The sequence below is a fragment of the Apium graveolens genome, chromosome 3 (assembly GCF_009905375.1).
Source record: "Apium graveolens cultivar Ventura chromosome 3, ASM990537v1, whole genome shotgun sequence".
Taxonomy (NCBI): domain Eukaryota; kingdom Viridiplantae; phylum Streptophyta; class Magnoliopsida; order Apiales; family Apiaceae; genus Apium; species Apium graveolens.
The window spans coordinates 32486711-32558799 of record NC_133649.1 but is presented as its reverse complement, the minus strand read 5'-3'; the positions used below and the strand labels follow the sequence as shown (position 1 = coordinate 32558799).

The 72089-nt window shown below is 36.3% G+C and overlaps 4 protein-coding genes across 4 annotated transcripts; 2 read left to right on the top strand and 2 right to left on the bottom strand.

Annotated features, from left to right (window-relative positions):
• Window positions 1-47180: 47180 nt before the first annotated feature.
• On the bottom strand, window positions 47181-50541 carry LOC141714076 (uncharacterized). The gene is made up of 4 exons (XM_074517618.1): window positions 50286-50541; window positions 49305-50225; window positions 48146-49212; window positions 47181-47438 (listed from the first exon to the last, which is right to left on the bottom strand). Exons 1-4 carry the CDS (start codon window positions 50539-50541, stop codon window positions 47181-47183), a joined length of 2502 nt encoding a protein of 833 aa, XP_074373719.1.
• Window positions 50542-52345: 1804 nt separating this feature from the next.
• On the top strand, window positions 52346-57720 carry LOC141712074 (monodehydroascorbate reductase 4, peroxisomal). Its single transcript, XM_074514860.1, has 7 exons — window positions 52346-52622; window positions 53169-53220; window positions 53846-53926; window positions 55096-55214; window positions 56168-56387; window positions 56597-56715; window positions 56801-57720. The coding sequence occupies exons 1-7, from the start codon at window positions 52503-52505 to the stop codon at window positions 57524-57526; spliced, it is 1437 nt and encodes a 478-aa protein (XP_074370961.1). The 5' UTR covers window positions 52346-52502; the 3' UTR covers window positions 57527-57720.
• A 996-nt stretch (window positions 57721-58716) lies between these two features.
• On the top strand, window positions 58717-59508 carry LOC141712073 (large ribosomal subunit protein bL12c-like). The gene has a single exon (XM_074514859.1). It carries the CDS (start codon window positions 58776-58778, stop codon window positions 59340-59342), a length of 567 nt encoding a protein of 188 aa, XP_074370960.1. The 5' UTR covers window positions 58717-58775; the 3' UTR covers window positions 59343-59508.
• A 245-nt stretch (window positions 59509-59753) lies between these two features.
• On the bottom strand, window positions 59754-67752 carry LOC141712072 (universal stress protein A-like protein). Its single transcript, XM_074514858.1, has 4 exons — window positions 67357-67752; window positions 60715-60836; window positions 60314-60432; window positions 59754-60095 (listed from the first exon to the last, which is right to left on the bottom strand). The coding sequence occupies exons 1-4, from the start codon at window positions 67577-67579 to the stop codon at window positions 59987-59989; spliced, it is 573 nt and encodes a 190-aa protein (XP_074370959.1). The 5' UTR covers window positions 67580-67752; the 3' UTR covers window positions 59754-59986.
• Window positions 67753-72089: the final 4337 nt, after the last annotated feature.

Sequence of the window (72089 nt, the reverse complement as noted above, 5' to 3'; positions counted from 1 at the left end):
TACAACCTGCATAATCTGTATCTATATAGCCAAACATGTTAAGCATAATATCTTTAGGGTACTTTACTCCAAGAGTTGGTAGTCCCTTAAGATATCTAATAATCTTGTTAATAGCTATAAGATTGGATTCTCTGGGATCCACTTGGAACCTTGCACATTGGCATCTTGAAAACATTACATGTTGTCTATTAGCATTTGAGTAAAAGAGTGAGCTCGTCATACCTCTATAGCTTGTCATTATACCTGAGTTGCACTGATCAAGCTTTAGTGGTTTCTGTTGGTAAGTAGTCTTGGCATGTTCAGAATCTTCCAAATTTTGCATCTTCAAAAGATCCTTAACTTACTTGTATTGCCATCATTCTTTTGGTTTACTTGTGCTCCTAAAAGAAATGTTCTTTTGGCTTGCTTGAGCTCCTAAAAAGAATTATCCTAATGGCTTGCTTGACATAATTCCAAAAAGAATTGTAACCTTTCCAACATGCTCCTCCATACCTACTCTGCAATTACTTAGCAAATAATCTTGCACAAGTTTTTGTCAGTAGACCAACATATAACATTATCATTATATCATAGCACATATATAACATTATATTTGTGCCTAGTGATAAGAGAGTTATTAATATGACAACTCTACTAGTTCATATTAAATTGTAACTTCGGTTAGAGTGCCATACCATGTCCTTGACGATTGCTTGAGTAGTATACTAGTTCATACCAACCTGAAGTGAGCTTGTGAAGAAAAGATATACGTATTCCAATAGATCTGCAACTGCAAAGTCCATGAACTGTTGTGCATTGACTTCCTCTTTTGACTCACCAACCAGGAGTGCCCTTGTACACATCTACTAGAGTCCAATTCCAAGTGTAATGTGCATCAGGTGTCTGATATGTCGTAATATCCTCAAGTCTCGTCACTGGTGCTATCTGTTAGATACTGCTTCCTGACAATAACCTAGCATCCAGTTTGGCCTTGTCCCTCATAACAATGCTATTATCATCCAGTTTAACTTCTAGTTATCCTTGTACCAATTACACTACTGTCATTTGGTTTGGATACCAGCTTCCCTACAATCTGCTTGCTGACTAATTGAGTTCATCTTGCTTTGTAATTACCCAATCAATCCGGATCTATCAGAGCTTCGGTAACTTTCTTAGTTTCTTCTTTAGATAGAAAACTAGAAAAATAATCATTCACACTCAGTAGCCCTGCTAATCATTACTCCACCATCTGGATCAGTTAAGAACTAGACTCTGGGAATAGACTTGACATCAAACCTTTTGTCTCAACAGATATGTTCTTGTTGTGTCCTTGAATTTTCAATATGGTGTTGTGTCTGACTAGTTGATCATTTTATTGCTCCCCTAAGCTGTTGCTGGGATTTCCTGAAAATCCTTACCCTTGTTGAATGGCTTCATTGAAGAAATGAGTTGTGTTAAACATTGACATTCCACTGTTTGGATATGAATCATCAATACCATTAATTTCTCCTTAAACAGCTTGGAGCATGGAGTTGTTGAACTGTGCACTAGGACTGTCTATCACCTTCTGTTGATCAACCATAAATGCCCTGTAGGTTGTAGACTCCACTGAGTAGCCAGGGAAAATATCCTAACTGTAGAACATTCTCTCTAAACACTTTGAGGTTATCTAGTGTTTGCTTCTGTTGGCCATTAACTCATTAGTGGTCTTCATGTATACATCCTGAATAAGGCTTGATCTAACTTGTTACAAACTGTATTGACTGCTTTAGCCCTTTGGTATTTAGAAAGTCTTGATTAGCTTGAGATTTCCCTTGTAGCTTTAATCAAGTTCCGGTTCTTCCTTTGTACCACTCCATTATGACACGGAGCTTCCAGTGCTGAATATGTCTCAAAATATTCTTGATGTTACAGATATTAATCAGAACTGCTTCTTGAATTCAGTTCCATTATCTGACCACAAGATCATTTCTTTTACAGTTACTTCCAGCTTGATCTTCTTTGATGTGATCAATCACCATCTGTGATGTCTTATCTTGAGAACGCACGAACAACAACTTTGTTTCACAAGAGTAGTCAACCACCATCACTAAGGTATATCTTTACTTGATGTGATGTTATCTTTGACTTCTCTTTATGACATGCCTCACATTTACAATCTTCTGAATTCAAGATAAGGCAGTCCTCTCACTAACCACTTTTCACAAAAGAGTTCCTTGAGTTGATGTTCAAGGGTGACAGCTTCTAATGCCATAGCTAAACTTTTATCGGATGAAGCTTTACAGTAGAAACCATTGACTTCACTTTTCCTGATAGTCTAACCGCGAGAAAGCTTCTCAATCTTCCTGCTTCAGATGAGACACTAATCCTTCATTGAATTGACATTTTTTCCTTTGATGCAGAACTGTCTGATAAGAGGATTTGTGCCTTGATTATCCAGCAAGGAAGTTGCTTCAATTATTATCAGTGACACCAATAATTAGTTGTTATCAGTGATAACAATTGTTCAATTCATGATGACATCCCTTTATCTGTATAGCTTGTCCCGTACTGAAAACCTTTGTTGTCATCTCCAAAGATTATTGACGGAATAGCTTTTGCCAATCACATTTGATTGTGAGGCTCTTTCTTTGATCATATGCCTTGAGTATGAATTACCAAGAATACATATGAATCAATTAATCTGTTATGTCCTGCACTCACAAATGGATTAATAGTTCTTGGTACCCAACTTATTAGTTTGGGTCCAGTTGGATTAGAGATTTTACTATAAATAGAGATAACAACAGCTGCAACCTTAACATGCTAATTCTTATCTTTGACTGACCATTTTCTCCATTTTAATACCCTTGACAGATTTGTCTCTAGGCTAGGGGAAGATGGTTCCAACCTTATATAAGAAGGACTAGCAGTCTTTGCCCTATAGTAATCCTAAACATGTTTTTTCTATAATTAATGCAAGTACTAAGAGATGCTTTCATGGCATTGAAATAGACAAGCATTGTATTAAGAATACATGGCATTCATTCAGAAACATTACACATAAGAATTAAGCAAGACAGGCATGATATGGAACAAACAAAATTAATAAATAAATCACTAATTTTATCTAGTCCAATCATATTGATAGATCTCATCTAGCTATCGCAATCCAATTATAACTAACACATCTTAACAAACAATTCAGATCAAATGAATAAATCACAATGTAATAGGATACAGGAGATAAGCATAAACAAAGGTCTTATATGCTGGAAAAATATATACCTCACTAAAGCAATTAATCATGTTCAACAAATATTCAAACACATATTTAAGATCATCTAAAGTAACATGCACAAGTTAAACATCAATCCTAGTTACCAGAAAAAAAAATCTAGTGAACTAGTTCAGCATTATCTATATGTGATGCTATCATGCTTGTGCGAGTGTTAAGCATTTAAACACTAAGATCTTATCATGCATTGAATATAGAGAGCAAAATATTGCAGTGGTTCAAGAATTTGAAACCTGAGATGTGTGAGTTGGACCATCTTCAGAGATTGCTATGAAAGCAAGATATTCATGATTCTCGTCAGTTGATCCATCCCAACTCTTTCCCGTGCACTATAAGTTTTGACTGGCTGCTTCCCTTAAGAAAACATTCCACCTTTGTCTCAACTCTTCAGCTGAATCCCTACTCATCCTTGTTTATCAAGCTTCTTATTCTGTTGTAGCAAAACCCCTGATAGTTACTTGACACATATTGCTTGTCAAACCTGTAGCTATCAAATCTTGTTTATATCCCAACCTCAGTCTATAACCACCTCTTGAACTGAATCTGTAAGAATCTCTGCTTCAGAATAGATAGGCTTGATCCTTGGATATAACTTATGTACTCCTTGTGAATCTGATGCGACTAAACTTCCATAACATGTGAATGCCCTGACATCCAGTCCCTCAAATACTTCTACCTGAGCTTCTTCCATTCATGTATCAGTAACTCTTACATTCTGTCCTGAGGTTCCAACTTTACTACATGTAACTGAGATGTTTGTTTGTCCCCACTATTCTCTCTGACCTCCACAATTCCTGCCTATATGATCTCATTGATTCCCGGACAAGTATAGCATTGGTACAAACCATTTTGTGACTGTATAATCTGGAATCATAGAGTTGTCTTAAAATCTCCGATAAAAACTGTACCCGTAGAAATTTCATTCAATTCCTGCGTCTGAAAACCCAGTGGTACTATGGAGTAAGCCTTTGAGGAAGATCCACAATTTTCGGTCTTGAAATCAGTTCCATTGGAGTAAGAAAACCATTTCCTATAATTTCCGTGTTCGGGAATTTTCCGTCTGAGTTGCACATGGTCTTCGTTTTCTTCGAAAGATTAAAAACCACTTTAAAAAAACCCAGAGACATCCTGAGTCTACCAATCCTTGAGTGCCCTTAATTTAATATTTAAGAGAAATTTAAATTTCCAATATATTTAATTTTCCTAGAAAATAAATTAATCAAAAATAAATATTTACATAAAATCTAATTTTCAAGAATTTCAAATTTTCTTAAAAATTAAATGAAATGTAAATTATTATTTAAGAAAAATTTAAATTTAAGAATTCTAAATTTTTATGGAAAAATAATTTAAATAAAAAATAATTGATTAAGGTAACAAAAATGCAACTCAGAATTTCTCTGCACCTGCGCCTATATTGCGCCGCCTTTTCTGTGGCGACACTCCTGTTGCGACTACAGGCTGCCTTAGGATTAATTCGTCTCCTGCGACTACTCTATGGCGATTACCTGCTGAACAGCTTCTCGAAAAATACAAGTACCCCGGCTGTGGCGACAATAAAACTTTAATAATTCTGTCGCGACATAGATAAACCCGCGCGTGTTGGAGCATAAACTTCGCGCGTGAGCTCTACGTGTGGCGACAGGTAGAAAAGTTTTCCAGGCGCGTGAACTTTGCAAATGGATGTAAAGGTTTATTCACTTGAATAAATAAACAGAAGATCACCCCAGCTATTGTGTACAATCTAAACAACAGGAAAAAGAATGGCAGCTATATGGCTGAAAAATTGGCAGCTAGCAAAGTAAAAAGTCGGAACAAAAATAATTTAAATCAAAAAAAAAAATTTACTAAAATTTAAATAATAAATTAATTTAGTTAAATTTATAACATAAATTTATTTAAATTAAGTTCACATAATAAACTTATTTAAATTAAATTTATAAAATAAATTTGCTAAATCAAATTTAAAAAAAAAATTATGTAAAAGAAAAATTAATAAAATAAAATTATTTAAGGATCCAGATTTGTCTGATACCAATTGTTAGGTCCCTAATTATCGTAGAAAGGGGGGGTTGAATACGATAATCACTAAATTAAAAATTCTTTCGAATCTTTAGCGGATAAAATATTTAGTGCTCGGTTAGTGGTTTTGTGTTCTTGAGAGGAATAGTGTTTGGAACGATAAAAACAAGGAACACAAGATATTCGGGGAAATATATATTCGTATATAAATCCTCGAGGGTGTTGCTACACTCCGGTAAATAAATTAACCGGCTACAATCTAAGAATAATAAAGTTCCTAGCTTCTACAAAGATTTACAAATCAAATCCTATACAATAATCTAGCTTTTGTTTGTATTAGGATTTAATTACCGGGTAACGATTATAATGCCCCTAAGAATATACAAGAGTTAAATCGGGCATTATAACCTTACTCTGGTGAGAAGTTAAACAGATATTCAAGTAGCTTGAACTCCTCTGTAAATCTCCGCTTCTTATTTTATCAGCTCTCTTTTTGTTGGAGAAGAAGATAAAATAGTTCTAATTTAAATCTGTTGCAAAGTGTAGACTTTATACACAATAAAATTGTGTGGCTGAAGTTGAGTGGCTTCTGTGGCGACAAGTCCTTTCTCTGTGGCGACAAGGGGAACATGAGGGAGTATCTATGCCTGTAGCGACAGGAGTGTACTAGTATATATATAAGTGTAAACCAAAACAAACTTACACTAACTCTTGTGTGGCGACAAGGAGGGGAGGCTTGTTGTTTCCTGTGGCGACAGGTTTACTTAACAAAAAACAAAACAAAACCTTATAACCTGTGTGGCGACAAATGTCACACAAGGTTACCTTTTTATTCTTTTTTTTCATTTCTTTTTTTTTTATTTTCTTTTTGCTTTTCTTTTGTTTTCTTTTTGTTTTGTTTTTCCTTTTTCTTTTTCCCTTTTTCTTTTTCTTTTTCTTTTGTTTTTCTTTTCTCTTTTCTCTTTTTTTTCTTTTTCTATTTTTCTTTTTTTGTTTTCTTTTTCTTTTTAAGCTTAAATTGTAATTAAATTAATTTATAAAATAAACTTAAATATAACTTATATAAATTAACTAATTTAGATTTATAAAATAAACTTATTTAAAGTTTATAAAATAAATCATTTTAAGTTTATTAAATAAATTATATTAAAGTCTATTAAATAAATTTAGTTAATTTACCAATTAAACTTTGAGCTTCGCCAGTCCCCTGAGTTGTTTAGTTGTATACCCCGCACACCTCTTCTCGTACTTTAACATATAAATGTTCAATCCAAGTACGTTCCTCAACTAAACAATTCTTCTATAAATAATACCTAGATTTCTTTCACGAGTTGTTGACGCCTAGTGCAACTGGTCCGGTTCACAGACGACTAACCCCGATTCAGGTCTTCGTATTATAGCCTTGATTACATTGTTAAGCTTGCCTCGACTTTATTGCTTCAGACACTGACTGTCAATAAACAACTGTATTTTCACTGGAATCATTTCTGGTACTTTAGACAATGTCTTCATTAACCTATGTCTATACTATGTCTTCAATTCTTCAGATTCCTATGCTTCATACACTGTCTATCTTCAATCAATACCAATACACTGAAATCTTTCAGTAGCACTTGTATACTGAATCTTCAACATTTCTGAAACCCTGAAAGTCTTTAACCTTTGTTCTTCACTGAGGCATGATCATATTAATGAACTTCTTTCAGTGACCTGTAGACAGACTTCGGGCTTTTTTCTAATCTTCCGATTCTTTGTATTTGCCTTGTCTTCATTCTTCCTGATTTCTTGTGTAGACGTAGTATTATTAACCTGTCATGTTCTAGTATTGTTATCATGTTGAGTTATCACGTAACTGTTCATACAGCTACGTAGTCTCACCAACAATTAAGCATTCCAATTTCACCTACAAGTCTAGTGAAAGTTGCTTCATCCAAAGGTTTAGTAAAAATGTCAGCTAATTATTTTTCGGTTGGAACAAAAATGAGCTCAGTGGTACCATTTGTAGCATGTTCTCTAATAAAATGATACCTTACATCAATGTGCTTTGTCCTAGAATAATCATCTGGATTAGATACTCTAGATATAGCACTAGTTTTGTCACACATAATAGGAATTTTGTGTAACACTAAGCCATAGTCCATTAGCTGATTTCTAACCCAAAGCATTTGAGCACAATAACTTCCTGCAGCTATGTATTCATCCTCAGTTGTGGAAGTTGATACAGATTGTTGTTTCTTCATATACCAGGATACAATTCTTTGTCCAATAAATTGAAAGCTTCCACTAGTACTCTTCCTGTCAACCCTGCATCCAGCAAAATCTGCATCTGTGTAACCAACAGCTTCAAAACCAGTTCCCTTAGGATACCATAATCCCAAGTTTGGATTTCCCTTCAAATATCTGAAAATCCTCTTTACAACCATCAAATGTGATTCTTTTGGATTGGCTTGAAATCTTGCACATAGACATGTTGCAAACATGATGTCTGATCTACTTGCTGTTAAATAAAGCAATGATCCAATCATCCCTCTATAGCTTGAGATATCTAAACTCTTGCCATTTATATCTTCATCCAACTTTGTTACAGTAGACATAGGTGTAGATACAGGTGAACAATCAACCATACCAAACTTTTTCAATAGATCATTGACATACTTAGTTTGGATGATGAAGATACCATCACTTCTTTGACTGACTTGTAGTCTAAGAGAGTAACTCAGTCCCCCCATCATACTCATTTCATATTCACTTTGCATAAGCTTGGAGAATCTTTGGCAAAGCTTCTCATTTATAGAACCAAAGATAATATCATCCACATAGATTTGAACTAGGATCATAGCATCACCATGTTTCTTGTTGAAGAGTGTCTTATCTATGGTACCTCTAGTAAAACATGCTTCAGTAGGAATTTTGACAATGTGTCATACCAAGCTCTAGGTGCCTGTTTAAGTCCATATAGAGCCTTGAGTAACTTGTACACAAAACTTGGAAATTCTGGATCTTCAAAGCCAGGTGGCTGTTGTACATTAACTTCTTCTTCTAGCTCACCATTCAGGAAGGCACTCTTGACATCCATTTGATATACTTTAAAATTTGAATGTGCAACAAAGGCTAGAAAGATTATTATTACTTCAAGTCTTGCAACTGGAGCAAAAGTTTCATCATAATCAATTCCTTCCTCTTGTGAGTAGCCTTTTGCAACCAACCTTGCTTTGTTTCTGGTGACTATACCATTTTTATCCATCTTGTTCCTAAATACCCATTTTGTTCCAATTATGCTTCTATTCTTTGGTGCAGGAACCAATTTCCAAACTTTATTTCTTTCAAACTGATTCAGCTCTTCCTGCATGGCAAATATCCAATCAGGATCCAGTAAAGCTTCATCAATTTTCTTAGGATCTACTTGAGACAGAAAACATGCATGTAGGCACTCATTAGCAGTTGCACTTCTAGTCCTCACACCAGCAGTAGGATCACCAATAATTGCTTCTCTAGTGTGACTTCTATCTCACTTCCTTGTATGAGTTTGTTGACTTGTGCCTTCATCATTTTCTTCATTGTTGGTATGACTGCTAGATCCTTCTTCTCTTTCTCCCCTTGAGTTTGTGCTATCAAATTCAGGTGTTTGAGATGAGCTTCCACTTTCATGATTTTCTTGTTGAGTAGTCTCTTGATTTATCATCTATTGTGCATCTACTTCATCTTCCCCATCAGAATCACTATCAATGTTGAGGTTTTCAAAAGCAAGGGCTTCAGCTTTATTATCATCAAGGCATTCCAAGCCTGAAAACTTGTCATCATCAAAAGTCACATCTGTGCTTTCTGTAATTTTATTTTGATCTAACACATAGACCTTGTAGGCAGTTCTCTCCAATGAATATCCCAGAAAAAATACTTCAAAAACTTTTGAGTCAAATTTTCCCACATATTCAGAGTTGTCTTTCAAAATATAACACTTGCTTCCAAACACATAAAGATGCTTTACAGTAGGCTTTCTCTTAGACATGATTAAGTAAGGTTATTTGCCATGTGCCTTGTTAATGAGGTATCTGTTCTGAGTGTAATATGCAGTGTTAGCAGCCTCTTCCCAGAAATTTGTTGGCAGCTTGGCATCTTGCAGCATTGTTCTAGTAGCTTCAACTAATATTCTGTTCTTTCTTTCAACTACTCCATTTTGTTGAGGTGTTCTAGCAGCTGAGAATTCTTGAATAATGCCCTTGCTTTTATAGAATTCACTCAATGTTGTATTTCTAAATTATGTCCCATTATCACTTCTCAATCTTTTTTACACAGTTGTGATCTTCGGCCTGTTTTTCTATCTTTTTGACGTGTTCAATTATGATGTGTGGAGTTTCATCTTTAGAGTGCATGAACTCCACCCAAGTGTATCTTGAGAAATCATCCACCATCACAAGTACATATTTGTTCCTTGAAATTGATAAGACATTTACTGGCCCAAATAAGTCTATGTGAATAAGTTGCAATGGTGCACTTATAGAATTCACAGTTTTTAACTTGTGACTTGATCTTTTCATTTTTCCTTTCTGACAAGCTTACAGACCTCAATTTGAGCAAATTCCAGTTTGGGCATGTCTCTTACTAACTCCTTTTTGACCAAGGTGTTAGTTGCCTTGAACTTCAAGTGAGATAGCTTTGTATGCCAAAGCTTGCTTTGTTCTTCTGATGCCTTGGTGTAAAAGCAACAAATACCATCCTTATTTATTGAGTCAAAGTCTGCAACAAACAAGCTTCCTTTCCTTGCTCCTTTCAGAAAAACTTCACCAGTTTTCTTGCTGATAAAAGTACATTCTTCTTTGTTGAATAAAACTTCAAAACCTTTGTCTGCAAATTGGCTAACACTTAGAAGATTCACTCCAAGACCAGCTACCAGTGCTACATCATCAATGACAACATTTCCAGAAATAATCTTGCCATATCCCATTGTGAATCCTTTGATGTTGTCTCCAAAGGTCACCAAAGGGCCAGCTTTCTCCTCAAACTGTGATAGCAGGGCTTTATCACCTGTCATATGCCTGGAACATCCAATGTCTATAATCCAGATGACTTTCTTTACTTTGCCCTGCACACAATGAGTTTTAAGTGTGTTTAGCAACCCAAGCAGTGTTGGGTACTTTCTTTTTGTTAACTGATTTAGCAGAAGTAGAATGAGTAGTTTCAGATAAAATAGAGTTCGATGACTGTTGTGCATTTTCCCTATCTGATGTAGACTAAATTTTTGTTTATTTAAGGTCTACTCTCAGTTTATGGCAACTCTTCATCACTTTCAAGTTGCAAGGGATACAATCAAACTTATCACAGAATGACTAGGGATCATTTGCATCCGTTTCATTGTATTTGCATGCTCCTCCAGTTGACTTGCTAACAACCTTTTTAGAAAGGTGAGTTAGATGATTTACAGAGCCACATCGTTCACACTTCTTTATTGGAGCATCTGCAATATAAGCAAAATTATTGCTTTTGTTTATCCTATTAGATATATTTGAGATGTCATGTCTAATATGTTTCATGTTTAGTTTTCAGATCTTAACAAACAAGAAATATCAGTACTTACTGGAATCAGTACTTACTGGAAGTCAGAACTTAAGGATATCAGAACTTAGGTTATCAGAAGATAAATATCAAAAGATAGATATCAGAACTTAAGTAGGGGGGACTTACAGTTAAGGAAGGAAGCTGATTTATAGGATAGAAGATTGAGACTAATACAAAAGAAGATATGCATGGAAAGAGTTAGAAGATAAGAAGACTTGTATAAGATATCTGATTGATATATTTTAGGAGACAGAATTATATTCCATATCAATTAGAAGTTATCTTGTAACTGTGTACTATATAAACACAGACATAGGTTTATACTATATGTGTTATCATTATCGAGAACATCATACATTGTAACCTAGCAGCTCTCATGATATTTGTTCATCACTGAGAGAGAACAGTTCCATTGTAACAGAGTTTATTATATTGAATATATCTATTTACTATTACTTGTGTTCGAAATTGATTTGATTGTATTAAAAAATGTATTTAACCCCCTTCTACAGTGTTGTGTGACCTAACAATTGGTATCAGAGCTTATCTGTTAACACACATACAGTAAAGATCCAAACAATCATGTCTGAAGAAGTAGAAAATCCAACCAAGCCCACCAAAACTGAAGAAACTAAAAACACTCAAATCCACAGTCGATATGAGACTATTAGGGTTCCCATACTGAGACCTTCTAAGTACCCCATATGGAAGTGAAGATGGCTATGTTTCTGGAAGCTACAGATCCAGAATACCTTGACAGAATTAATGAAGGACCGCATAAGCCAACCAAGCTCTCTATTATAGTTGCAGATCAGCCAGCAAAGACCATACCAAAGGAGAAAAGTGAGTATACAGCTGAAGATATCTCATCCATTGCCAAGGATGCAAAGGTAAGGCATTTGCTGCATAGTGCCATTGATAATGTCATGTCAAACAGGGTAATTCATTGCAAGACTGCAAAGGAGATATGGGATGCTTTGGAGACTAGATGCCAGGGAACTGATGCAATCAAGAAGAACATGAGGACTATACTCACTCAAGAGTGTGAGCACTTTGACTCAAAAGGTGATGAGTCATTAACTGACTTATATGACAGGTTTGTCAAACTCTTGAATGATCTGTCACTGGTGGACAAGGAATATAATCTTGAAGATTCAAATCTAAAATTCCTTTTAGCTCTTCCTGAAAGTTGGGATTTGAAGTCTACTACTATAAGAGATAACTATGCTCTTGATGAAACTACTCTTGATGAAATTTATGGTATGCTCAAGACTTATGAACTGGAGATGGATCAAAGGAGCAAGAGACATGGGAGAAAGTCAAGGACAATTGCTCTTAAAGCTGAGGAGGAATCCCTCAAAGTGGTTGTCTCAAAGAAAGGCAAAGGAAACTCTCTCATCATAAAGTCTGATTCAGAATCATCAAGTTCTGATGATGATGATTCAGAAACTGAAAGTTTACCTGAAATAGATGCTGATGAATAGATGATGAAATTGTGTGCTCTTATGGTGAAGGGTATCACAAAGATAGCCTACAGGAAATTCAGAAGGGGAAAGAAGTTTTCCAGGAAAGTTGTAAGTGCTGATAAGAAAGGGTTCAGAAAGTATGAAGGCAAAAGTGCAAAGTCTGACAGAGGAGACAACTCAAATGTCAAATGCTACAAATATGGTAAAAGAGGCCACATATCTCCTGACTGCAAGAAAGGAAATAGTGACAAAGGCAAGGCACTTGTCACAAAGAAGAAAAGCTGGACAGACTCTTCAGATTCTGAAGATAAGATGAATTATGCTTTAATGGAAAATACAGACGGCAGCCCTGAAACCGCTGAATTGAAGGTACCTCAAACAACTTATGCTTTTCATACTGATGATATTACTGAGTTGAGATTATATCTTAAAACCATGTTTATTAGCTACATAGATCAAACCTTAACATGTGAAAGATTAACTTCTGAAAATCTTTCTTATAAGAAAAGGAATGATTATTTCGAAAAAGAGTTAGTTATGTTCCATCAAACTCAGAAAGAAATAGATGATGCTTTTTATGTTAGAGATGAATTGCTAAAATTGAATAAATCTCTAAAAACTGAGTTAGAAAAAGAAAGAGAGATTATCAGGATTTGGACTAACTCTGGCAGAACAACTCAGAATTTATTAAGTAGTTAAAACTGGAAAGAGGGCTTAGGTTATGGAGATGATAAAAGTGAAAAAGGAACTGAACAAATTGAGCCAATTGTTGTTAAACAGACTGCTAAGCCAAAGGTAAATTCTGTTAAGTTTGTAGCTAAAACTGTAAAGTCTGATTCTGAAAAGATGAAAGAGTCTATAGCAGAAGTGAAGGAAAAGTCAACTTCTGACAAATTAGAACAGGATAAATCAGCTGAAGTTAACATAGGCTTAATGACAAAAAACAGCTTAAGCATAAGCTGAAAGAAATAAGGAATGTCAACAAGGTAAAGGTAGCTAGGAAAAATAGGAATGGAAAGGAAGGTGTGAATAAAAGAAATAATTATATGCCTGTTCCTAATGCTCCTAGAAAGAAATGTTATAATTGTGGAAACTCTAACCATCTTGCTTCTTTTTGTAGGAAGAATAAGAATATAAACTCTTTACCTCCTAAGTCAGGAGTTAAGAGTCAGTCTGTTAGGTTTAAGCCACAAAATCCTTGTTTTCATTGTGGTAGTTTATGGCATTCCATTTATACTTGTAAGGAATATCATAGTTTGTACTATGATTATTATCAAATAAAACCTTCTTTGAAGAAAGTTGCTTTAATTCCTTCTAGTATAAAGTCTGATGCAAAGTCTGATATAAGTTCTGATAAACAGCATGTTAGCATAAACTCTGATATTAAATCTGCTACAAATGCTAACAAACTTAAAAAGGCCAAAGGATCCAAGCAAGTCTGGGTCCTTAAAACTAACCATTAGTGGTCTTTATGATTGCAGGGCAACAGGAAAAATATCCTAGTACTGGATAGTGGATGTTCAGGACATAAGACTGGAAATAAAGCCCTGCTCTCAGACTTTATGGAGAAAGCTGGCCCAGGAGTTTCTTATGGAGATGGCAACATGGGAAAAACTCTGGGATGTGGCAATATTAATCTTGGGAATGTCATCGTTGAAACAGTAGCTCTTGTCTCAGGACTTAAACACAATCTGCTGAGTGTGAGTCAAATCTGTGACAGAGGTTATCATGTGGATTTCTTTAAAGAACACTGTGAAGTTGTAAGTAATTCTACAGGCAAAGTGGTTCTGAAAGGTTACAGGCATGGTAATATTTATGAAGCCAGACTTTCAACAAGTTCTGATGGTTCTGCAGTCTGTCTGTTGAGTAGAGCATCAATTGAAGAAAGCTGGAATTGGCACAAAAGACTCTCTCATTTAAACTTCAACAACATAAATGAGCTTGTAAAGAAAGATCTTGTGAGAGGACTGCCAAAATCAGTATTTTCTCCTGATGGCCTTTGTGATTCATGTCAAAAGGCAAAACAAAGAAAATCTTCTTTCAAGAGCAAAATTGAGTCATCAATTCTTGAGCCTTATCACCTACTGCATGTTGATCTATTTGGTCCGTTATGGTTATAGTGGATGAGTTCACAAGGTACACTTGGGTTACTCCTTGCACAAGAAGAATGAAACTGCAATTACTCTAACTGATCATGTCAGACAACTGGATAAGTTGGTCAAAGATTCTGTTAAAATTATAAGAAGTGATAATGGCACTGAGTTCAAGAATTCAATCATGGAAGAGTTCTGCAAAGAGCATGGAATCAAACAAGAATTTTCTGCACCTGGAACTCCACAGCAAAATGGAGTTGTAGAAAGGAAGAACAGGACTCTCATTGAAGCTGCACGAACTATGTTTGATGAAGCAAAGCTACCAACCTACTTTTGGGCTGAAGCTGTGCAGACTGCTTGTTTTACACAGAATGCAACACTCATAAACAAGCATGGAAAAATACCATATGAGATGGTGAAGAAAAAGAAGCCAAATCCGAAATACTTTCATGTATTTGGATGTAAGTGTTTTGTTCTTAAGACTCATCCTAAACAGCTGTCAAAATTTGATCTAAAAGCTAATGAAGGAATTTTTGTTGGATATCCACTTTCCACAAAAGCCTTCAGAGTCTACAATTTAAGAACAAGGGTTGTCATGGAATCTATCAATGTATCTTTTGATGATAAGAAGATTATTGGACTTGAAGATTTCAATGATCACGATCAGATGAGATTTGAAAATAAATACTTAAATTCTGATTCTGTAAATTCTGATGACTTAAACTCTGATCCTGTAAGTACTGATGTCATTGAATATGTGGTAACAACTCCAAAGGAAAATGCACCTGTCCAGGGGGAGCAAGCTGGAAATCCTACCACATCTCAAGACTCTCAAGAAGCATCAAAACATGTCACTAGCTCTTCAAGTTCTGATTCATCTAGTTCTGATGATCCAAATTCTGATAATTCTGGAAACTCTGATACTTCTGGAAACTCTGATACTTCAAATCCTGAAGGATCCAAGTCAAATTATGAAGTCTCAGAGAGCATAACTACAGGGGGAGCATCAGAAAATGCTGATGGAGACAGCATGGATCATGGGGGAGGATCCAGTTCTAGAAGTCAACTTCAATCTGCAAGGAAGTGGATCAAATCACATATACCTGACTTAATAATTGGAGATCTTGAAGCAGGTGTCACACCTAGAACTGCAACATTAAATGAATGTCTCTATCATTCTTTTCTATCTCAGACTGAACCAAAGAAAGTGGAAGAAGCTCTTCAAGATGCTGATTGGGTGCAAGCAATGCAGGAAGAGTTAAATGAATTTGAATGAAATAAAGTCTGCACCCTAGTGCCAAGACCAAAGAACAGATCAGTAGTTGACACAAAATGGGTGTTTAGAAATAAAACTGACAGTGATGGCATAATTACAAGGAATAAAGTAAGGCTGGTTGCTAAAGGCTACTCTCAACAGGAGGGTATTGATTATGATGAAACATTTGCACCAGTTGCTAGATTAGAAGCCATAAGAATCTTTTTGTCTTATGCTGCTCACAAAAAGTTTAAAGTCTTTCAAATGGATGTAAAAAGTGCTTTTCTCAATGAAAAATTGGAAGAAGAGGTGTATGTTGAACAACCTCCAGGCTTTGTAGATTCAAAATTTCCAAATCATGTCTACAGGCTTGACAAAGCACTTTATGGCCTTAAGCAAGCTCCTAGAGCATGGTATGAGACTTTAGCTCAATTTCTCCTGGAAAGTGGATTTCACAGAGGTACAATTGATAAAACACTGTTCTACCTCAATCATGGAAAGGACTTACTTTTGGTACAAATATATGTTGATGATATCATATTTGATTCTACAAATGCCAATCTCTGTGAGAGGTTTGCAAAGCGAATGCAGTCAAGATATCAAATGAGTATGATGGGAGAACTTAGTTATTTTCTGGGCCTTCAAGTCAAGCAAAATGAAGAAAGAACTTTTATCTGTCAATCCAAGTACACCAGAAATTTACTGAAGAAATTTGGAATGTAAGATTTTTCAACTGCATCCACTTCCATGGCCACTGCAACCAAGTTAGATAAAGATACTGGTTCATCAGTAGATATTACCAACTACTGAGGTATGATTGGCTCTTTACTCTATTTAACTGCAAGTAGACCTGATATCATGTATGCTACCTGTCTTTGTGCAAGATTTCAAGCTGATTCAAGAGAACCTCACTTAATAGTTGTGAAAAGAATTTTCAAGTACCTTAAGGGTACAGCTGATCTGGGATTGTGGTATCGTAGAGAATCAGATTTTGCAGGATGTAAAATAGACAGGAAAAGCACTAGTGGAAGCTGTCAATTTCTTGGAGGCAGATTGGTTTCTTGGTTTAGCAAGAAACAGAAGTCAATTTCCACGTCAACTGCAGAAGCAGAATATATTGCTGCAGGAAGCTGTTGTGCACAGATTCTTTGGATGAAGAATCAGTTGCTGGATTATGGGTTAGAATTTTCTAAAATCCCTAATTACTGTGATAATCAAAGTGCTATTGCTATGACAGGTAATCCAGTTAAACACTCAATGACAAAGCACATCAGCATTAGGTACCATTTCATAAGGGAACATGTGATGGAAGGTACAGTGGAATTGCATTTTGTTCCAACAGATCAACAACTAGCAGATATCTTCACAAAATCACTATGTGAAGCTACTTTTACAAGATTGGTAAATGAACTTGGAATGATTTCAGGTTCTTTCTCTAAATCTGCTTAGTTTTTGTTCTCATGCATCAGACTTTATGATTAGTATTTACAAATTATCTTATCTTCATGTAATCTGTACTTAATTTGAAAATTCATTAAATGCTAATTGTTATCTGATGTGGATCTCTAAACTCTGAAAGTGTTTTGAATGTTCTGTGACTATTCAATCCAATAAGGATAAATGTGTTAGATACTGACCTAGTAGTCTTTAACATACTAGAAATACCATGTTTGAATTAGTTGTTTATGTGGAAACTCATTAACACAAGCAAATTCTGATATTGAGTTTAGTCAAGTTTACTTTGTGTATCTTATTACTAAGTCACAAACTAGATACTTGCTTCTTATCTGTCAGATTCTGATGTTAGTAAATGTAAGGATGAACTAAATGCTGATAAGCCTCACTTATCAAAAGAAAAGAAAAGAAAAGAAAATCAGGTGCTCCTTTGAGATCTAGAGTAAATAATGTGGAAGGGAAGACCCAAGTGCATTGCTGGTATTAAGTAATATGCATTAGAAAAGCAAATAAATTTTTCTTGGTAATTTTTCACATTCTCTGATTATTGGAGAAATACTCTGATAATAGCATAAATTCTGATAAACAGTCGTGACTCACTTACACTGAGAAGCCACTGTAAAAAGAAATTTTAAAAGATGCATAAAATGAGCACAAACAGTTGAGGTGGACTCTTGCATAAATTTGTTCTATAGTATACTTCATGATTGATGACAGATTGTAAGCACTTTTCTTGGTTATGCCTTATTTCTAAGATGTACTAAAGTTTATCAGACTTTAATCTTTATCTGATATTCTGCTGAATGCACACACTTTCACTCCATATGAATGATGAAAATTACTGTGGTGATTAAGTTATTTTTAACAAACAGTTAAGTATGATTTGCATAAATTCTAAGGACAAGTTCTGATGGAAGTTCTGATGGTTAAACTCTGAAGAAAACAAGTCAGTACTTGTATGAAGAATCACAGAAAAAGATATTCACTTTTTGAGTACAGAAGCCATATTCTGATGACTGTTAAAATCTGATATAAGTTAAAGTTCTGATATTAAATCCTGATGGAATCCTTGATGCTTACATGGAATTATTCTTTATTTGACTTATTTGTGATAAAAACTGAAACAGTCATATTTAATTAGAATGTTTAGGTGAGATTAAAATAGTCATAATCATTAAGGGTTAGTGGTAAACGTGTTTGTCTTGAAAAACTGCATGTGCACAGTAATTGTTATTTATTTCCAGTGCCCATTAACTCCTGCTTTAACTTTTTACTAACTGTTATTATTACACATCGGTCTAGGGATACGAGGTATCATTATTTCTACTCTTAATCGTTAAATAGTCCTCGAGTCCCTTGGTATTCCATTGGATATTTAAATGACTACTCATCCTTCAGTAAAATCACATCTTTTCATTTCTCTCAAATAATGGCACATTTTAGTTGGTTTTACTGCTATGGCACAGACACTGTGATCATTTTTAGAAATGGAATTCCGACTTCATATCCTATCAACAATATTCCATACGATATCTGGATTCAACTTCCAGACAACATTAAAAATAATCCGTTGTCTTTCCAAAGAGAAGTTCATCTCTGTATTCTTAAACAGCAAGAGAAAATCATTCGTCTTGCTGTTCTCTTTGTTGAAAGTAGGAAGAAAAATAAAATGTCATCCATCTGTATCTCTTCACCATCAGCTTTGTCAGGCTTCTTACATCTTAGACTAGGGCTATCTTGTAATTTTTGCATGTAATCTATAAATTTCATGAAATGTACTCGTTTGATATATTAATGAAATTTCCTTTAATTGCAAGATTTAGTCTGTGTTTATCTCATATTATGTGAATCTAATTGAACTGTATCTTTTGATGAATGTTTGATTATAATTATGGTCAATAATAAATTGTGATGAAGAGGACACATTTGAAGCACAGGTTCATGATGCTTCATCTACAGAAGCTCCATCTAATGAAATTTTCTTTAATTGCAAGATTTAGTCTATGTTTATCTCATATTATCAAATGTTCTTTATCTGGAAGCTCCATCTACAGAAGCTCAGCCATCTACAGTAAACTCTCCAATCTTAGATGCTGAGAGACCATCTACACCAGCTCTGGAGATAAATTCTGATGCTCGGAATTTAGATAATGTTATTCCTGAATCTCTAGTTGCTTCACACACTGTTTTGCTGTTAGAACATAATGAGTCTTCCTCAAGTTCTGAAGATAGTGTTTCTGTTGAGACTCCAGTTCCCATACTAGGCAAGGAAGCATTGGTGAAGAAATTTGTTGAAAAGGAAGCACCTATTCCTTGGGAGGATACTCACAGAAGTGTGAAGTGGACCAAGAAGTGGAATGAATCAGATTTTATTCCAAGCCCTAAAATTCTGACAAGCATATTTCTAAAGCTGATGAGTTGCTCACAAATGATGATTTAAAGACACAACTCAAGATCATTGCTCTATCTACCAAACATCTTCAAGGTCTACATTCTTTTACTCATGAAAAGGTTGATACACTAAAGGAAAAAGCTGATAAGCTAGATCTACAGATCAAGCTTGACAAGAATAGATATATCAGACCTACTCTTGAGAAAGTTGAAGCCAATGAGAAGATTCATGAGAAGCAACAGACCCAAATTGATGAGGTCCTGGCTAACCAAGCTTCTCAGAAAGCTCAATTGGATGAGATCCAATCTTCAGTTGAACTTCTTCTCACTCTTACTTCCTGATGATGCCAAAAAGGGGGAGAAGGTAGTTAAGTCCAAATGCTCACCTACTCAAATACTGAAGAAAAAGGATGATAAAGGTGATGACCAGGTTAACTCTGATAAGAGCAGAGGTCAAGGAAAATTTCAAGGAAAATCTTCACAGAAAGTAATTTCTGATGTTAGCAAATCTTCTACACATAACAAGTCAAGTTCTGATAAACAAAGTCTGATATCAAGTTTTGATATTCTGATTCAGTCAGGATCTAAAGACTCACAGAAGTTTTTACAAACTCTGAAGCTAAAAAGGAAGCAGAATACTGTTTATTACAAAGATCCTAAAATCCAGACACTTGATGAGGAGATAGCCAGAAGATTATTTCTGAAACAAAATCCAGGAATGGATTTGGAAACTTTCAAGGAGGAAGAAGCTAGATTTGCAGCTGAGAAGACAAATCTTAAGTCTAAAGCTTCTGATACAAAGAAACCTCCAAGGCCTAAGGAAAAAGGCATTGTGATCAGGGAAAAGTCAAATTCTGAGACTTCAAAGTCCAAGACTAGATCACAAACTGAGATTGATCCTATGTCAAAAGGAAAAGAAAAGGTTGGTGAACCTTTAAAGATTGAAAAAAAGATAAGTTCATTCGTTCCAGTCTATCAAACTACAATGCATGATGATGATTTGATAGAAGATGAAATTGTTCAAATTCTGAAGAGAAGAAAGATAATTGAAGAATCTAAAATAACCTCTGACTCTGCTCAAGTTGTTCAGAATGAAGAACAACAAGTTACAGAAGAAACAGCAAATTATGATCAAGTTGATTTGAAAAAGATGACAATTACTGATAAGAAGAAGCTGTTATGGAAGAAATCTACTCCAGTTGAACCAAAATCCAATCTTATGATTAATCAACTCGCAACATTTGGGTTGAGAGCCAAGCAACCTAGAGATAGAGCTAGATTAGGTTCTGATGAAGAGAAGATACAAACAAGAGTAGAAGTTACTCTAAGAGATCCTTTCATGTTGACAGACAAACCATATGAACAAATCAAACAAAAGCACCTTGACAAAGTGATGTCTACTCAAATTGTGATAGATGCTCATGATAAGGATAATCTAAAGGAGAAATTGATCTTATTTCTTGATGATGGACTAACTTACCGACTAGCTGATACTGATGTGCTAAAGAAGTCTGTCAGAGAGCTTCAACATATTCACTATCTTTTAGAAGTAAAATCTGATGTTACAAGAAGATGGTCAGAATACATTTTGAAGGCTATAAGAGATCTACTTAGAATCTCTGGTACAAAGACTTCTCAGTATATACCAATGATTACTGAAGGTGATGGAAGAGAAATTCCTATGCTGAAGAACTCTGCTAAGGTGGAAGTTATTCTGAAAGGAAGATGCTTATGTTATAATGAAAACTCTTCACATCCTAGAGTTATCAGACTTGGTGATGGACTTGAAAGAACATCAATTCAAGTTCTCAAAATAGCCATTTATCAAATTGGTGACAGTAAAGATGAAGAACTGATGCAGATCAAAGCACAGTTAGTTGAAGTTCTGAGAAAAGCTGAAGATAAGCTGGTAAAAGATTTTGTTAAGAATCATTATGGATTCAGATTGATCCATTGATGTTGGTAAAACTACAAGGACTGTAAGTTGTAGTTAATAGTCTTATTAAACTCTCATTGCATTTGAACTTAAATGTTTTTGACATCATCAAATCTATTAACTTGTATATTTTTGCACAATTTACAAGTTGGGGGAGATTGTTAGATATATTTGAGATGACATGTCTAATATGTTTCATGTTTAGTTTTCAGATCTTAACAAACAGGAAATATCAGTACTTACTGGAATCAGTACTTATTGGAAGTCAGAACTTAAGGATATCAGAACTTAGGTTATCAGAAGATAGATATCAGAACTTAAGTACGGGAGGACTAACAGTTAAGGAAGGAAGCTAATTTACAGGATAGAAGATCGAGACTAATACAAAAGAAGATATGCATGGAAAGAGTTAGAAGATAAGAAGACTTGTATAAGATATTGGATTGATATATTTTAGGAGACAGAATTATATTCCATATCAATTAGAAGTTATCTTATTACTGTGTACTATATAAACACAGACATAGGTTTACACTATATATGTTATCATTATAAAGAAGATCATACATTGTAACCTAGTAGCTCTCGTGATATTTGTTCATCACTGAGAGAGAATAGTTCCATTGTAACAGAGTTTATTATATTGAATATATCTGTTTACTGTTACTTATGTTTGAAATTGATTTGATTGTATTAAACACTATATTCAACCCCCTTCTACAGTGTTGTGTGACCTAACATATCCCTATTTTCCCATTTCTATTTTTCTTCTTCTTTCTTGCATCTTCAATCTTTATTTCTTTGACAGGAGTCTTTGTGCTTTGATTGTCCATGAGATTTTCTTCAGTATTGGAAGACTGAGTTGATTCTGCAGTTTTCTTCTCTTTGTCCTCATCAATAATTTCTTGCTTGATAATCAATTCTTCTTCACTGAAGTTGACTTCACATGCTTTGAATATAGGTGCATTAACTTCTTTCAAGAAGGTTAGAGCATTTTCAGTTTTCTTTGCTTTCCATTTGTCATCTACAGTCTTCTTTTTGTCAATCAAAGCATCATAGTCAAGGCCAATAGCAATGTTTGCACATGACTTTTTTTTCTCATGGTACTGTCCAACCAGTTCAGATGCATTTTTAAAATATTTCAGCTTCTCCCTTAGCACTGTTTCAATTTCATTTGCACACTTGAGCTTGTTCTTTATATATGCATTTTCTTGTTTCAAAGCTTCAAGCTCCACCAACAATAATTCAGTTTCTTGCTTCTCACTTTCAAGCTTCTCATTATCTTTGTTAATCTGCTAACTTCTTCATTAGCAGCAACCATGCTTGTGTGGATGTGAAACATTTCTGTGCTCATCTTTTCAACAGTTTCCTTATGTTGATTCACAGTTAGATCAATTGTGGTAAGAGTTGGTACCTGTGATATAGATGAGGATGATTCTTCTTGCTTCAAGGCCATGAGTGCATAATTTCCAAATTCTTCATCTTTATCATTTTCAGAGTCATCCCGACTCTTACCCTCTGCAATATAAGCTTTGCTTTGCTGTTTCTTTAGAAGAGCTTCATACTTTGCTTCAAGTTCAAGATAAGCTTTATCTTTTTTTGCCTTCTTGGGTTTCATGCATTCTGTAGCAAAGTGGCCTAGTTCATCACAATTGAAGCACCTTATCTTAGATCTGTCAACAGATCCAGTTTTGTAGCCATTCTTGCTATCAGAATTGTACTTCCCTTTTTCTTTCCAGCAGCTGTCTTTGTTGAAAGACTATCCTTTACTATTGAAGTATCTTGGCTTCTTTACTCTAATATTAGAGAATTTTCTATCAAAATAGTCCATTGACTGATCTAGCTCATACAGTTCTTCAAGAGTGTAGAACTCATCTTTTTCCAATTCCAGAATGACGTGTTCCTGTGAATCATTTGTTCTTTGCTCACTTGTTGAGGCAACTGGAGTTTGAGATCTTGGTTCATCATTAGATGTTTCACTTTCATTTAAAATTAAAGCACTTGAGCCATCTACAACATGTCCTTGACCAGATCTCAATGATTTCCTTTGAATCATTTCTAGTTCATATGTTTTGAGAATTCTATATAGAACTTTCAGTATTATTCTGCTCAAGTCTCTCCCTTCCCTGGTTGCTGAGATTTTCTGTTCTAAATGATCAGGGAGAGTAAGTAAGAACTTTAGGTTCACTTCTTCGGATTCATAGTATTTTTCATGAAGTTACAAGTCATTTATCAGCTTATTGAATCTTTCAAACACATCAGTAATGCTTTCCTTTGGCTTTGCCATAAAACTCTCAGACTGTGAAATCAGTATTCTTCTTTGGTTTGACCTAACTTCTTCAGTTCCCTCACACAATATCTCTATCTTTTCCCATAGCTGTTTTGTAGTGTCACAGTTGACAATGTTGTTATACATAACATTGTCAAGTGACTCAATTAAGATTAACTGCAAGCCACTATCCAGGGAGACTTTCTCTTTCTCAGGCTCAGAGTATTCTGCAGGGTCCTTGGGAGCATAATGAGCTAGAATAGCCATATCTCCATCTGTAGATTTCTCAACTCTAACCATAGGAGTGAAGGGCTCATTCTTGAGGATCTGAATGTAGAGTGGATTGGCCATCCTGATAAACAGCATCATTTTCTTTTTCCAAAGAGTGTAGTTAGCTTTGTCAAAGGTAGGAATTTTGATGCTACTGATTTTCTCTGTATTTATTCTACCAAGATCTTGAATCTGTTTACTTTCAGATTTTGCTCTGATACCACTTGTTAGGAAATGAATAACACACAGAGGGGGTGAATGTATTCTTCTGTTTTTGAGCTTTTCTTGAATATTTTTGGTTGAACAAAGTAAATTTAATCTTGTAGAGACGATGTGTTAATGCAGTAAATAAACATGCAATAAACAAGAACACAATCTTTTCAAAACTCACTTAATTTTTATATTAAAAATCAAGAATGTTTTGCTACAAAATTTTTAGGCTCTTTGTTTAAAGAGCTTAGCTTCTTCTTGAGAGAGTTACAAGATTTTCTATCTAGATTGTTACAACTGACTGAAGGACCAGTGTTAACTTTATAGTTCAGTTAACTGCTGGTTTACACAGTGTACAATAAGACATGCTATTAGCTTTTCTAAATTGTCACTTTTCATTTCTATTTATAGAAAAGTAGATCTTCCATTTTTGGCTTAGCATATCTTTAGCATCCTGTGATTATCTTGATCTTCCTTTGTCAGTTAATCTTCACCATTGATCTTGCACATTATTCAAGCTGCTTTTTGTAGACTTATCAATCCAGCTGGTTGGATTGTTTGTTGGTTGTTTATCTTAAATATTGAACTGGTCTGTGATTTTGTACTTTGAGAATTTCACTCGAGATCTCCAATTAGGCATATAGAGATCTTGACATCTCGATAAGTATAATGACTTATCGAGATCTCTAATGCTCTAGTGAATTTGACTTATAGAGGTCTCTGAGTTCTCGAATAAAACTTTAGTTTGTCGAGATCTCTCAACACCATGTCTTCACTTTGACTTGTCGACATCTTAGAGTTCTCTAGTGAATTTTGACTTATCGATATCTCTGAGTTCTCTAGTGGACTTTGACTTATCGATAACTCAGAGTTCTCTAATGAATATAGACTTGTCGATAACTCAAAGTTCTCTATTGAAGAAATGACTTGTCGATATCTCCAACCTTCATGTCTTCTTGACTTGTCAATATCATTCTTAGTTCTCTAGTAGCTTTCCTGACTTCTCGATAAGTCATTTGGAGATCTCGAATGACTCCTCTATAACACTAAATATGTGACTTGTAGAGATCTTGACTTAGAGTATTTTTAACCAAATAGATTTATTCAACTCCAAGCTTCTGATCTTCTTTCAGATATAATTCTTCTGAGGCATGATCTTCATGAGGCATGATCTTACAGCTTGCTGATATGGTTGCTGATATAATTCTTCTGAGGCATGATCTTCTTGATCTTCTTCCAGATAAAATTCTTAGGCTTGACACTGTTTATAGAAAATGACTCCAGTCTGCTCATTTGACATTTTTACAGACTATAAGTGTTACAAGTACAAAATACAAATTTAGATAACAATACAACTTACTTAGGGTTGTCAAATTGTCTTAGTCTTGTTAAGGTACAGACATGTCTTATACAATAACAGTGCTCAGCTAAATTACGCTACTACAGAGAAGGAGCTCTTGGAAATTGTCTAAGGTTTTGAGAAATTTCGATCTTACTTGCTTGAGACAAAAGTGACAGTTTTCACTGATCATGTTGTTATTCGATATCTGGTCTCGAAGAAAGATTCAAAACCTCGATTGATTTGATGGATTCTATTGCTTCAGGAGTTCGAGTTAGAAATCAAAGACAGGAAAGTTATAGAAAATCAAGTAGTGGATCATCTCTCATGACTGGAAGATCAAGGTAAGGCTTCACAGGATAACACGTTGATCAATGAATATATTCCTGATGAGCAAATTTTTGGGGTGCAAGAAGTAGAACCATGGTTTGTAGACATTGTGAACTATCTTATGAGTAATGTCATTCCCCCAGAACTCTCTTATGCTCAAAGGAAGAAGTTTCTATATGAGGTGAAGTGGTATCGATGGGATGAGCCGTTCTTGTTCAGATAGGGCGCAAATCAGATTATCAGGAGAGGCATTCCGTATAGTGAGACGGAGGGTATTCTGCGAGATTGTCACACCACTTTGTATGGTGGTCATTATGGTGGAGAGGAGACAGCTGCCCGTATTCTTCAAGCGGGATTTTTCTGGCCAACATTATTTAAAGATGTTCATCAGTCCGTGTTGAGATGTGATCGCTGCCAACGAGTTGGAAATATGTCCAAGAGAGACGGAATGCCTCTCAATGTTCTTATTGAAGTTGAGATTTTCGATGTTTGGGGAATCGACTTCATGGGGCCATTTGTCTCGTCATGCAATAATCAGTATATTCTTTTGGCGGTGGATTATGTGTCCAAATGGGTTGAGGTTAAATCTTTGCCAACCAACGATGCTAAAGTGGTGCTAAAATTTTTTCATAAGCAGATATTCACACGTTTCGGTACTTTAAGGGTCATAATCAGTGAAGATGGATCATATTTTTACAATCGCAAGTTCACTGTATTAATGGAAAGATATTATGTGAATTATCATGTTGCCACAGCCTACCATCCTCAAACTAATGGGCAAGCTGAAGTGTCTAACCGAGAGATCAAATGAATCTTGAGAAGGTTGTGAGTCCATCAAGGAATGATTGGCCATTGAAGCTCGATGAAGCTATTAAGGCCTATAAAACAAAATTCAAGACTACTCTAGGAATGTCACCGTTCCAGTTGGTGACTCCTCTAGGAATGTCACTGTTCCAGTTGGTCTATGGAAAGGCGTGTCATTTGCCTGCGGAGTTAGAGCATAAAGCATATTAGGCTTTGAAGAAGCTGAATATGGATATGGAAGCCACTAGAGAGAATAAAATGCTTCAACTTAATGAAATCGATGAGTTTTGCCTTCAGGCTTATGAGAACAATAAAGTATACAAGGAGAAGGTCAAGAGATGGCATGATAGGAGGTTAGTGCACAAGTCATTGGTGCCTGGTCAGCAAGTTCTATTGTTCAACTCTCGTCTCCGACTTTTTTCAAGAAAGCTTAAGTCAAGGTGGTCAGGACCGTTCATTGTCAAAACTGTGTTTCCACATGGAGCTGTGGAGATATTTTATAAGCATCTGGACCAAGGGTTAAAAGTAAATGGTTAGAGGTTGAAGCATTATTATGGTGATACGGCGAACCGTGAGGTGGTGAGCATTGTTCTTGCGATAACTTGATTTTGAAGTTTCACGTCAAGCTAGCGACGTAAGCCAATGGCTTCGTGGGAGGCAACACATGCATTTGTTGTATTTTAGCTTACGAAAAAAAATTAAAAAAATAATAAAAAATGGAATTTTTTCCAGAAGCACTGTGCACCCGCGCCGGAAGCAGGGTGACCGCGCGACCTGTCGGGAAAAGAAAAATGAAGAAGAGAAAATCGAAAAAAAATCGGATCAAACCCCACTCCTTACCCGAATTATATCCTAAAATACCTATTACCACATTACCCTAAACAACTCCCCACCCATCATATACCTCTCCTATACATATATTGTTAGTGTATACTGAAAATATTTATTTGAAGTATGTACATTTATTTCTGGCCAGTTTATTTGAGAATCATTTGAATGTTTACATGTTGTCTAATATTATATATTGTGAACAATCTAGTATCAAATGGGATACAGAATATTAGATTGTTAAATACGGTTATATAATATAATAAGGTTCACAGCACAGGTGGTGTTGGACAATCCACCGGTATGGCTGTAGTATTATTTAAATTAGTTTATATTGACTAATAAATAATGCTAGTATACTTTGTGTATATTGAACAGGATCAAATTTAGAATTGTTCCCTTAATACTGATTAAGAAGGAGAACTAAGATTCTATGTTATTATTAATGCTTAGGTTCTTGTTATTCCCAGTGGACTAACAATGAGATTTACAGAAGGGGGGTTGAATGTAAATCTCAAAACTTTTTCAAGTTTTGAGCAGTTTCTAAGGCTAAGTGTTTGAGTGATCAAATGTGTGTGAATTGCTTGAAGCTGATGCAGACAGATATATATTCAAACACAAATGTAATGAACACAAAGAACTTAAAAAACTTTTCTGGTGGATTTGTTGTTCCACCAGAGATGTGTTATTTCAGAAAATCTGTGATTCAAAGAATTAAATCACAGCTGCTTCCTAGTACAAACTAGATGATTTTCTCTTTTGATATTTCTAAACAGCTCAAGGAAAATTTATATCTAATTACTAGCTGCTACTTGGTTTATATATCACCAAGTTTACAAGTGAAGACAAACTGTAAAATACAATTGAAAAGATTCTTCACATGTTTCTTCTTCATTTTTCTATCCAATGCAATCTAGGATAATCTGTAAATCTTTGAATACTTCCTTGTTTGCATCAGAATGGAAATGCTACATTTTCTTGATTCCTCCTAGAGGCTTCCACATTCTAGTATGTCTCTGTCAATCCATGTGCCTCTGTCAGTTTGTGAATTGTCACTATCAACTGCTAATGAACTAAGCATCCGTTGAAGCTTTCATCCATTGATGCCTTATCCGTTGAGGCTTTATCCGTTGAAGCTTTATCCGTTGATGCATTATCAGTTGAAGTCTTTATCCGTTGAAGCACTTATCCGTTGATGGATATTATCCGTTGAAGCATTTATCCGTTGATGGATATTATCCGTTGAAGCATTAGTGACATCCGTTGAAGCTTTGTTTCATATCCGTTGAAGGTCTTCAATATCCGTTGACACTTCTTCACTTATACAAAATTACAAGGCATGAAATATTTAAAATTAGCCCTCCTATTTGTACATCCATTAGTAGTCAACATGACTGATCATTTCCTAACAACATCTAAGAATTACAGCTTGATACCAGAGAGTGAAATGTGCTACAATGCTAAACTTATTGCTAAGTAAAGCTACTCCTTCAACGGATAGCCAAGATGGTCTTATCCGTTGAGGCTACAAACACTAGATTTCTACTTAAGTGTTTTACTTAACTTATCATCAAACTAATACACATATTCCTAACAATCTCCCCCTATTTATGTCTACTAGAACTGTAGGCATAAATTTGGGTTAAGCTTGATGATAACAAAACACTTAACAAATATATAAACTGTAACAAAGTAGAAATTCAAAAGTGCTACAAAAATGTATATGTTGAGATGGAATTGAAGAATTACATTATTTCCAAGGGTGCTCCTTTAGCCTGAGCAAATTACTTTCTTTTCCTTTGATCCCTGGTTTTCTTTCCTAGCCTCCTGTCATTCTCCTCTATTTGAAGTTGAAGTTGTCTGTAGAATTCAGCTTCATCTTCTTCATTGATATCTAACTTAGATTGCATATCCTTGAGAGTTTCATTACTGGCAATCTTTAGCTGATCTTCAATTCTGAAAAATCTTCTGACTCCTTTGTTATCTCTGAACTCCATCAACCAATGAGGTGATTTGTGAATTGTAATTCCTCTTTCTTGAATGAGTAAAGTTCTAGGCAAGGCATTGGGCTCCCTCCAAGTTTTCCTTATGTTGGCAATCTTGTTGAGAATCTCAGTCTTGGCAGTCCTGGTAAAGCCAGAATCCTTTTGTATGGCTGAGTAGACTCTAATCAAGGTAAAGTAGCCTTCATTCAGAATTCTGTGAAGAGGCCATGTTCTTTCCCCAGCTCCTTTGTATTTGAACACTAGTCTTTCTGGTAGCTGTCTGTAGGCAACTATTCCCCTTACATCCTCCAGCTCATCCAGATAGAGTTCAATGTCTGAAAATTCTTTTATGTCACAGATGTGAACATAATCATCTTTAGAGGTTTGAGGTTTAGGCTTAGGCTTCTGTGTGAATTTGATTGAGGCTTTAGAGGGTGTTGATTTGATTCTTCTTTTCTGCTTCTTTGATGGTGGAGAAGAGGTTAGGAAGGTGGGCAATTTGATGGTGTTCCAATCAATTGGTTCCTCCTTGGGAATGATTGTTTCACCATGAATATTCATGAAGGGGTCAGGTACAATTGGTTCAGGAATAGAGGGTAGTGGTTTGGATATTGATTGGGTTTCTTCAGTCTTATCTACCTTCTTTCTCTTTGCATTGACCTTCTTTCTTTTCCCTTTCTGCCATTCTTCCTTACTTCTTTCCTCCATCTCAGTACCAACCATGTCCCCCATAGCTTCATCTTCACCTTTGTCTTCAATTTCTTTTTGTTCTTCAGCCTGACTTGACTTTAGCTGTTTTTCAAGCTTTGCTTGTGCTCTTTTGTCAGCCTTTAGCTGTTTGGCTTCTTCCTTCAACCTTTTGGTTTCTTCCCTCTTGGCTATTGAGAATTTGGGATGTCCTTGCATCACACATATGCTATTTCCCTCTCTGAAGATAATAGCCATGTTTCTCCTTACAGCCTCATTCATGGTCTCTTTGAGATATGCAATACTTCTACCTAAAAGTTTGTCCTCATCAGCTTTTGGAAGAGGAAAATCCACCTCTTTTAGAGGATTCTTTGTAGAGTCCTTATTGGATCTGTTGTTGGGCTTGAGAACCATAGGTTGCAGATCTTTGGAAGAAGTTTCTCCATCCTTATGCCTCCCTACTGGCTTGAGTTCCATAATAATTGATTCCACTTTTATGCTATGCTTCACAGATTGTGATTGAGAAGTTTTAGAACCAAATATTAGTTGCATCTTTTCATCAATCTTCTTCCTTTGCTCTTTGACTTGCAATTCAGCTGCTGCTATCTGGATTAGATCAATTCCATCTAGCTTTCCTTTGACTTGAATAGTTGGAGAAGTTGTGATGACAGGAACTAGCACTTGAGAAATCTGAACTGTTGTAGATGGCTCTCCTTCCCCTTCCCTTTTATTCTCCCCCTTTTTGTTATCATCAAGGGTAGGGGTCAAGCCTTGTGCTTGTGCCAGCTGCATGAGTAGATTTGTTTGAGTTTGTTGATTCTGAAGAATGGTGACCATAGAGTCTTCAATGATTTGAACCCTATCTTCCAATCTGGCCAGCCTCTTATCAGCATCAGATGCTTTCCTCAGTCTCCCCAACAAATCTTGCATAGTACCATAGGGTATAAGTGAATCCAATTTCTCAGCATTGTAGGATTTCAGATAAGCAATGTCCAGCTTGAGCTCATCCACACTTAGATTTTGCTGGTAATGCTGCAACTGCAAGAGATGCAGAGATTCCAGATGAGCTTGAAGAATTGCCTTGGTACCAGCATCCTGAGTCTCCTGAAGGGCCTGCTGAATTGTCATGACTTGTCTGACCAAAGTGACACCAAACTCTCCTGGTGTTGATGGTTTTGCCCATGCCCATGCAGGAAGATCAGGAACAGAACTTGGGCCTGCTACTCCCCCTAAGTTCATGCTCTCATTCAAAGAATTAGAGTCATCATCATTAGAATTTACTCCAAATTCTTCAGATGGCTCACCAGCTTGAGAAGGCAGCCTGTTGACAGCAGCTTTGTCTCTGGGAAGAGATTCCGAAGTGTGTACAATATGTAGTGTCTGTTCTGCCTCCACATTGCCCTGTGCAGCCAATAATTGATAGGCTGAAAGAGGGTGAGTAAAAGTGTCAGCATCCAAGGAAATGTTATCAATGACAGCTTTGTAATGTTGCTGAAATTGTCTTTCCTTATCTGCATCATCCACTTTCATTAACTCACTAGCAATGGCTGGATCCACCCTTATAGCTTCTGTACCTGCCTTTCTCTCAATTTCTCTCTGTTCTTGCATCAGGGGCTCCCCCTGGCTCACACACACCCTCACACCCTCATCTTCACCTTCTAAGGTGGCACTCCTCTCACTCACTTTTGCCATGCTGGAAGAAATAGCATGCATTTGGTGACTCTCAACCTCTCCTTTTGCCTGGGAGCAACCCAGCCTCTCACTTAAAAGATCACTCCCTTCCCTCAAACCTAAAAGTGATTGTACAGTTGCCATGTCCTCTACAGTTGGAATTGTGTCTGTTAAGTGTGTAGAGACCATCAACGGATAGGGAGTATCCGTTTAAGTAGAAACTGATGGTATCAATGGATAACTGCTGTTAAGCTTATCCGTTGAAGAACAACCACTTGTCAACGGATGAGAGATATCCGTTGAGGAAGAAAAAGATGTAGATATAGAAAGTGACATAATTGTTGAATCTGTGTGGATTGATTTTAAGTGAGGTAACACAGATTCTTCAACTACATCTGAAAGAATTGGCTGATGATCCAACAAATCATCTAAAAGATGATGATCATCAGGTTTTGAGTGGGGCTCCTCCCTGAGTTTTAATGAGGGAGAATCAGGAATTGATATGAATATCATATCCACATCCAGAGAGGGTGTTGGAAAGTTTGATGAATGGTGTGTTTCTATATTGAGAGAATGGGGCTGTGATTCCACATTTGCTGGAATCACATCAAGCTGAATTTGAGAAGGCACAGATACTGGTGGATGTATCTGTGCTGTGTGTGTCCCTTATGTGGAAACTAGGGTTTTGGCCTTCTTCTTCCTTGAAAAGGCTTTAAATGGTGAATGTGTGGCTTCAGTGTCCCTCCCTCTTTTGTTCTGTATCCCTGGTTGGGGACTATTTTCAATAGTTACATCCTTTTGGGAGGATGCAACTAGGGATGTGCTGGACTCCTTTTGAACCACCACAGTCTTTTGAGAGACTGTGGCTTGGCTGGTTTGGGTACCACTCACCTCTCCCACCTTATCCTGGGGGGCTTTTTGATGTTCACCCCTCCCCTCACCACTCACACCCTGTTCACTCCCTTCAGGGTTTATGGTAGTTGTTACAACTGTTGTCTTTTGAGAAACAACAGAGGTAGGTTTCTTTGACTTGACTTTGAAAACTTTAGATTTGGTGGCTTTGGTAGGAGCCTGTTTGGACAAAGACACAGGTTCCATAGCCACACTAGAAGGCAAAGAAACATTGGGGTTGGAAATAGTAGGAGTTATAGAAGTATTTACCTTACTTACCAGTGGTGCATTCATGATTGGAAAGTATACCAATGGCACCTGGCTGTTGAGGTTCATTCTCAAAAGGTCTGCAAGGACCCTTTTTTCTTGTGCCCAGCATTTGAGTTTATTATTCTCATTGGATATAACCAAACCTTCAGCAACATGGTTAGCCAATAACATAAAGAATCTAGCATAGTAGATGTTGTGTGGTCTATTAGCTTTGTTACCTAATCTGGAACCTAATTCTAGCATAACACAGTTGCTAAAATTAAAGTACCTATCAGAAACTAGCATATAGAGCATATTAACAAGAGATGAAGTGATAGCATCAAAATTGCTAATCTTCCCAGAGTAAACCTTAATAAAGGCATCTCCAAGAAAACTCCATTCTTTCCTAAGGCCTTTCCTTCTAATACTACCTAAACTAGCAGAATCAAAAGCATAGCCTATGGAATCTAGCATTAATCCCTCGTCTACCGAGGATTCTAGTGTGGGAGGCACGGCTAACAGATTTTCTTCTCCAGAGGCTCAGGAGAGTTTACTAGGTTGATGTCTAAGCCGATTACTAAGTAGAGTGGTTTCTTACCTACGGCTAAGGATGAGAAGCTTTTGGAGATGATTATTAAGATGGGTTGACAGACTTTCTGTGAGGCACCCGCTACGGTTCTGATGAGCATTATGCGGGATTTTTATGCCAATGCCAAGGCGGACAAGAATGGGTTCTCTATTGTTCATGGGTTGACGGTGGATTATCATCCCGCTGCTATTCGTCGGGTCATTAATCAACCCGTGAGAAAACCGACTGTTGAGAATTGGGTGAGCAAGACTAGGGAGGATTTGGACTTGGATTATATTGTGGCAGGGTTGTGTGTTTCTGGAAAAGAGTGGAAGTATAAGGCGGGAATGAATGAGCCGCTTACTTTTCCTGCTTCATGAATGAACATGTATGCTGGGGCTTGGAACCTATTTGTGTGTGCTAATATCATGCCATCTTCGCATTCTCATGATGTTAGTATGGATCGTGCTATTCTGCTGTGGGGGATTTTAGATGAAGAATATATGGATCTCGGCTATATGATTCATCAGAGTATGCTGTATTTTCTGCGAGGAGGGACCACGGGGGACACCTCATGCCTCCATTATTACGAGGTTGTACATTACCGTGGGTGTTAGGTGGCCCGAGCATGAGCAGCTACAGATGCCGAGTGCTCCCATTGATAGCTCGACAATTCAACAGCTGAAGAAGTGATATGACGGTAAAGTCGATGAAAATGGGTTGGGTTATACATATGATCATCGACCGGGTGGCCAGCCAGCTGATCAGACTTATACATGGGGTTCTTCTCAGGAACGTCAGACGGCTACTAGATCCTCTCGTGGAGCCGCATGATTGTTCATATAGGTCATATTTGTTGGCATATTTGTTCGTGTTTGTATGTGAGTCCATTTAGTTGCATTCGCATGCATATAACATGATCCCGTAGGTTGAGCTATTTCTGATTGATTGGTTGATATTAATTTGAGTGTAATGATGTAGAATAGAGGGATGATTAAGTCCTAATGAATTGATTTGCATGCCCAGAAACAAAGTATTTTCACAAGTCTTATAGGTTGCTTTTGAACTAGATCATGATCATACTTGTGTTATTTGTTGGAATTTAATCACTTGGTATATTTAGAATTTTTGCTATTCTCGTAATGACGTAGGATCACTGATTTTTAAACTAGGGGAAAACATGGATGTCATTGCTAATTGTGAATAAAGCTAGGCATCAAATGGCTAGTAGTCGGCTCATACTTTTATGAGTAGTCTAGGGTTGAATGAGATGGAGCGAAACACACGCATTCAGAATCATTGAAAAAAAGAAAAAAATAGCAAGAAAAAAAAGAAGAAAAAAAAAAGAAAAGAAAAAAAATTGTGTTAGTTTATGCAGAATTGGCCACGAGTGAGCTCTTTAATACTCGAGCAACTAAGTTCTAGGGGATTTTGTGCCTAGTGACCTCAGGCTTGTATAGTCTGGGAACCGCTAACCTAATGCTCGATACATGGGTATTATTGTATAAGTCTTTTGGGACCTCATTCAATGCACGGTCAAATAAGCATTTTTATATTTATGTTTCAGTATAACAGCATGAATCCTTGTATAACTCTAGTAAAAATGAGGTGTTTTAAATCATTATGTGTTTAACGTTCATTCTATTTATAAACTTATGATTGTTTTGGAGAAAAATAGGATATGATTATTGATCTAGTGTTGATAATATATCTGATAAGCATTTCACACACACACATTTCTGGTTTGTAAGTTGGTTTATGGGATTTAGTTGAACTCTGTTTTGAGTAATTGCATTCTTAGAGATATTACTTATTGATTGGTTATGGTTATTCCGAGGGGATCGTTGTATTTTCATGTAGTTGCATTCATGCATTAGTTGTGTATTTATTGTTGAGTCTATTTATGCTTAAGGACAAGCATCGATTTAAGTTTGGGGGTGTGATAAATGGAATTTATATCCACTTGGAACGCTTCATATCGGCTTAAGTTGGTGTTTTGGACTCAAGTATTTGGTATTTTTGACGTGTTTTATGTTGAGTCATTTCAGGGCACTAGTCGGAGGTAGAAATGAGCTTTCAAATGATTTTATGTTGATAAGAGATCAGGAAATGGAGTTGCGAAAGTTTGCACGAAAATCAGAGCAAGAATCAAGAAAATGCAGAAAATTCTCCAGAAGGACAGCGCTCCCGCGCCAGTTATGCCAGTAAGGGAGCGGCCGCGCCCAACCAAGTGCGCCCGTGCCATACACTTGCTGCAGAATCTTGATTTGAGTCTGATTGGGTGATTTGAAGAGTCCAGGTCAACCGGGGGCTGATATATAAAGAAAAGAAGACGTTTTTAATAACAAGGAAGCCAGGGAGAACATTAAGAAGACCTAGAGCACACGAGACACTAAGGAGAAGAAGAATTAGTTCATTCTTTTGTATTCTTTGATTTAGGAGATACTTTTGGATGCTTGTTTTTTATTTTCTCTAAACCCTAGTTCTTCTATATTCTATCATAGTATTCTGAACTTATTTATTACCATGTTTTCATTAAAACCCATGGTGACGATGTGTTCAATCATGAACTAGTCATTGTCATGGGGTTCTAGCGGATTTATTTATGGATTTCAATAGTTGATTGTTCTAAATCTTTAGTGTGTGGTGATTTATGATTTCCTAGTTTGGTTGTGCTTATTCGTCTTTGATGCGTAGCTAACATCTAAGATTGTTTATTAATCTCTATTGAAGTGACATTGAATATAGAGGTTTAGAACTTGCCAAGCTAGCATATGTTTATGTATGAATTAACATGCACAATTCGTGGAGTAATTTTAACCATCTTACTTGCCCTATGTAATCAAAATAGATAACTTGTTCTTAAACCGTTATGTTCTCAAATTCTATAGACATATAAGGTCTAAGCATAATTGGTGTCTATTTGGCTTCTATCTTGATTGTGGATGCTTAGTAGTAGGGTATACGTATATCGAAAGATAGCGTATACTAATTTCGTGTTATCTGATTATTTATCATCACCATCGCATACTATTGATAAATACATAAACTTTGAATGAAGTATTTAATGGAGTTAGAATCCCATGTTGTATTCTCATATAAGTAATTCACTTAAATCTCTTAGTTAATGCATGCTAGTACAATCTCTTAAGTAGTTAATCAACTCAAATTTTTTACTTGTCTTAGCTATGAACGATAATCATACATTGTTGCATAAGTGCATAATCTAAACTTAACCTAAACCAGTCTCTGTGGGAACGAACTTGACTTAAATCTTATACTACGTGTGATCGTGTACGCTTGTGTGTATTTTCGCGTGTGTTTTATTGCGAACATTCAGCTTGTGAGTTATAAGGTTGGGGTCAATCTCAGGCATCTTTATCAAGTGGCCCCTCAGGGGTTTCCCAAAGATGCTTCTATGTAGGTGAGCGTATCAAGGCCAAACAGGTCTAAGGGCAGTGGCGGAGCTACATTGGGGCTAATGGGGACTAAAGCCCTCATTAAGTTAGTGTTTTCTTAGCCTTAATTATTTTTAGCCCCAACTAAACCTAAAAAATAGTTCATATAATTATGTATGTTTCTATTTTAATTAATTAATATCTAAATTTTCTATAGTTTGTACAAATTTTAAAAAAAATCTGACAATTTATTTAGTCCCATATTACAAATCTAAATATTAAAATAAAATTAAAAAAATTATACTATATGTTTATATCTTTTTTTTACACTTATATATATCTCATATTAAATCATAATTTTAATTTTATAGTGTATTATTTTTCACTTTAAAAACACTAAAAATACAAAAAATAATAATTTACAATATATAAAAATACTGTATAAATGCTACTACTGTAAAAAGTGGTTTCTTCTCTTGTAAAAAGTTACCATATTTTGTAATAAACTTAAGGTTTTGAACAATTTTAATGCTTAAATATTTAGATGGGCAAATTTTTTTAAGTGATTTTTAACTTAGCCCCCACTACTTAAGTTTTCTAGCTCCGCCACTGTTTAAGGGAATCGGGACCAAGGCCTCAGCTGGCTTCCCCCGACGTTCTTCGTTCATGCGGACATCCATGTCTTCTATTGGAAGGACCTTCCCCCCCCACCAGTCCCATCGGGCCTAAGTGTTGCTACACAGCAATTTCGGCCATTTTCTGATCTCCTTTCTTTTCTTCGACAATGTTTCTGGTTGGGAACTTAAGTACCATGTGGTAAATCAAGGGAACAACCTTAAACGCATGAATTCCGGTTCTTTCTATGATTGCGTTGTAGGTAGATGCTGCCTTGACTACCTGGAAGTTCAATATCTGTGTGGCCCCTCTGGGCTTTTCTCAAATGGTCACGGGAAATCAAATTGCTCCTTCTACTTGACACTCCACTCCATTAAAGGGTACATCAGAGGGGGTCAGTTGGTAGTTAGTGTACCCCATCCTTAGAAACGTATCTTGGAACAGAATATCTATGGAAGCTCCGTTGTCGAACATGACCTTTTTGACAGGACAATTTCTGATTATTGGGGTAATAACCATGAGATCATCCTGAGGAAATTTCAAACCATCAAGGTCGAGGTCGCTAAATTCAAGTGTCATCTCAGTCTTAGCACACTTGGGTGTGTCTCTGACTACACTCATCACCTATCTAGAATAAGCCTTTCATGTGTTCTTTGTCGTCCCAGCGGCCGTTGGCCCTCTGGAGATCATACTGATCACTGGCCCTCCGGGCTGTAGGTTCGGACCTTGGTTGTTACCCCCTTAATCATTGTCTCTCTTGTCGCCTCCGCCATCATCGCCTTTAATGTATTTTCATACTTTCCTCATCGGATGAGATACTCTATCTCGAGCTTGAGCTGTCTACAGTCGTTACTGTCATGTTCAACATCCTTATGGAACCTATAAAATTAGTTATTGTTCCTCTTCTCGGGGTCTCCCTTTAATAGTTTCGGCCACCTAAAGTCCTTGTCTTTCTAAATTTCCATTAGTATTTGGCTTCTTGGTGCATTTATCCTTGCATATTCGGTGAACCTTGTTCCTTGCCTCTTCTTGGAAGGGGGATCAGAGTTCTTTTTATTTCGAGGATACTTGTCATTGGCATCGTACTCTTGGTCTGTCTTCCGCTTCTTGTTGCTAGTGGGTTCATTGTTTATCACTGCCTTCTTCATGCTTTCCTCCATCTTGATGTACTTTTCGGCCCTATCTTGGAGCTATAGCATTTTTTCAGGGGGAGCTTAGCTAGGGATATCTTGAAGAACTCGTCTTTGGTTCCTTGCTGAAGGGCTATCATAGCTACCTTATCATCAAAATCCAGGACTTTTAAGGCTTCCTTCGTGAACCGATTCAGGTAGTCTTTTCATGACTCCTTCGCTCCTTACATAATGCCCATGAGAGAAGCTGAACTCTTCTCATGCACTATACCACTAATGAACTGCTTGATAAAGGCTTGGCTCAGTTCTCTAAAAGAACCAATCGAGTTAGGGGTAGGCTGTACCATCTTTGAACCATACCAGATAGAGTTTGGGGTAAGGCCCGACACTTAATAGTGTCGTTCACGGGCTATAGTAACATGGCGTTGGAGAACGTCCTGGCATGATTTACGGGATCGCAGTGCCATTATACATTTTGATGGTGGGCATCTTAAAGTTCCTTGAGATGTGGACATTCATTATCTTTTCAGTGAATGGAGGGTTTGGATCATCGGGATCTCCTAGGGGGCATCAACTCATCCAAGTCAGCCTTGTTGGGTTTCGAGGTATAAAATGCAGCGAAAACAATGTTTAAAAATTGTAAAAACCAGAAAAATCAAAACCCACCATATGATCCATGCGAAAAACAATATTTAATTCCTGGATGAAATGTTTATCTTAAAGAGCTTTACGATTATGGTTGTCAAAAGAAGATCCTAGCTTTAACCGAACACCACGTATCCTGCCTTAACGATCTATGCCGTAGAGGTATCCACATGAAAGCTAGTACGGAGGAGGCGTGTACCAGCACCAAGAACGGACATGTTTTCCCCTCTCTCTTTCTCACCTTTAGCTGCTTGGGTTTTATGTTTTTTATCTAATAAAAACGTAACTCTAATTTTAGCATTAAGGATGTTTATATAGAGAGGCCAAAAACAGTCATAACCCTAATCCAAGTTAAAGTTTATTAAAATCTGAAATTCTATTTATTTAATAATTAAGTTTAACTCGATTATCAAATAAAAACTAAATTTTAGATTTAATAATATACAAATTCGAAATTCATTTATCCCATTAATTAAGTCCAACTTAGTTAATAATTTGAATTTCCTATTTAATTCAAATCCAAATTTGAATTAAATATTTCCCCAAGCTTTCTTTGTGCGACCCTATAGGTTATTATTACATTGGCAATAATTTAAATATCTCATTTTTAAATTATAAACAATGAGCGACATCTAGTAATACATCATTGCTACCCAAATAATAATAATTAAATCGGTGATCGATTAAACCTTTCGTGAATAATGTACAATGTGATATAATCCTTTTAACCAAATATTATAGATTAAACTCGAGGCATGTTATGTGTCATTCTCTTCATGATTTAATCCAGGTTTCCTTGATCAATGAGTAGTCTAGCTCACACAAGAGGCCAATAATATCTCTCCAAAATTAGGAGGGTTAAATCCTTTCTAGATCATTCATATTTCTCACACGATTCCTAATATACTCGAAGTCCACTTTTATCATTACTCGGTCAAAGGCAACTTTTGATGTAATCAAAGTATATTAATTATCGTATAGAAATATAATAATTTCAAGTCGAATGACCACTACATCATTATCACTGTGATACTTACTTATGACACAACAGACATGTAGAATCTCACATTGGGTCTATCCATCACCATGTATATTTGCATTTGCCTGTGTTTTCAACTTTAGTATCACTATACCTATGATCAATGAGATGTGATCATCAGTAAACAAACACACTAGTCTTAATGCATTATTATTGTCCCTTAATAATAGTACTCAACTAGGGATATTTGTGAATATCCATAGTATTCACATAATCTCATTTCTAAATCACATACTTAGAGATATAGAATTCATATCATATTCCAAGGACAATTATCAATCTAATATTTATATCGCAGTAATTTAAGACTTAATAAATTATTAAAAGAATAATCGATAGAACATAAACATTAGTAATCCAAATATCATAAATAAAACATAATAGTGTTATCTCTAAGGAACAAACATTAACAAGCCTTTGGGGGGACAACCCTTTGCCTTGGTATTGGACCTTCTTGGTCTATGACAGGAGGAAAATTCCCCGGTCTTGCTGCAGGTTGGGATCTTGGTGTCTGATGTATCTCCAGATCACGCTTCAACCTTTGGATCTCAGCTTTATGAGCCATAATCCTCTCTTATATATATTGGGGAATCGTCCCTTGGGTGGTCCTGGGCCGTTGATAGCCACTCAGCACTGGCTCCTTACCAGGGTGTCTCGGTCTTGGTGCAGTTTTCTCGCCCGATGAGTCAGTGTCTCTAGCAGAGTAGGATCCAGAGTATTCTCGATTCTAGGATATGGGAGCCAAACCACAGATGTATTGGGGCGTCTGCCGTTGTTCTTCGCCTTGGTTTGAGAGACCACTTCCTTCAATCTCATGGTACAGTGATATCCCGTAACGTGGGTTGGTGGTCCCTGGAATCACGATCGTTAAGTACTCATACCAAATGGGTTGAGAGTTTATAGTTGCTGAAGTTGGGGATTCATCCTTATAAAGTTGGGGGATTCTTTCCTAGTGGTGAATCTTGGATCGGGGGATTCGTCCCTTGATCTTGAGCCTCAGATACCCCTACAATGGTTCCTCCTGGCATAGGTCGAGTGCGGAGGGATCGCCACCGTGGATGAGAGTGCCTGCGATGGAATTGGGTCATCGGCTCCATTGTTACTTCTGTTTAGTGTGATCACCATGGTTGTTGTTATTTTTCCACAGACGATGCCAAATTTTGTAGAATAAAAACTAGGGTTGTGATTATATTTAATGCTAGAATTGTTGATTTTAGAGCTTTAATGGTTGTTCTCGCGATGGAGACTAGTTGTTCTCACAAGATGCCTACGTATCTATGTGTTGTAGAGAATCAAGCCAAAAACGTCATTCTAGGTTGAGGAATAGAGCCCTTTATATAGATGTTAAGTCAAGGGTTACACTAGGGTAGGGAGACTTGGTGGACAAGTCTCTTACTTAGATGGTAAGTAGGACTCCTCTAGATGGTGGATTCTGGATCCTTCCTAGGAGGAGTCTGTTTCCATGTTGGATACAATATTGGTGTGATTGTGGACCTCACTCTCTGGTGTGCTTAGCGAGTATACTAGTTGATTTTGGGTCGTGGGAAACATGACCCATCTTGGGTCGTGGCCGTCATGGTCTACTCAAAACATTAGGAATATTATCGGGTCGAGGCCATGACGACCTAATTTGGGTTGCGGCATCACGGGCTTTGACCAATCAACTTTATAACACAATTAATTCAGCATTAATTGTGTCTTTACAGATTACTTTCCATCCATATCACCAACCCATTTAAGTTGATTTTAATAACTTTTAACCCAATTAAATTTTGATTTAAATTTTTTCAGGTGGGGTTAGGATCGCTTCGGGTCGGTTAGGTCGATTCCGGCGGGTTTTGCGAAATTATGGGCACCCCTATATATAGCTGTCTACAGACTTTTTTACAATGACATGTGAGAAAATTTGGCCAATATTTTAATAATAACTATAAATTACAATAAGTACTATGTAATTTATTATTTATATATGTTATATAAGAGCGAAAACTTAAAGACAATCATTTTTCTACAAGACCAAAAATTTGTTGACTCCCTACATGCAAAAAAATCTCAATCAATAAGAATCACCGACTCATAAAAATATCATTGTTATAGTGTATTTATAAATGCTAAATGTATTTTGTTTTTCAACTCCGAAAAAGATGTGACTTCCCCTCTTGGGCTTTATCCCCTCGCTGAGTACAACAAAACACATAGAAATGCATTTATTTCATTAAAATTTGGAATTTAGGATATCATCGCTGCAACTGGAGGCCTTTTACTAAAATGAGAAAAAAAGACCAAGGGTCGTAAAGTCAAGCCTCGGCTAAGACCTTGAAAAGTGATATTCTGAGATTTAGTGAGGGGGTATTCTTTTGCCACGAGATATGTACAAGTAGTTGATCTATCTAACTCCATGATCTCTGAGGGGAGGTTGAGCAAGATTTCGTGCTTTTCTGCAATTCAGGCACTATTGTAAAAGAAAATCTTCAAAATTTTAGGGTTTTAATGAGAGTCAGTCGTTCATCATTCTCTTTCACCCATCTCAAATCATAAATGCCCCTTTCTCGATCCAAACACCGCATCTTCCTGCTCCAGCTCTGCTTCTCTGCCCTCTTCTCGATTCAAACACCACATCTTCTTCTCCGTCCGGTTCTTATTCTCTTTATAGCGATCTTCCTTATTTTTCTTAATTTTCTTTTAATAAATATCTCCTTTCGCAAGGATTATTTTGTACTCATATTTTTGGGTTGTTAATTATTCTTATTTGTCTGGGTGATTTATGATACTGCGTTTTGGTTGATTGTTATGTTACTTTAAGTATGATTTTATATGGTGTAGTGGAGAATCTGCAAAGAACACCTCAAAACTGAAAATATGATAAATATCATAAGAATTCACATTTCACAACGAAAGATTATTTAATATATGGGGATATCTGTACGTCCAACCTCAGTTAGTGAAACTGATGGTTCTGAACGTTAGATTATTAATAATTTTTTATGTGCGAAAGTCGAGTGTGATACTATTCATTTTAGGGAAGTCGGCATCGTTTGGATTATGCGGAAAACCTTTGTAATTAATTTTATTATTAAAAATATTTTAATTTGTTAAGTGACACTACTAGAAAAATGCCCTTAGACATCGGTTATAAACCGATGTCTTTTTTCTTTCAAAACCGATGTCTTCGCATGTGTAGAGAAAGGGGGGGTCTTTAACATCGATTTTTAGCCGATGTTAAAGATGTACACAGACATCGGTTTTTTGAGCAAACTGATGTATAATTAGCCCTTTTTTTGAATAAAATGTTTAAACTAGATTGTCAAAAATGGTATTTAGGAGGTTAAATACCATTTTAAACATACAACAGGGAAGCACTTTTAACTAATAGACATCAGATTCTTAAACAAATCGATGTCTTAGTCCTTATTTTACATCGGTTTATTTCCTAAACCGATGTTAGACATGTATTATAACATCAATTTTAGTTTAAGAAGCGATGTGAAACTTCTACTTTAACATCGGTCTTATTTTGTTTTACTTTTATGTACTTGCACAAACCGATGTATTTTAACATTGTAGACATCGTTTTCTTTCCAATAATTTGATTTAATTTGTTGGTTTAGACATCGTTTTTAGTTTGAGTAGGTGATGTGTTTTTAGTTGATTCATATCAGTTTTATAACAAGAATCGATGTTTGAGTTTTTATTTTTAAAAAATAAGCCTGTGCATTTGTGCATAAACCCAGAAAAAACAAAAACAATATCAAATGAACATCCAACAAACACAACCAAATTATATACTAAATCAACATGTCTACAACCAAAATCCAACCGCATTCTCCGACAACCAACATTTAACCATTCCGACGTCCAACAAACAACCAACATCCATATCTACAACCAAAAACCAATCCACCCATCCATATTCATCTCCATATTCCAGCTAAAATTCATACAACTTAATATTTACGTCTAAAATTTACCAATATAAGAGACCACTAAAGTTTGCAAAAGCATAGGGTTCCCTTACTAGTTTGCAAAAACCAAGTCATTAAAAACTTCATATCAACTCCTGGATATATTCTGCAGCCTCCATTCGCACCTTGTCAAGCTCGTCCGTCGTATAAGACAAACGGGTCTTGGTCGCCCACTAATTTTTAATAAACGTAACAAGGAATTAGCACATGAATTAAGTAGAACTGCTTATTTTAACAGTTAACACGTGAATTAGATGTACCTTGGTTCTAAATGTCATTTTTCTGTTGGAAATTATTTCTTTCATATAGCGCAGGATGACGTAGCCGCATTCATGAACACCAGGCTGTTTGGGCGATCCCTTTACAAAACAACAAAATCAAAGTCAGAAGCAAAGAAAGGGGGACTTCGCCAATCTGGAGAAACACTGACTAAATGCAAAACTTACAACAAGATTCTTTATTTTTGCAGGCTTATTTCCCCTTCCAGTTTCAGCATTAAAAGTTTTTATTGCGCTACGTGATAGAATGACACAATGTCAAAAAAATACCTAAAAATAATCTACAAGCATATATATCAAAACCGAAACATATTCACGTAGATTACCTTGAAAGGGCTTTTTCCAACTTAGGAAAATGATGCGGATGAGATAAAGGATTGCAGATATAGATGTCACCCTCCCATATTATGACTAAAATCCAATGTTGACTATTTTTTAAAACAAATATAATAAAGTTAGAATGTGAGGAAAAAAATTACCTAAAAATTAATTGTAACAAAGTAAAAATTTACTTCTCGTTATGTGGCAGGAAGAATACACGATCAATATTCCCCTCTTTCAACCGATTGACAATGTAAGATTCAAAACCTTTGTTGAGGGAAAATGTAACACCAGGATCGCAGAAGGCAAACAGATCTAAATCATCGTTCTCAGTGACCACGGTATGCAAGTAGCTAAAAAAAATGGGCTCATTAGCGTATGTATTTGTGCAAAATAAAAAGAATAGAAATAAAACTATGCTTACGCCATGTATGCCGCTATTGTAGATTGTCCGATCATGTCATACTCTAACAAGGCAATTATATTTTCATGCAAAATAAATATTGTTTTCTCTACTCCAAAGACCTCTGCATTGCACGGAATCGGCAAAGAGGCCCCAATAGCTTTCATGAAAGTTTTCGCATGTTTGTATAACAAACTGAAGCAACTCGGCATGTTCTTATGTGTCTTTGTCCTGTCAAATTCTTCTTGCAGGCATAGCAACTCACTTTTTACTTTTGACAAAGGTATTTCCTTAACCTTTTTCTGAAATTAATTAATAAATCATTTATTAAATATAGAAACCCCTTTTTTGAACATAATATGAGAAATTATTGGCGTCAACATACCTATTTAATTACAGTCAAGAAGATTACCATGTCCCGAGGCCATGCTAAATGTGAGCCAACAGCTTGGCGGACCGTCTCTATTTCACCACGTACGGGTACAGGAACCAAGGCTTCTTCTTGGATGCTGCCGTCAATCAAAACACGAACACATCCAGCTGGCATAGGCACTCCATGTATTGATTTGTTCATATCTGAGTCTTCCAAAACCATGCCAAATACAACCTTGTTCTCAATATTGTCCACAGCCAGCTCACATTTTTTTGCACCCTACATTTATAAGGGAAGACGGAAAATAAATAATTTATGCAAGCATGTGTTGTGTGCACTATCACATATTGATACTAGTACATGTTTCTTACCTTTGGGTCAGATGGATCTTTGTCAAAAGCAATTCATTCATCATCTTCAGCCACCAACAATTCCTTCGCAACAGTTGGTTTTACACCTTCATCAAGGATTCCATGACATGATGCTGCTTTCTCAGATAAATTTGGAGAAAATTGAGCCTTTAGAGCTTCAATCTGTGCCGTGAATTCCTTCTTTAATCTATCCATCTCAGCATCGCTCTGTCGATCACGGTCCATCAACTCAGCCTTTATAATTTTTGTTCGTTTCTCCTTTGCATCTGACTTTAATTTTCTTTCCCTGAGCTTTCTTGATCACGACTTTGTACATTCTTGAAATACCTCGCGCAGATCCATACCTCTGTTTTGAAGTTTCAGTTTTGGTTGATGGTTGAGTTTCTGTTTCATTTGGTGTTCCTTTTGGTCCTTCAGACTGACCACTGGCAACTGTTCTAGATTCCCTACTTCTCTTCGGCTTTTTCTGCTTCTTAGCTGCTGGTACAGAGTCAACTGCTTCATTTATTGCTTCTTTTGGTTCAGACTGATCAGATTGTTCTGCTGCTTTGATCAGTAGAGGCAACTCATTGGCTTCCTCGGCTGTTTTAGATTCACTACTTCTCTTGGACTTTTTCTGCTTCTTAGCTGCCATTTCAATCCTTCAATCTATAAAATGTAACAAAATATTAGATATGCAGATATATATATATATATATAATTAAATATGCAGATATACATCCAGATAGAACATGAATAATTAAATATGCAGATATAGAACATGAATAATTAAATATGCAGATAATTAAATATGCAGATAATTAGATATGCAGATAATTAGATATGCATATAATTAGATATGCAGATAATTAGAGATGCAGATAATTAAATATACAGATAATTAGATATGCAGATAATTAGATATGCAGATAATTAAATATGCAGATAATTAAATATGCAGATAGAACATGAATAATTAAATAATCAACTGATATAAATATATGCATTAAGAGAAACGTATAAAGTAGAAGTGCATTCATATAAAATGGTAACATAGTACATTAAGCGAAACGTATTAACTCTCGAAAGAGAATACACACAACATAGTACATAGTTTTACAATATATAAATATATTATTCAGTTTTTAACCCAAATTCCCTCAACATTTTCTCTAACCCTATGCTCCATATCATCAGCAACATCACATGCCGGGATATTAGAGCAAAATGGCTGATGCTCCATTGTCGTGTCTATTAGGTCATCTTCATTGTAGATATCGTGATAGTCTCGAATCGTGGATTTTAATACAATGGACCAGGTAGCATCAACCGGATCTTCGACATAAAATACTTGTTTCACTTGATCAACGAAAACATATTTATCCTTCTTTTGGACCTGTCAACTAAAGTCCACAAGCGTGAAGCCAAGATCATCCACTTTGATACCTCTGTCATTCGATGCCCATTTACACAAGAATAAAGGGGCTTTGAAATCGTGGTAGTCCAACTCCCATATTTCTAGAATGATGCCATAGAACGTCATATCACTCTCGATCGGATTTAAATCCCTAGCACTACAAACTTGAACCGTCTTAGCAACTAAACAAACACCGCTGTTCTGAACAACCCTTGATTTATCACGATCTTTTGTGAAGTACCGAACTCTGTCAACTAGTTATCCTTCATAAGTCAAAACATAATAAGATGGTTTGGCAGCCACCCATCTTATCATTTCTGAAACAGCGGCACGGTTTTCCTTAAGTTCACTCTTAACCTGCTCACATTGTCATTAACTACATATAAGCCACTTATTAATTATATTAAATAACACCCACAATAAAAGTCAGAATAAGAGAAACCAACTTTTCTTTCGAACCAATCAGCAAACAGCCGATTATGTTCTCCCATGAGCCAATGAACACTCTTTTTCTTTCCTCGATGAATTTCTTCAAGATACTCCTTATGCTTTCTGATAAAAAAACATCTATTATATTCACTCACAAGAATACTTACCGAAAAGATATGATTTTACAAGAATGAAAACTGAACTTATATTATATAAGGAAATACTTCAGAATTGTTTAACAGGACAGCTAAATGTACCACATCTTGCTCTTTCTCTTCGACTTCTTTCATCTTCACAACGGATAAGGGACCAGAAAGCCTGACTTGGTCTTTGGGAACACCAGCTATTTTGCAACTCTCTTTAAGAAACTCGGTGCAGAATTCTACCGATTCCTCACGAAGATAACTTTCGGCGATACAACCTTCCGGATGATAACGGTTTCTAACATAACTCTTCATCACTTTATTAAACTGTTCAAACGCATACATCCACCTATAGCACACTGGTCCACACAAACGCAATTCCCAAACCAAGTGGACTATGAGATGTATCATAACATCAAAAAATGAGGCATGAAAATTTTTTTCAAGCTCACACAAGGTCAATATCACATCTGACTGCAGTTTATCTAGTTTCGAAACATCGACTACTTTGCTGCACAAGGAGTTGAAAAAGAAACACAATCGTATTATTGTGACCCTAACATGTTTCAGAAGAACGGATCGAATTGCAATCGGGAGCAACTGTTGGAGGAGGATGTGGCAGTCATGGGACTTCAGCCCATAAATCTTTAAATCAGCCATGGACACGCAATTTTTAATGTTCGATGCATGTCCATACGGAAGTTTCATATTCAAGAATGATGACAACATTGTTCTTTTTTCAGCCTTTGATAAAGTAAAAGCAGAAGGAGGCAAGTAGGTTTTCTTTTCTCCTACTTGTGGAGCTAAATCAGCCCTAACACCCATGTCAAGCATATCACGACGAGATGCCTCTCTCTCTTTTGACTTGTGCCGCATATATAACAGTGTCCCCATCAGATTATCACACACATTCTTCTCGATGTGCATAACATCGAGACAGTGACGAACGTGGTGAAACTTCCAATATTCTAATTCGAAAAAAATAGACTTTTTCTTCCATGGACAATCAACCTTTTTGGATTTCTTTACTTCCTTGCCATAAGAAAATTTAATCCGTTCCTGTTGTGCTAACACTTCTTCACCAGAAAGGGGTGGACGTGGTCGCCGAAGCTCTTGTTCGCCGTTAAAAGCCAACTTTTGTCTCCTATAGGGGTGATGGTCAGCCAAATAACGAGGATGACCTTGATAACACATTTTTTACTATGACTTAAATATTTGGCAACGGTGTCGTCACCACATATGGGACAGCTCTTGTAACCCTTATTAACACAACCGGACAGATTTGCATATCCAGAAAAGTCATTTATGGTCCACATCAAAACCGCTTTTAAAGTAAAATAGGATTTACTATAAGCGTCATAGATATTTGGTTCACCTTCTACCCAAAGCTTCTTCAAATCATCGATCAACGAATCTAAGTATACGTCAATATCATTTCCCGGCTCGTGCGGACCAGGAATTAATATTGATAACATTATAAACTTCCTCTTCATACATAACCATGGAAGAAGATTATAAGCTAACAATACTACCGGCCAGCAGCTATACCTATTGCTTAGGCCATTATTAAACGGGTTTATACCATCTGCTCCTAAAGCTAATCGAAGGTTTCTTGGATCACTATCAAACGAAGGCCACCGATAATCAATATTCCTCCATGAAGGAGAGTCGGTCGGATGTCGCATCTGACCATCATTTGACCGTTGTTTTGAATTCCAAATCAACTGTTCAACGGTATCAGGAGATTTAAACATTCTTTTAAACCTAGAAATGATAGGAAAATACCACATAACCTTGGCTGGACTATTTACCCTAAGTTTACCATCTTTCGCAACCTTCCAGCGAGATAAACGACATTTAGGACACTCAGATGCATTAAGATTTATACCCCTGTAGAGTATACAATTGTTTGGACATGCATGAAATTCAATGTACTCGAGGCCCAAGTCAGATAAAGTTTTCTTTACCGCATACACATTAAGCGGTAACACATGATCTTGAAGAAGAAAAGAACCAATAGAAGTGAGAAGATCAGTGAAGACGTTATCGCTAATACCAAACCTAGATTTCCAGTTATGTAGCTTTAACATTAACTCTAACTTCGTACATTCACTGCCCTTATATAAAGGTTGTTCTGCATCAGCTACAAACCTATTGAAGTCATACAAATCATGATCGTCCGAATTATAAGCAGCTTCACAAACGTCAACAGTTTCGGATTAAGCATTTTGCTCCTTAGGTAGAAATGTACTACCGGCAGATGACCTAACACTCTTAGAACTAGTTTCTCCAAGCCAAATCCAATCAGTATACCCCAAACTAAAACCTTTTTCATATAAATGACCCCGTATTACTTTTACGTTATATTTTCTAATATTACTGCAACGTCCACAAGGACAAGGGATGTTCTTAGGATCCTTTGAGTTCTCTTCTGCAAATATTAAGAAACTTTCAACACCTATCTCATATTCTAAAGAATCCTTGTCTTTGAAAATCCACGACTTGTCCATTTATTTTTAAGACAAACAGCAACCTAGCAACCTACCAGTTTGTCATTTCAAACATTAAGAAGTAACGCTTAGTTGTTTACTTATTTAGGATTAAACATTATTAAACATATAAATTGATTATGCATATAAATTAAACATACGAATGCTTGTAATATGAATGCTTGTAATACGAATGCTTGTAACACGCATAATTAAACATATAAATTAATTATTACAACTACATATGTTTACACATATACAATTCCACACCTAAACTAAACAAGAACATAAACAAGAACATAAACTAAACAGGATCTATACACATGCCTCTATTAAAATTAAACAAGAACATGCATTAAATTAACAAAACATAAAATTAACATATGAAACAAGAACAGGCATTAAACACATAAAAAAAAGAACAGGCATTAAACACATACATCTATTAAAGTAACAAAAAATACACATGCATGTGAAATCTTACCTAATCGAGCAAACCCCCTTCAAGTTTAACCAAACCCAGCTCCAGAGACCGACATGTACAAACAAACTCAATTAAAATCAAAACATAAAATTTGAAATTAAATTCGGAAAAAACTTACTTTTCACACACTAATCGAGTAGTCCACACTTCCTTCAAGGCTTTTCAGCACCAATCGACCTCGATTTATGAATTAATCGAGTTTAATTCATATAAATTTAGGGATTTTAGGTTAAAGAGAGTGAAAAGTAAGTTTTAGGTTAAAGAGACAGTGAGAGATGAGAAAGAAAAGAGAAGAGAGAAGAGAGACAAGACAGTGAGAGAGAGAGAGGAGAGAATGAGAGAGCTGAGAGAGAGAGCAGAGAAGGGGGGAAACGGTTTTGTTTAATGGGGGGAAACCGAAAATAAAAAAATTTGGTTAAGGGGGAATTTTTTGGTGTATTAACGGGGGAAAGAAAGAAGCGGACATTTTTTAATTTTTTTTTAAAACGATTATAGACATCGGTTGGTTTAGATACTGATGTCTTACAACACCTTTAACATCGGTTTGAAAGCAACCCATGTTAAAGGGGTGATGTCGGATGCACTATTTTTAGTAGTGTGATATGAAAATAATGCGACTATTTATTTAACTCATTTATTTATTCTTCAACTAGGTCGCATTGTTAGTTAGTGATTTGTGTTGACTGAATTTCGGTTGTTTTAATAATACTCTCTTAATGTATTGTCAACAAAATGCCAAATATCGTTTCAACTATTTATCAATCTAGGTGATATTCAAATTGATGAGCAACACATAAAAGACAGTCGGATAAATTGAATTTAAAAAAAAACAATGATGTGCGGTGCAGAGACATTATCCAATGTCCAACAAAACTCCAAACTTCAATCCACCAGTATTTTGTGAATATACTTGATGGGCCAAAAAGCAAGCCCACCCTTGGCTAAACTCAGCGTCATATCCTTAACCTTCAGCATCACATTTCCCAACGTACTCTATTACCCCCCACGTGTATCAACCTAATTGGCTTTCTTCGAATTAAAAAACACCTAAAAATACATCATCCTTTCCCAAAAATTTACCAACTTTTTAAGAAAATAAATAATCGTAATATTAAAGTGTTTTCTATTTTTTAATCCAAATAAATAAATAAAATAATCTGAATTTGAGGATATTTATTTATAATATAACCATACCTAAGATTTTGATTTGTTATAATTTTTAAATGAGTGGAAATATTAATAAACAATAAAAAAAATGAATAATAAAAGGGATAAAACAGTCAACAAATGTGACTAACACAAGCATCCAGGGATATATACTTGTACCAAACCACCAGATCAAAATAGAAATTGCTTAGCACAAAACAATTAAGCAAAGCATCACAATTAACAGGGGACAGTAATTATTATTATATATAATGAGTGTAGGGGTGATATGCGTGTTTTTATGTTCATAATATAAATAAAGTTGATTTGAATTCAATTATAAGATTGAGAAATGGGAAGAGCATTTGTGTATGTAATATTAGGAGGAGGTGTAGCTGCTGGATATGCTGCTCTTGAATTCACTCGTAGAGGTGTTTCCAGTGGTGAGCTCTGCATCATCTCCGAAGAACCTGTAAAATCCTCTCTCTCTCTCTCTCACATCTCTCTCTGCCTCTCTCTCTCTCTATCTCTCTCTCTCTCCCCCTCTCTCCCTCTCTCTCCCTCTCTCCCTCTCTCTCCCTCTCCCTATGTATCAACATATCTGTCTCTTGTATTTGTATTCTTGTTCACTGTTTTCTGTTGCTCATATTGCTATTGATTACGTAATGATTACATGCTTGACTTAATCAACTCCTTTGTCGATGCTACGTTTTATTCCAGTTCTTCACAGTATGTTGTTCAAAATTATCAGAGTTTGGTTATATTGCGTTGGAGGTGCAAATATAACACCTCAAGTAGACTTAATGAATACAGTATTATGTAATTTTATTGTATAGTTCTGTTATTTGTTCGAAATTATTGCAGTTCTGTTAAATTGTCTATGTCCTGGATGCTCTGCTTATTGTAGGCTTCTATAAAATCCTTCCTTACCTTTTTCAACACTAAATAGTGCAGACTGTGTTAATATTTCACTATATATGGATAGTTTTGACGTTTTACAGTAAATATTTGATTTTAGGTAGCGCCTTATGAGAGACCTGCACTGAGCAAAGGTTTTTTACTTCCAGAAGGTACTTGTTAATTCTCTAGAAAAAATGTGCCCCGTAATTTTTCTTACATTTCAGTAGGCGACGTATTCGATATGGGAAAACTGAAAAAGGCACGGAAACACGGAAAAGCAGAATTTTTACATTGTTGTTATAAAAGCTTTTTGCATCCTTGAAATAATTGAACTTCGAGTAGCATTTTGTGAAACTATTTAAGTAGGCTACAAAAGAATTAATGTAGAAACAAAAAGTCATAATGAACTTAGAAAATAGGAAATAGTTTAAATGATGTAGGTCGGCTAGAAAGACAGTCACGCCTGTGTCTGTTACAAGATTAACTTATGTTAATTTCTCTTGCACCTGAAGTCTTATACCGTGATGCATTCAAAGAACTATGAAAATGGAGGTCTATAAGAGTAGTCAATAATTGAGGTCCCGCAGCTCCTCAGCAATATAACTATCCTTAGAAATGTTCCATTAGGAACATAAGGCAAATCAAAATATTAGATTACAACTGATATGATTGGGGAGGAGGTGGATTTAACTGTCCTTTCCTTAAGATACATGCAAAACATATTTTACTTTTCTTTTTTTTTCCATTATGTTTCCAGTCCATGACTTAACTTTTGTTATCATTTATGATATTTAGATCCAGCACGCCTACCGTCATTTCACACGTGTGTGGGTGCAAATGAGGAAAGGTTAACTCCAAAATGGTACAAAGAACATGGTAATTTTTCCTTCTTTTGTTGTCAATCCCTGAAAGTTAAATGCATTTTATAGCCATAGACCAGTGATTGCAATAAATATGTAACAAGTTCTGCTTCTGCTACTCCTTTTTTCATGTCTAGTGAATTTGTTATGTTCTTGATTGTCATTAATTTTTTGTTGCCTCTCATCTAATATGGTTAACTGGATGGTCATAGGCTCCTGATTAATTGCAACTAAATAGTTTGATGGACTGATCATGATTTTTAGATTTATTTTAGTGTGTTGGATTACAAGCTTTTATGATTCACCAGCAATTTCTATTGGCTTTCTCAAGTACATTTGTCATTTTTTGATTTAAAATTAAGTTTACTTAATTTGTCAACTGATAGCTTGGAAAAATGGTGATTCCTAATTAATTCAAAAAACAAATTTGATGGACTGATCTAGAGATTGTTTGCAAATATTTGCAAGTAACAGTTGAATTATCTACTACTTCATGTAACGATAGTTTTTTTTTTGGTACCAAGTGGTTTTTCTGCTTTTTCAACTTGTAGTAGAGTTTATCTTAATTGTTCTGGATTAAAATTAATTACGATCCTCAATCTATAATGGCTGCCTCACGTACACGTGAACCAAAAATACATTCTTACAGATACTTAGAGAAAGTGAAATTTCTGAACTGGATTGTGATAATGATAAAAAGTACAAACACCCTGTATAGCATCAGCTTTATACGTGAAATAGTAAGGTAGCTCTGGTGAGTGACTTAAGTGCGTGCTATTTCTGTAACACTATTCTACGATGCAATAATCTTTCTTTGTTGTAAAGTTTTTTTTGTATAGACATTTATGCTTTCAACCAATAAATAAAGTGATTAAAGTTAGATTGATTGTCATGCCTAGTACTAGACTAAGCAAAGGTGCATGGTATATCGTACTATATGGTAATTTCTCGCGGTGAGAGCTAATATATAGGGGAATAACTTTAGCTGAAAAGAGTAGTGATGACTTTTCATGGTTAACACTATGCATGCACTTTTAATCTAAATCAATTTTTTTTTCACCTTGTGTTGCTATTGCGTATATCTAAGTTTGCAACGCTGGATTGATTGAGATTGAACATATAAATTATATACCCGGTCTGATCCTGAATAAATTCATCCATACTAAGTACCATTATTCTTTGTAGGAATCGAACTGGTTCTTGGGACTCGAGTTAAGTCTGCTGATGTGAGGAGGAAAACGCTATTGACTGCAACAGGAGAAACTATAAGCTACAAAATTCTAATCATTGCAACAGGGGCACGGGTACTGAAATTGATTCTACTTTTACACCTAAGAAATGAGATATTAACCTGGTTCAGAAAGAAAGATACCCAAGATTTTTTTTAAAATGTTGTCTATATAAGTCGTGCTCATGTAGTATTTGTGTGAATATAGTTGTATTATATATGGAGCCAATGTTAATTTTGGGACTGCATGACGTGCCAAGATTGAAAGAGTAGGTGAAAATAGCCAACAAAGGTTGGTGCAATGGTTGAGCTCTTGTCCCGCTTGCGGGAGGTCAAGAGTTCGACTCCTGGTGTGTGTGTGTGTGTAATTAATTAACAAAAAAAAGAGAGTAGGTAAAATAGATTAATAAACATTCATTTCCGTCACATTTAGTTTTTTCCGTCACATTGTGTGCATTTTGACTTAAAAAGTCTCCATTAGCCGAATCCAGTGTCTGGATGCTTTTTTTGACACTATGACATGAGGCCTTTCCGCACAATTGACCTAGCAACGTAGGAGAGTACACGGTGGATCTAAGTGATGCTTTTTTTGGGTGGGGGCGTGGGTTGTAAGGTCAAATACAAGAAGTATAAATACTTACATACACATTTGTACCTTTCGTTACCAAGGGTGGGATATATCTACTTAAGTGCTAGGGATAACTAAGATAGTTATGTTTTGAAGGAGCATATTGAGTTCATGTAATTAAATAGACATTTTTCTGTTTAGTAAAAAAAATAGTCATTTTTCAACTTATTATTGCTTCCAAAAATAATTGTAAATGTTTAAATTTAGTCAAATTGAGGTGAATTAAATAGTTTTTGAATATATAATTACTTAAAAAGGTTTAACATGCACCAGATTCACTTCTTAACCCACCACACCAAGATGGTATATGGCCCTCTGAGGATTTTTATAGCTTAGGGTAGTGCTAGCTTAATCAAGAAATGATTTTGTAGACATTGATTTGATGCGTTTGTTGAGTATAGGCTTTGAAGCTTGAAGAATTTGGAGTTACTGGTTCAGATGCTGAAAATGTGTGTTATTTACGCGATGTAGCTGATGCTACCAGGCTTGTCAGCGTGATGCAATCCTCAGCAGGTGGGAATGCTATTGTCATTGGTGGGGGCTACATTGGAATGGAGTGTGCTGCTTCATTAGTTATAAATAAGATAAATGCCACGATGGTTTTTCCAGAGGCTCAATGCAGTGAGTTTTGCGATCCTAACTTACCACACTGGTTTAAAATATCCTCTATAAACTATATCGTGTTATCTTGGACCTTGGTGTTCAAAGATAGAATCCTACAGGCCACATTGATTTTCGGCTAAGATCTAACATCATAAACCACATGTTGCTTAAAATTTGAGCTAATCTCTTAAAGTTTTAGTTAATATTTTATACTCTTTTCTTTACAGTGGCTCGTTTATTTACACCAAAGATTGCTAGTCATTATGAGGACTTCTACATATCAAAAGGAGTCCAATTCGTCAAAGGAACTGTTTTGTCATCATTTGAATTCAACTCTGAGGGGAAGGTAGGTTTTTTTCATTTAGATATGGAGTACGTTTCACTTTCTCTGTGTTCACTGGCTCTTGAGTTTCACAAACCTAGCGGTACAGGTCACAGGGGTTAATCTTAGGGATGGGAGTCAGCTTGCTGCAGATATGGTGGTGGTGGGGATCGGAATCCGTCCAAACACAAGCCTATTTGAAGGCCAACTCACATTAGAGAAAGGAGGGATCAAAGTTAATGGGCACATGCAGTCGAGCAACAGCTCTGTCTATGCTGTTGGAGATGTCGCATGCTTTCCGGTCAAACTATTGGGCGAGACTCGCAGACTCGAGCATGTTGATTCAGCTCGGAAGTCAGCAAGGCATGCTGTTTCTGCAATAATGGAACCAAGCAAAACACTAGAGTTCGATTACCTCCCATTTTTTTACTCCAGAGTCTTCACATTGTCCTGGCAGTTTTATGGAGACAATGCAGGAGAAGCAGTTCATTTCGGGGATTTCTCTGGAACCACTTTTGGGGCATACTGGGTAAGTAAGGGTCATCTCATAGGGTCTTTTCTTGAAGGTGGAACCAAAGAGCAGTACGAAGCTCTAGCTAAGGCGACTAGGCTCAAACCACTTGTTGAAGATCTTGCCGAGCTTGAAAGGCAGGGCTTGAGCTTTGCGTTGACACTAAAGCAAGAGCCTTTACCAACCCCATCTGTCAGTACTCGTAGCCCTGATATCATTGTAGAGAAACCAATATATGCCTGGCATGCAACTGCTGGTGTGATTGTGGCTGCGTCAGTAGCTGCATTTGCATATTGGTACGGAAGAAGACGCCGAAGATGGTAAGCTTAAAGCGAAGGACTTTTTATTGCACTGCTTATTTATCACTGTAATACTAATGTAACAATTTTAGGTATAGGGGGCTTCAAAGTTCTCGATCTTCATAAGATCAGCATATCATTAAACCGTAAAATGAATCACATTATTCTTTATTACTATTGTAAAACTATATTGAATCATACTCATGAGGGTTCCTAATATGTTTATGGCCTCGATATGGACTGTTTCAGTGTTTCTAATATATTCGTGTTCTCAGAAATAGACTGTTCTTAAGATTGCATATGCTGATGAGCAATAATGAACCAAACCGCCAGGAAAATGGCATGTGTACTTCTGTATGATCTCACCAACGTCTTATTATACTTTTGTCGATCGACTCAATCCGGTGATTTTTTTTTAAACTTTCAGTAATTTTTTAATTTGAACATATTGAACATCTAAAAGGAAAGAGAAATGGATCAAAATATTATTATTCAAACAAAAAATGTCCAAAATATCACTTTCCAAAATAAAGGCCCAAAATATCACTTGATAACGGATATTCGTGTACCGTTTTATAAATAGTAAAAAACGTCACACCTTAAAAATATTTTTTTTGTTGATTTTCTACTAAAACGTCACTTTATCTTCCGTTTTGCATATATAAAAAAAAAATCAAAGTATCAAAACGCTAATTTATCTACCGTTTTGTATATATATAAAAAAACAAAGTGTCAAAACGGAACACGATGTACCGTTTTGGATCTGTTGCATAAATGTTACATGATGTGCCGTTTTGAAGTGACATTTAGGGCCATTTATTTTAAAAGTGATATTTTGGACCATTTTTAACCCTAAAGTGATATTTAGAGTCACTGCCCGAAAAAGAAACAACGGAAAACGGAACTATATTTGAAAAAATAATTTGTACTTCTCATACTGTGTTTGCGGGTGGATGGAGTAAAGATTTGAACAAAAATAGCTCTCGATCAACCTCCAATTCTTGCAGATGCAAATATGGCTCAGATTGTGGATTTCAACTGATGTATAAATATTAAATAGACTTCTGGATTAGGAATATTTGGACACATATAAAAGAGATCATTTTTAATCCTATACCATCATGCAAACTAAAATTCTACCATATATTTATTTGGCCTCTAGTCGGAATTTCTACTAAATAAATTATCTTTTATTTTTACATATATATGATACTATCATAGAACAAGCTTCTTATCCTACACTTATCTTCTTCAAACTTGGTAAAAGAAATATTATGGCATCCTCTACTCTATCTACACTACTTGTTCCTCTTCAACGTTCTTCCTCCTCTTCTTCTTACATTACTCACTCCTCTATTTCATATCCTATGCACCCTAGCTCACTCATTTCTTTCCCCAAACATCACCGCAACTCCACCACCTTCCTCCGCCCTATCTCCGCTGTTGAAGCTCCCGAAAAGGTTGTGGAACTTGGCGACAGAATCTCAGACCTCACTCTCTCTGACGCACAAAAGCTCGTTGAGTATCTCCAGGAGACGCTGGGCGTATCTGCTGAATCGTTTGCTCCTGTTGCTGCTGTTGCAGCTACAGGTGCGGTGGCGGATGCACCTGCTGCGGTGGAGGAGAAGACAGAGTTTGATGTAATTATTGATGAGGTTCCGAGCAATGCCAGAATAGCTACTATAAAGGCAGTGAGAGCGATAACGAGCTTGGCGTTGAAAGAAGCCAAGGAGTTGATTGAAGGATTGCCCAAGAAGTTTAAGGAAGGTGTTTCTAAGGAAGAAGCTGATGAAGCTAAGAAGCAGCTTGAAGAAGCTGGTGCCAAATGTTCTATTGCCTAAAACTCTATCACTTCATATATAATGTTTAGTATTATTATACTTGTGGAGGTAATATAACTTCTACCCGATGTATGTGTTTCATTTAGAAAATGAGGTGATTCTATTGTTCAGGTTTGTAGTTGGATGATGAATTGATTATATTTGCACTGATTTCTTTTCTGGAAAATTCATTTTTTATTTAATTAATTTACTCATTTTATTTTTTACGAAACCAAAACAAAGCCAAATATAAGCAGTAGCCTCTGCTTTTCTTGAGACAACTTGCCGACTTTAAAAATTGGTAAGAGCTATGTTAAAATTCTTAAAGCCGGGACAGTGACTCGAGTACTTGACAGATCCATTGCGATTCAGGCCCATAAGTTACCTCAGACTAGGGCCACTAGAACAGTAAGCAAAAACAGAAGCCAAAAATACAAGAAATCTAACAACTGGCGATTATAGAAACTCAGTTTTTGTGTAGTCTGAAATTCGACAATGCTTTAATGCAAATTGTAATACCAGTCTTTAGTACAGATTCTCTTATATGCAGATGGCAGATGAGAGAAGACAGGGAAACAGAAACTGGAAGTTAACAAGTTTATCTACAGAGCAAATGCTCACAATGACAGTCCGAGTAACAAAGTAAGCAGCGAATTCAACACGAATCAGTCATCAACTGGATCCTGAGGAGTTTCTTCAGCACTTCGTTTGATTGTTACAACTGGACACTCAGCATGCTTTGCACAAAATTCACTCACAGTTCCCACGAAAACCCTATCAACAAGGTTAACAATTGGTCAATTTTCTTTTAGTATATATAAAATATATATCTAACTATCCAGACATGTTAGTCTGACTATACATGTAAAATATAAGTGGTAACATGTCATCATGCCCTGCATATACTGAGCCAGAATGATATTAAAGTAAACGAATTAAACCTGAAAAGCAGAAAATTTAAACAGGTTAGATTATCAAAAATAAAAACCAACCTCTGGAAAGGACCGAGTCCTCGACTTCCAACAACCAGGAGATCAGGCTGCACTCGTTTAACCTCATGGCAGATTAATTCTTTAGGGTCACCTCTTTTGATCCATGCTTCACAAGCAACCTACAAAAAATTTATAAAACTTTAATACGGGCAGTAATAAAGCATATACTGAAGTCAGTGTAGACTGGTTGACCTCTCATGTTTTGAAGGTGGTTCTGGTGGGCATATATAAATATATATAAAATCAATACTGGCTGAACATAAATGGCATATTCTTACATTTGTGTGTGTGAGAGAGAGAGAGGGAGAGGGGGAGAGAGAGAGAGAGAGGGAGAGGGGGAGAGGGGGGGGGAGGGAGGGAGAGCGAGAGAGAGAGAGATAGAGAGAGAGAGAGAGAGGGACCCCAATTTCATGACATCTCTTGACAAAGTACTCCAACAGATCATGGCCTCTTATTTTGTCCCTGCGCTTCACTCTCCTAAAGTCCTCAGGTGATGCATATATGCTATCCACATCATCAAAGCCTAATGACATTTTTTAAAGATCAAGATACTATCAGAAAGAGTGTGGCAAAATAGAAAATGTAGTATCTGCTGACACAGAAAGTAATGTTTAAACGAGGGAAGTTGGCTAACTCTCATGAGCTACAGATTTATTAGCGCCTATTTTGTAGCATCACAGTTTGTTCGAAAAGTAGAAAAACGAAAAAAAATGGAAATCGAATTCATCTTGGTATGCATAAAATTAAATAATTCTATAATTAAGTAGTCAGTGTCTCTTATTGAGATAGTAACTACTGTAATTAAGCAAAGCCTACTTTCAGCACACAGCATCCAGATAACCATTAAGAGACGCTGACTTCATTAAGAAAAAAGAAAGCTAATTATGCAAATACTCATAGCTTCAATACCTAGATAAATAGATAACAAGGCTAGCAAACTCCATTTTTAGCAAATAGCATACAAAACCAAGTATTAAGATGCATATTGCTTGATTAATACTAGAACGCTAAATACAATTATAGCTTAGTACAACATCTACCATCTAGAACATACAAGGAAACCTTCGGACTGTAAATTTTCAATGATTTATGACATATAATCTAAGACATTATTAAAAATACTTAAATGAATCCTAAATGAATCCTACAATAACTCTTAGTAAAATAGATCCTTTTCTAGGATGTTGTCCATTCTAGAACAATTCAAAGGTAAAATTCCCACAATGGCACTTCTGAAAATGTTAAGAATCCTTTAATATTTCTTCAATTCCAGCAAGTAGAAGTCATGACAAAATCCATATTTCGTGTAATGCATAAAGTGAATGTGCTGCATTTCTAACGCATCTACAGAATGTGTTTCACCACCAAAATTTCAACACAACTTTACTAGCATTTTGCATGTGCTAATGTGCTATTATGCATCAAGTTTCATGTGTGCCATTTGCGGCCCTTACCCTGTGTTTATGTGCTGTTTTGGTCATCTCTCAATAAAATGTATGATGACATCCTATTACGAAGATAATGCATCACTCCTCATTATGAATACGTGAGACAAAAAAAACAAGTCATGTGCTTGATATTAGATTGTTTACGTTTAGCTTTCATGTCTAGTTGAGTGCACAAGTACTACCAATTATAGTTAACTTTTCCAAAATAATTTTTTTTATATAAATGTGAACAAGATTTGACTTCTCTATTTATTTACATACACTTTTGAGCAGCCATAGAGATAAGAGCCTAATGCAGCATATTTATTTTTTGAGAAAACAGTTGAATCACATGTCTGTCTATGATCTCAGAAGCTTTTGTTAAAAACAAGTGCAGAGACATCCGATGCACTGGATTCCTTTACTATATATTACTGAATTTTCGTAACTTGTTGCACCACACATGAAAAAGGAATGCAGAAACTCTTATCACGCAATAAAATATGCTTTATAATGCAAAGGTGTTGAGAAGAGAGTTTAAGTAATAATGCCTTATTATTCCAGCTGAAAATAATTCACTAAACCTTAACAGCTTAACTCATTGATGCACACAGGCATATGCAAAACTTAATATATTAACATGCTTGTGCAAGAGTTAAGAAACACACTCTAATGCTGAAGTACCACCAAAATCACAGGATTCAAGCATGTTAACAAAGTCAAGACTATCACTGGGCAATTTTATAAGCATAAGTTCATTTCAACTATAATATCATCAAATTACCAGCCTGTGAACACAGGTTAGTGTTGCACTTGGCACATAAAAAGTATGACTGTCATTACATAAACAAATGTAATTTGTTTACTCAATCCAACTCCACACTGGCGGCCAATTGCATACTGACACTTAATCTGAACAACTGGCAGCGGAACCTCATAACCTAGACCAAATAACTCACTGTAATCGTAATATTGAAAAAAAAATGATGATTAAATTTACAATGTATTGATGAACCATAGATCATGTGTCATAAAATACCTAAATTATGAAAATATAATCATGTGTGTAAACTCTTTCGAATTGTGGCATTTCACTCTAATTTCATAAAGATCATTTATCCATGTATGTTAAATAACAAGTCTAGTGCTCTTGGCTGAGGTAACAAAAGCTGAGCTGGCAATAACTCTTCCTGCCTAAAAGTTTGTCACAAGTCTCTGGATCTAGAAATGAGAATATATACTTTCTTCTCGGTGTTAGTAAAGTGAGAGTTAGTTTGTATTACCTTTAAAAACACACAATATTGTAAACTTCATCTTCTGTAACAAGTATGTAGAGTTAAAGATTGTTAATGGAGATTGTCAACATTTACATTGAAGTTCATTGTATAAGCATGATTATCAGTTGTAACATGGTATCAGAGCCAGGTTCTCAGTGTCATCAGTTGATCAAGATGCTGCAACAGTCTCTATCTGGAAACCAATCCACTATTGCATCTGTTTTTTTTAATGATGGTCCAAGCTGGACTTCTAATCACTCGGTGAATACTGTTCAAATGACAGGTAACAGGCACTTTGTTCCTCAAGTTTATAGTGCGATTCAGGCTACAAACCAGTGTCGTTGGATTATAGATACTGTGCTACAAATCATATCACACCATTTATGTCTTATCTTCAAGACATTCAACCCTGCACTGCTACTTTACAGCTACCAAATGGAGCAACTGCTGACATTACTCACTTTGGGAATGTTAAGCTTAGTGCTCACCTTACACTAACAAATGTGTTGTGTGTCCCTTCATTTACATATAATCTTCTCTCTATCTCAAAACTGGTGCAGGATACCTCATATCAAGTAGTATTTGAAGCTGATATTTGTTATGTACAGGACCATACATGGAAGATACCTCTAGAACTTGGTAAAGAGGAGAATGGCCTGTATATGCTGACAAGTGACATTTTAAAGAATCATCAGACAGAGAGTAACATTGTTGTGAAGACTGTAGCTGCTTCTACTTCAACTACTAAGTCAAGTTTGGATATTTGGCATGCCAGATTGGGCCATGTACCCGCTGATATAGTTTTTCAGTTACCCACTGTATGTTCAGACAAACTATTAGGTGTTTGTGACAGTTGTCATTATGCTAAGCAATCTAAATTGAGTTTCCCTATTAGTACCTCTACAAGTTCAAAGTTGTTTGATCTTGTTCATGCAGATTTATGGGGTCCCTGTTGGTTTAAAACTCATGGAAATTGTAATTACTTTCTTACATTAGTGGAAGACAAAGCTAGATCTACTTGGGTGTATCTTCTACCAAATAAAACAACCGTTCCTTCTGTTCTTAAAGAATTTATAGTACTGATTCAAAATCAATTTGCTAAGACAGTCAAAGTACTAAGAACAGATAATGGTACAGAATTTATGAATCAGGAGGTGAATTTTTTGAAAGATACTGGCATTATTCATCAGTCTACTTGTGTATACACTCCTCAACAGAATGGCCTGGTTGAGAGAGAGCACAGAAATCTGCTAAATTGTGCTAGAGCCCTTAGGTTTCATGCTGGATTGCCTATAGTTTTCTGGGAGATTGTCTGCTTACAGCAACATATCTGATTAACAGAACACCAACTGCAATCCTGAATAATCAAAGTCCTTATCAGGTACTCTTTAACTCTCTACCAGATTATGAACAGCTAAAAGTGTTTGGATCATTGTGTTATGCAACTGTGATTCCACAATCAGGTGATAAGTTTGTTGCTAGGTCATTTAAAGGTGTATTTCTTGGTTACCCGTATGCAAAAAAGGGTTACAAAGTCCTTGATCTTACTACCATACATTGTGTTATGCAACTGTGATTCCACAATCAGGTGATAAGTTTGATGCTAGGTCATTTAAAGGTGTATTTCTTGGTTACCCGTATGCAAAAAAGGGTTACAAAGTCCTTGATCTTACTACCATACAGGTAGTTAGCATGGATGTCAAGTTTGTTGAAACTGTATTTCCTTTTAAAACTATAGAGGCTCATTCTCCACATTTGTTATTTCCCGAGACATATGTCTTTGTTGATAATGATACCTTGCATTCTGATTTTAGAGATAACTCAGTACTTTCCAATTTCAATCTTGATACACCAATGCAAGACACTGACTTCTCTAGTTCAGCTGATACTTCTGGCTCTGATGAGTCTGTCAGAACTTCTACACCTTCATGTGAGCTCCCTGTGGTTAGACCTCATCGACACAAGACAATTACAGCCAAGTTTAATGATTATACTAGCTTACCAGCTCATTTGATCTCAAATGTCTCTATTGCTGATAAAATCTCTGAACCTCAATACTATAAGGAAGCTGTTGATCTTCCTGAATGGTGCCAAGCTATGAGCTTAGAGTTAGCTGCTTTGGAAGCCAATGAGATATGGGAGGTGGTTCCCTTACCTTCTTCTAAGAAGGTTGTGGGATGTAAATGGCTTTATAAAGTCAAATATTTGTCAGATGGTAAAATTGACAGGTATAAAGCCAGGTTAGTAGCAAAGGGGTTCACACAAACTGTAGCAAAGGGGTTCACACACACTGCCAATACGGATTACTTTGAAACCTTTGCCCCTGTGGCAAAGATGACCTCTTTCAGATTATTGCTAGCTTTGGCAGCTATGACTAACTAGGATATATCTCAACTTGATGTGAAAAATGCCTTCTTGCATGGTCTATTAGATGAAGAAGTGTATATGGCTTGTCCTCCTGGTTATAAGATTCCTGAATCAGTTCTACAAAAATATCCAGGTCAGAAGTTAGTGTGTAGGTTACTTAAATCATTGTATGGGCTTAAGCAAGCTCCTAGGCAATGATTTATTGCTCTCTCTTCTGCATTGATTTCTTTTGGCTTTGTTCAAACTATAGGAGAACCCAGTCTGTTTGTTTACTCTAAGGAATCTTCTGTTGTCTATCTACTCGTTTATGTAGAAGATATGGTTATGACTGGTAATGATGATGTTCTTATGGCTCAGATAACTGATTTCTTGAGTTCTAATTTCAAAATCAAAGCTCTTGGTGCATTACATTACTTTCTGGGTCTTCAAGTAACTAAGAATAAGGTTGGTATTTTTATGAATCAGCAGAAGTACACTACTGATTTACTTCTTGAGTTTGCACATCTCAGGTCTCAGCATTCCCTTGTTCCTATTGAGCAGCATCATGAACTATTGCATGACTCTGATAGCCCTCTCCTTCAAGATGTCTCTGCTTATAGAAGATTGGTGGGTAAACTTATCTACTTAACCATTTCTCGTCCTGATTTATCCTATGTTGTTCATATTCTCGCTCAATATATGCATTTACCTCAATCAATCCATTGGCATGCTGCCCTTAAGCTCATCAGGTAATTATAGTCCACTTCCACTCAAGGCTTGTTCAATGCTGCATTAGTTACCCAGTTCTTTCTGCCTTCTGCGATGCTGATTGGGGTGGCTGTCATTTGACTCGTCAATCATTGACAGGTTTCTGCATTATGTTTGGAGGGACAGTCATTGCCTGGAAGTGCAAGAAGCAACATGTCGTCTCTCGGTCTTCAGCCTCTCGGTCTTCAGTTGAAGCTGAATACCGCAGTATGGCTGATACTGTGTGTGAAATTACCTGGCTGGTGTCCTTGCTATCTGAACTGCAGCTCTGTGATGTTACTCCAGTTCTGTTATTTTGTGACAACCAATCTGCCTTATATATTGCTTCTAATCCCGTATTTCATGAACGCACTAAACACATTGAAATCGATTGTCATCATGTGCGTCACAGACTCAAGACTGGTTTGATTTCTACTCATCACATTGCTTCTCATGATCAACCAGCTGATTTGTTCACTAAAGCTTTAGCTTCAGCTCATCTGCGTGTTCTTTTGTCCAAGTTAGGAGTTGTCAGTGCTCTGCCTACCCTAACTTGAGGGGATGTTAAATAACAAGTCTAGTGCTCTTGGATGACGTAACAAAAGCTGAGTTGTCAATAACTCTTCCCGCCTAAAAGTTTGTTACAAGTCTCTGGATCTAGAAATGAGAATATATACTTTCTTCTCAGTGTTAGTAAAGTGAGAGTTAGTTTGTATTACCTTTAAAAACACACAATATTGTAAACTTCATCTTCTGTAACAAGTATGTAGAGTTAAAGATTGTTAATGGAGATTGTCAACATTTACATTGAAGTTCATTGTATAAGCATGATTATCAGTTATAACAATGTATCCTCATAAGGCAAATTAGGGCAAAGACGCACAGAAACCACACGCTGCCTAAATAGCAATTCTAACACAAAAACTACAAATGAAAGCTAATTGCATGACCGTAGCATATACTAAATCGCCTAATTAATTCACAACGATTATAGTTGACTGCACTTACTAATAACTAATCGAAATAATTTCTAAAACACAGAGATCCTATGCTATAGAAATTAGTAGTTGTATCAAAATGTATCAAGGATGAGACTAAATCAAGCATAAAGCCTAACAAATCATATAAACAGAGAGAGAGAGAGGAGAGAGGGAGGGAGATGTAGAGAGAGAGAGAAAGAAAGAGGCACGGAGAGGGAGGGAGGGAGAGAGAGAGAGAGGGAGGGAGAGAGAGAGAGAGAGGAAACCGTCTTCATCAGGAACTTGAACATGAAGAAAGAGGAGCTTAAAGCCAGAGATATTAGAGCGAATGATCTTGTTAAGAGTCCATTCAAAAGCTCCTTTGCTACTAATTGAAGCGTGAGGATATCCTTTTATAGTCGACTCGTTCACGGCCATCATCACTCTAGTCGGAGCTTCTTCAGTAGATGCCGATGCCGATTTGATCTCCGATTCGCGTGTTCCCGCCATTGTTAATTGCCTTTCTGGAAGGGTCAAGAAGAAATGATTAGACTCTCTCTCTGCTCTCTTTGACCCTTAGCTTCGCTTGCCTCCTGTCTGTTTATATCATGGGGCTGGGCCGCTGGGGTAGGCCTTTGGTCTGCTGATACTTGTGCCCAATACTTTATACACGTGTATACCCCCTTATGTAAAAATCGCCAACCCAGATCTATTCAATCATGCAATTGGCATAACCAGTGTTCAGGGCAGAGATGCTCAGCAAAATCCATCGGGCCGGACTTTAAAAAATTCGTTTTTTTGAAATAAATCGGTTGAAAAAATGGGCTAGTTCGGACCGGGTTTCCTAAAAAATATAAGATCTGTTTTAGACCCGCGGGCCGGACCGAATCGGACCGAGCCAGGTTCTCTTTTGGGTTATGGCCCAATATACCTATATCACAAAAGCAAAGGTGTGATATACTGAGCAATGGCCCTTTTTATCGACATGATACGCATCAGTCCTATGAGTATTTCAGGAGCCGCATCATATCCATGCGTATCATCACTGTTCTTACTATCTGTGTTGTCTGATTATAAGGATACGCATACGAAAATTGTGTATTATGGATTTAGACACGCATCTTTACTTAACGTATCCAAGATACGCATCCTTACTGCTCGGAATCTTCTCTTCCCTCAACTCCAAATTTTTCAATGAATTCCCAAATCACCGATGAAGTCGTAGTCGAAACAGGCAACTAGCATCATTGTTTTGTCGGTATTCATCTTGAGTGTGCTCTGGGTTTCGTGGTTTATGCCACTGTCGCTGTCATCGGAAGAGAGTGTCGAGAGTGTGACTTCGACGAAAAAGGCAGCGGAAAGGTGGGGAACGATGATTGATAGAGAGGAGAGGAAGCGAAAGGAAGGAGACGTGAGGGGAACTTGTGACGAGTATGAGGAGGAAGATGAGAGATGGAGAGATGAGGGAGAGGTGAATCGAAGAGATGAGTGGAGGAAGAAGAAAGTTTATGTAAGAATTGGGATACGCATTATCCATTAGCGTATATGGTGGGTAATTTGGGCCTTCCATCCCACATATAGGCATATCAGGCCTTCTTATCTCGAATATAGGCGTTTTGGTCATTTTCTCTTTTTTATTTATATATTAAAAAATTATTTTAATATTTTATAATTCGAATTATTAGTAGCTTAAATACCGGAGAAAATAATATGTTGATATATCGGATATAGAAGTTTAGATACCGAAATAAGTAATTATTTTTTAATACAATATATAAATAATTATATATATCTTAATTGCTTCTAATATTATAATATAATATTTTAAAATTCATAAAAAGTATTGTGTATTTTCAAATTTTATATAAAAAAAATCAGTTTTTTAATCGGGGTTTTCAAAAAACTCGGGCTTTTATCTGGGCTTTTTTAGATCCGGGCTTTTCGGGTTTCGGGTCGGGCCGGATTTTTGAGAAAAAATGCCATTTAAGGCCCGCTGGCCAGGCCGAACCGAGTCGGGCTTTTCTCTATATCGAAATTTTCGTGCTTTTTTCCAAATCGTATTTCGGGTTTCAAATTTTTTGAACATCTCTAGTTTAGGGTCACATCAATTTCGGATTGAAATCATTTTCAAATTATAATATATTAAGACACTATTCCGATCGGATTTGATTTTATTTGAATGTAACTCAAATTAAAATTAAGTAAAATTCAAATTAAAAAAGAACAAAATTATGTTCAAATATTTTCGGATTTTAACTTATCCATGTTTTAAATTTAAGACTTAATTTTTTTATTAAATGTAGTCTTTTTTTATTTTTTTGGAACAACAAAATTATTATAAAAGGGCAAAACCCAAAGATCCTTACATCAACCCAATTATATTGGACTTAAATATTCTTCTTAAACAACCAAAATAACCTTAAAGAAACTAAAGGCCCGTTAACCAACTAGCAGCCCATTACCCAACAAATTCAGCCCAATTACTACTGCATATATTCAGATAAAACAAAAAAATAAAAACAGAAACAACAGCAATTGTTCTGCTTCCTTCCTTCACATTTCCATAGCTTCATCATCCCCTTGAGCACCTCCATTTCCAAGCTCAGCCCCTGTAGCTGGTAAACCAATCACCACTTCAAAATTTTCCAATTCATTGTTACCCAAACCTTGTCCAACATCTCCTACATCCGCAGCAACCCCAACTAACCCAGTTACTTGCAGTCCTTGTTCCAAAGCATCATCCTCATTTGCATGCAGCAAATCCACATGAGGATCCATAACCTCATCCTGCAACACATCAGGTTCAATTTCCCCTTGTCTTATAGCCCTAAACATGGGCTCAATGCTGCCCAAACCCATGTCCAGATACCAGAGCTCCTCGATCCTACCAAAATCTTCCTCCATGATCACCATTTGTCCCCAATTGCGAGCACCATGTTCAGCCAAATAAGCCCCCAAAGAGTTGGCCTCCCTATCAACAAGCCTCAGTTCATATTTGTAGTTCTTATCTGTCTTTCTCTGATTTAACTGCCATAATACATGAGCGTATTGAGGCCTCCCTCTATCACTGTTGAGTTGTACAAATCCCAGTAGGCGTCCCCATGATCCGTCTCCAGAATGAGCTTTTTGTATCCTTTGAAATAAGCCTCCTATTAAGCCCCTCAAAAAGCGCATGCAATTCATTTTCAAGCTGATCTTCGAAACCCAACGAACCAGCAGTCATATAAAGTATGACCCCAATGCCATCTCTGAAAACTGTTCCTATTCATGATCGTCTTCCATTCGGTAATGCTTTTTGGGAGAAGAAGCTGTGAACATTACACTTTACCACCCCCTTTCTGGGCATCACCCATCTTGCATTTACATTAACATTTGCATCCTCCATTTGGAAAACTAAAAAACCCTAAATATACTCGAATATGGAACTTGTAAAAAAAGAGAGACTAAGAGATAATAACCACTGCATGTAAGGATGGGTTTTATATAGGTAATGAAAGACCCCCTAGAAGTTGTGATAATAACCCCTATAAATAAATACATCTCCCTAAGCAATCGTTTAGGCTCCCAAGAAGAATTCGAGAGCTCTTTTTAATTTTCCAAGTTAGCATAATTACCCTAGTATAAACAAATTAAATGAGCTTAAAGACCTTTGAAATTCTAAGAGAAATACAAAATAAATCTCATTTTTCAAAAGATACCCCGCCCTTACACTATTACTCTTGATTGAATGCATGAGGAGAAATAAATTAACTTCCACTTAGCACTAAGCTTGTCAAATGAGCTCCCTTTTTAGCATTTATATCAGCAAGAACATTCCACCCTCTTCTAATATACTTAACCTGAACAGATAAAAATTCACAATTCCAGAGCTCCTTCTGAAGATCACTCAAACTAACCTTGGATGCCAATTTATTATCTGTCATGATTAAAATGTGATTAAGTTTCCACCTACTCTCCTTCAGAAACTTCAGCATAGTTATCAAAGCATATAGTTCAACTTCATAAACCCCAAGAGTTGCTGAAGGACCTGCAAATTGCATCAACATTTCCCCTGCAATTGACTGAATGACTCCACCAATTCCTGCAAATGCACCTCCTGAACCCTTTTTAAAACTTCCATCTATAAAGGCAATAATATCATACTTCTCCTTAAATACTATATCCCACCACATATCCTTCTCACTTGTTGTTATGGCCCCAACAGGATTATTGCTTCACAAATGATCTTTCTGCTTACTTAATAGTCCATTTGCTAAGCTCCATTTCAGAGCTCTTCTTTGAACCAAAAAGCATACTTGGTTTAAGCTCAAGTAACTATTCTGAAATAAATACTTATTTTTGTGCAAGCATATGGTCCAAATTGTGGACACCAGAACATTTGACCAGACTCTCTTAATACTAGTTTGAGGAAACCAAACTCTAGACTTCCACATAGACTCCAAATCCCCTATAATAAACCTACTATTTAAACCCCACCAATCAAACACAAAAGTCCACACTTTTTAGAGAATATACATCTCCACAAAAGATGATTAAGAGTCTCCTCCTCATTAGCACATTGCAAGCAAATTTTTCATCCTCCAAAATTATTAATCCTATCAGCCAACCATACCTTAGTTGGAATTACTTTGGAGTGAACTTTCCATAAAAAGAGTTTAACTTACTTTGGCACCTTACACTCCCAAATGGTATCCCAGGAAGAACTTCTAGAAATTGATCCTCTACTTATTCGCTCATAAGCAGCTTTACAGTTGTACTATTCACCTGAAGGAACCCAGATTATCACATCATGTTTGTTGCTCAACTCAATAGAATCTATGATCTTACCAAGTTCATCTAACTCATCGAATTCCAAGCTTCTTAACTTTCTCTTCCAAAATACCTCTCCTGTCCTATCATAACAATCACATAAGACATTAACAATTCTAATTTCCTTGAATTGCAACTTAGAGATACCATACAGTCTACTGAATTTCTCTAGCAGAGTTTTATCTGCAAACCACCAATCTTCCCAGAACAA

What these genes read in the sequence shown, in the direction of transcription:
- LOC141712074 (XM_074514860.1), top strand. Translation starts at nt 52,503, where the DNA reads ATGGGAAGAGCATTTGTGTATGTAATATTAGGAGGAGGTGTAGCTGCT. An exon ending in GCATCATCTCCGAAGAACCT is followed by an intron (nt 52,623 to 53,168) that starts GTAAAATCCTCT and finishes ATTTGATTTTAG; the next exon opens with GTAGCGCCTTATGAGAGACC. An exon ending in AAAATGGTACAAAGAACATG is followed by an intron (nt 53,927 to 55,095) that starts GTAATTTTTCCT and finishes TATTCTTTGTAG; the next exon opens with GAATCGAACTGGTTCTTGGG.
- LOC141714076 (XM_074517618.1), bottom strand. Translation starts at nt 50,541, where the DNA reads ATGGACAAGTCGTGGATTTTCAAAGACAAGGATTCTTTAGAATATGAG. An exon ending in GAGTGTTAGGTCATCTGCCG is followed by an intron (nt 50,226 to 50,285) that starts GTAGTACATTTC and finishes ACGTTTGTGAAG; the next exon opens with CTGCTTATAATTCGGACGAT. An exon ending in TGGATATGCAAATCTGTCCG is followed by an intron (nt 49,213 to 49,304) that starts GTTGTGTTAATA and finishes TGTGTTATCAAG; the next exon opens with GTCATCCTCGTTATTTGGCT.
- LOC141712072 (XM_074514858.1), bottom strand. Translation starts at nt 67,579, where the DNA reads ATGGCGGGAACACGCGAATCGGAGATCAAATCGGCATCGGCATCTACT. An exon ending in TCAAGTTCCTGATGAAGACG is followed by an intron (nt 60,837 to 67,356) that starts GTTTCCTCTCTC and finishes AAATGTCATTAG; the next exon opens with GCTTTGATGATGTGGATAGC. An exon ending in AGAGATGTCATGAAATTGGG is followed by an intron (nt 60,433 to 60,714) that starts GTCCCTCTCTCT and finishes AATTTTTTGTAG; the next exon opens with GTTGCTTGTGAAGCATGGAT.
- LOC141712073 (XM_074514859.1), top strand. Translation starts at nt 58,776, where the DNA reads ATGGCATCCTCTACTCTATCTACACTACTTGTTCCTCTTCAACGTTCT.